Raw genomic sequence first — 60,948 nt, forward strand, 5'->3', positions numbered from 1 at the left:
AGTTTGATTGATCAGCAGAGAGGTTGTTGATGATGGAAGTCATAACCTGAACACTGTCTGTGCTGACGGCAGAGGGATGAGGAGTCAGCATTATGCTTGAGGAAACAGCATGGGCAGTGTTTGGTTCAACCTGACTTGTAGAAGTGGTTGAAGTGTTATGCTCGGCATGTTCCTGTTGAGAAGAAATAGAGGCTTGTTTTTCCAACGGCGTTGTAGTAGAGGAAGTTGAGGGCCGTTTGAAAAATTTTAATTGGACGGTAGAAGGATCCTTTGTTGTCTTGGAGAGGACAAGTTCAGGAATGGATGGTGGTTGCACAGGAGGGTCACTGACTATTACCTCACTGGCCTTAACCAGTTTTCGCCTTCTACGTGGTGGAGTGGTATGATGAGCAGGTTCTTTTGAGTGAGTAGGAGAAGGTTCCTGTTGCTCAGTCTGAATCTGGTCAGCTTGCTCTTCAACTTATTCAACTCCCGCAGCCAACTCAGTGTCAATCTTCACAGCTCCACCTGCTAACCCAGGGTCAGCGTCCTCAGCTTCAATTTCGCTGGCATATTCTTCAGACTCCTCAGTGTCATTCTGACCGCTGATTTCATCATCTTCTTCTTCTTCCTCAGTATTATCTCCATCAAGTTCTTCCTCAACTTGGGAGATGAAGTGGTCATCTAACTGGACCTCAGTTCCCTCAGCATCAGTACCTTGGCATTGAGTGAAGTGAGAATCACCCGGTACAATAAAATCCATCGGCATGACGTCGAGAGGGGCCAGTGTTGAAGACTTCTGCTTCTTCCGAGGGAGCTCAGCAGCTTCCTCAGTGTTAGGCTCATTTTGCCTGCTTCTCTTCTCAGCTGACTTTTCAGCTGACCTCTGCCTCTTTGCTGGAGACACAACATTAGGTGTCTCAGCAGATTTTCTCTTGCGAGAAGCTGGGGCCTTAGTTCTTCGCCCTTTCTTAGGCTCAGCTATAGTCTCCTCAGTCTGATCAGCTTGGCCAGCAGCAGCAGCAGCTTTTCCTTTCTTCAAAGGCTGCCCATATTTCAGTGCCCTCAGCGAGGCAGCTGTGATTTCGGTTCCTCTGAAAGATTCCTCACCTTCGAGGTCAATCTTGTGGTCGATGAGGATCCTGGTAATGATTGATCCCAACCTCATTGTACCCGTGCTGCGTAGGAACCCAGCAACTAGGAAGACCGGCATGTTGATGGGGGTGTACGTCAGCATGTGCCATATGAAGCACTGTTCAAAGTTCGTTGCTGAGGTCATGCAGTTTATCTTAGGGTAAATGAAGTAGCTCAGCAGGTAGTGAGCCATCTTTTGGTGCTGTCCCATTGAAGATGCTGAGATCTCGCCTGAGTGACCCTCAGGTTTGCAGAAAGTATGGACGTAGTCGGTCTTGTCCTGATCTCCAGACTTCCTCAGCCTTACTCCCTCAGTTTTAAGTTGGAGGAGATTTCCTATGTACAGAGGGTTGATGAAGATCGTCTCTCCTCTTACTTTAGTGCTTAGATAGTCAGGGGAGTCACTGGCAACCATGAGATTATGGTAAAACTCCCTTACCAGGTCAGGATACGTCTCATCTCTGACAGAGAACAACCCAGTCCATTCGTTCTTTGCAATCCATTCGGCAAACGGTTGTTCATGTTGGACGAAGTGCTCAGAAACCCATCTGGAGGGCTCAACTTTCCATTCGAGGACACTTTCGAAGACTTTGGAGTAGGTCCGTATCTTCACAGCTTTCTCTTTTCCAGAGTTTTGATCAGTTTTACCCTTGCTAGAGGTGGAAGGGTTTCGTGAAGGTTCATCGGAGCTGGACTTATTTTGGCCGGCACCGGAGACGTTGAAGGATAGCTTAGTCAATCTTCTAAGATGGAGAGAATAGAGGTATTTGAGAGAGAGAAATTTTGGGTGATTTCGTAGCCTTAAGAATTTGTTAAGCGTAAGGAGTAAAAGATGGGGAAATGCCCATAATTTATAGACGAGTTGAACGGTGTGGATCTTAACCAAATCCATGTGTCAGTTTTGCCTTGGGATCATGTACCGACAAGGATCCTGGCATTTATGACACATTACGGCGAATACGTCATCCTAGGTTATACGCGTGCTTGGAATTTATGCTAACGGATTAATCACTCAGTATTTAGAATGTCAAGCGTTTGATATTCTGAGTGGTCAGTGCATTATTTAAGGATGATTTTAAGTTCAAGTTCTAAACTAATTTACTCAGTGTGCAAGTTTACTCAGTATTGTATATTCAGTCAGTTTCAATAAGATACTCAGCAAACAATAAATCATTCAGCATGTAATTCACTCAGCATTCAATATTCATTTAGCACAGGAATTTACTGAAGAGGATTAAACATACCAATTGCTTCTCTCAGTATGCTGAACTTCTCACGAGCTAGTGGCTTCGTGAAGATATCCGCCAGCTGTTCGTCCATTGGGACAAAGGTCAGCTTGATCTCATCTTTGAGTACATGGTCTCTAATGAAGTGATGTCTGATGCTGACATGCTTCATTCGGCTGTGTTGAATTGGGTTCTTGGAAAGATCAATTGCACTTTTGTTGTCACATTTGACTTCAATTGTCTTCGTTTGAACACCATAATCTTCAAGTTGTTGCTTGATCCATAGGACTTGAGCAACACAGTGACCAGCAGCAATGTACTCAGCTTCAGTGGTAGACAATGCTACTGACGCCTGCTTTTTGCTGAACCAGGATACAAGGCAGCTTCCTAAGAAGTGGCATCCTCCAGAGGTGCTTTTACGTTCCAGCTTATCTCGTCCATAGTCAGCGTCAGTGTATCCGATGAGTGTAAAATCATGAGTATTTGGATACCACAAACCTGCGTTCACTGAGCTTTGCAAATATCTAAGGATTCTTTTTACAGCAATGTAATGAGATTCCTTAGGGTTAGATTGATATCTAGCACAGTAGCATACTGAAAACTGAATGTCCGGTCTACTGGCTGTTAAGTAAAGTAGAGAGCCTATCATACCTCGATATAAGTTACTGTCTACTGACTTACCATTCTCATCAGCGTAGAGGACAGTGTCAGTGCCCATAGGAGTGGATATTGGCTTGCAATTTTCCAAGTCATATTTCTTTAAGATCTCATTGGCATATTTGGCTTGACTGATGAAGATGCCATTCTTTCCTTGTTTGATTTGAAGACCGAGGAAGAAGTTGAGTTCTCCCATCATAGACATTTCAAATTCAGTCTGCATTTGTTTGCTAAACTCCTTGCACATTGATTCGTTAGTTGCACCAAATATTATATCATCAACATAAATTTGGGCCAGCAGGGTATCTTTACCCTTTTTCTTAATGAATAAGGTTGTATCAGCTTTACCCCTGACATAATTTCTAGTCAGTAGGAAACTGGTCAGCCTCTCATACCAAGCACGTGGTGCTTGCTTGAGGCCGTACAGAGCCTTTTTGAGTTTGTAAACATGGTTTGGGAACTTAGGGTCCTCAAAACCTGGAGGTTGATTTACATAAACCTCCTCGTTTATAACTCCATTAAGAAAAGCACTTTTGACATCCATTTGGAATAATTTAAAGTTCATGTAAGATGCATATGCACACAGTATTCTAATTGCCTCTAGCCTTGCCACTGGGGCAAAGGTCTCACCGTTGTCTATACCTTCTTGCTGACTGTAGCCCTGAGCTACAAGCCTTGCTTTGTTCCTGACTACGTTTCCTTGTTTGTCCATCTTGTTCCTGAAGACCCATCTTGTTCCGATGGTCTTTTGACTCTTTGGATGAGGCACTAACTCCCATACATCATTTCTTCGAAATTGATCGAGCTCCTCTTGCATTGCGTTCATCCAGAATTCATCGTACTCAGCTTCAGCGAAATTCTTCGGTTCTTGTACTGAGACGAAAGCAACATTGCTGAGGTACTTCCTGAGTTGATTCCTCGTCATCAGGGTATTCCCAGCAGAATCAAGGATTGCACTTTCGGAGTGCCCTCTTGGAATCCTTATTTCTTTGGGTAGATTTATGTCTTGTGCTGTTCCTGTTTCAACAATCTCTGCAGAAGTAGATGGGTCAGTAAAAGTAATCTTAGGTTCACTCTTACTCTTGGTCAGCCTTTTCGTGAATGACTGAGTAGCTGGTTCTGGGTCAGCGATGGTTACTGAGTTTGGATCATCTTGGGTCAGCGGCTGGTATCTACCTGCAGGGTCAGTTTCATCGAACTCTACATGTATTGACTCTTCTAAAACTTGAGTTCGCTTATTAAAAACTCTGTATGCTTTGCTGTTTGTTGAGTAGCCTAAAAAGATAGCCTCATCAGCTTTTGAATCAAACTTTGCTAAGCTATCTTTGGTATTTAAAATAAAACATCTACAGCCAAAGGCACGAAAGTATCCAATATTGGGCTTTCGTCCTTTCCAAAGTTCATAGGGGGTTTTCTTGAGTATAGGTCTAACTAGAGCCCTATTAAGAATGTAGCATGCTGTGTTAACAGCCTCTCCCCAAAAATACTTTGGAAGCCTATGCTCATCCAGCATTGTCCTTGCTATTTCAACAAGAGTTCTGTTCTTCCTTTCAACAACCCCATTTTGCTGAGGCGTTCTAGGAGCAGAGAAATTGTGGTCAATGCCGCTGGCTTCACAGAATTCAACAAACTTTTGGTTTTTGAATTCTCCACCGTTATCACTACGGATATGAGCTAATTTTAGGTCTTTCTCATTTTCAATTTTTTTAACCAAGTTTGAAAATGTCTCAAAGGTCTCATCCTTACTGGTCAGCAGGATAACTCATGTGTACCGAGAGAAATCATCTACAATAACCAAGGAAAACCTTCTTCCACCCAGACTCAGCGGCTGGACTGGACCAAAGAGATCCAAGTGTAGCATTTCTAACGGACGCTTAGTTGAGACAATGTTTTTACTGTGAAAAGATTGCTTGGTTTGTTTTCCAGCTTGGCAAGCGTGGTATAGTTGATCTTTTTGGAATTTAAGTTCAGGCAGTCCCTCAACCAATTGCTTTCTTGCTAATTTGGCCAGGAGGTCCATGCTTACATGACCAAGTCTCCTGTGCCATAGCCAGGAATTTTCTTCCTTTGTTACTAAGCACACAGTTTTTGAAAACTTTTTCTCTAAGTCTAGCATAAAGACATTATCTATCCGAGGGGCAGTTAAAATTAACTCATTAGTTTTACCCTCGTATATTTTACATCCAGTAGCATCAAATATAACTTTTCTCCCATTGTCACATAGCTGAGCTACGCTGAGTAAGTTATATTTGAGTCCGCTGACTAGGGAGACAGATTCAATATAGGGTTACCTCCGATGGTTCCTGAGCCTACTATCTTACCCTTCTTGTTGTCTCCAAAACTTACACTCCCTCCTCGTTTACGTTCAAACGTGATGAACTGAGTTTCATCACCCGTCATATGCCTTGAGCATGCGCTGTCAATATACCACATCTTTGACTTCTCGGCACATCTCAGGCTTACCTGCATTGTAACTAGTTACTTTTAGGTACCCAATTCTTTTTGGGTCCTGACTTGTTAGGTGCAACAGGTATAACATCATATTTTATTTTATGGCGGCATACATGGACAGTATGGCCATTCTTTCCATAGAAGTCACAACTGAACTTCTGTTTAGGATTTTTTACTGACTTGTCAGCACCCCAGTGCTGAGCGTGCCAGCACACTTTAGTAGTGTGTCCTAACTTCCCACAAAAGTCACATTGGACTTTTCGCTGGGGATTTCGTCTCTGCTGAGTACCTTGGTACTGTGTACCTTGATACTGAGTTCTCAGCGAAAAATTGTTTTTGTTTGGAACCTTTAATTGGTTCTGAATGGTTGTGACATCCTTCCTTAGTTTCTTTGAAACTGACTGGACTTCAGAGACAGACTCATGAGTGATTTTCATATTTTCATGCAAAACTGAGTTGTCTTGAAGAAGGTATCTGAGGTCACTCAGTTTGACCTCTTCTACTTCATCACAGCGCCGGCTGAGTGTTTTAATCTTCCTGTTACACTTTTTAACAAGTGTATAGAGATCACTCAGGGCGTTACCCATTTCATTTCTGAGTTGAGAGAGTGAGATTACCTCATTAGATTGCTCTTCATTATCTGACTCATCAGATTGGTCAGCATGCTTAGAAATGCATGGCTCAGCAAGTTCGTCAGCCATAAAGCATATCTTCGCTGACTCGGTGGCCTCAGTTTCTGTTGATGAAGATTCATCACTGTCACTCCAAGTAGCCACCATTGCCTTCTTCCCACTTTTCTTGTCTTTCCTCAGCGTGGGGCAGTTTGACTTAATATGGCCATCTTGGTGGCACTCAAAGTATGTAATGGGCTTTGAGCTGTCCTTTCTGTATTTGCTGTCGCTTGAGTCAGCCTTATACTTATCAAACTTTTTGTAAGGCTTTTTAGAATATTTGTCGTTCTTCCTGAACAGCCTCTTCATCTTTCTTGTGAACATAGCCATCTCCTCATCATCAGTTGAACTCCCGTCAGTGGAGTCAGCCTTCATGACAAGTGACTTCTGCTTCTTATCATCAGATTTTTCCTTCACCTCAAAGTTTTTCATGGATATCTCATGGGTCAGCAATGAACCGATGAGTTCGTCATATTTGTAGGTGGTTAAATCCTGAGCTTCCTCAACTGCTGTCTTCTTTGCTTGCCAGTCTTTTAGAAGACTCCTGAGTATCTTTTTGACTTGTTCTTCCTCAGTGAAGATTTTCCCAAGTCTCTTGAGCTCATTAATGATGTTGGTGAACCTTGCGTTCATGTCTGAAATGCCCTCATCATTGTTCATCTCGAACAGCTCGTACAGTCTCATCTGCTGATTCACCTTGGATTCTTTTACTTTGTTTGTTCCCTCGTAGGTGACTTCCAGCTTTTTCCAGATCTCTTGTGCCGACTCAAAACCTGAGATTTTGTTATATTCTGCAGCATCGAGCGCACAGTGAAGCATATTGATAGCCGAAGCATGGTTTTGAAGCTTCTTAAGATCATCCTCTGTCCATTCAACCTCAGCTTTAACAACTGACTGGCCAGCAACAACTTTCACAGGTACAAACGGGCCTTGGACTATAGATAGCCAGGTACTCATGTTTGTAGCTTGAATGAAGTTTTTCATCCTATTCTTCCAAAAGGTATAGTTTGACCCGAAGAATAGGGGAGGCCTGGTAATGGACAGCCCCTCAGGTAATATCTGAGTTGTCTGGTTTCCAGGGAGAAACCGAGTGCTGTTTTCGCCCATGGTATGGATCAACTCAAGGTTGTTAGACCTTTAGTAATGAGCTTTTAGGCTCTGATACCACTTGTTGGTCCCTTGTAAGGTTGCAAATATAGTTCTAAGGGGGGGTTAGGAACTATTTTACCCGTTTCAGAAGATTAGGGCAGATTTCTTTTTCTTAAGAAAAGATTATATGACAGCGGCGCTGATCAATCGACAATACTCTGGCTTAGTCAACTAGTGACTAGGTCAGTTTCGTTGCTTAGGTCAGGAAATAGCACTTAGAGTCTATTCCTGAACTAATTCGTTGGCAGCGGACAACTCAGCTTGACCACTTTTACTTGATCAGTTTTAGTTTGTTTTAAGCAAGCAATATAAATAAGGAGTTAAGGTTTAGAAATACTTCACTCAGCAGATTTATCCATGTTCGGCTTCTTCTAAGCCTACGTCCTGTCCCCGGAACACTTCCGAGATTTCAAATCCTCTACTCAGCTCTTTAAAGGTAGAGCCTCAAACCTTTTACAATATCAGCAATTGAGTATGACAAGAGTACCTTCCTCTATACTTCTACTCAATCCTAATCTCTCCGCTGAGTACTTAAAACCGAGTACTCAGCCTCTCCTTTCTATCTCTAGAAATTATAAGTGTTTTTGTCCTAATACAAAGATGTGCTAAGACACTTTAGATGATTTACAATCACTCTAGACTTTTACACAAATATGAAAATGTAGTGTAAGAATTTTGCTTTGCTTCTTGCTTGCAGAACTTGTAGAGATTTGGACAGCGTAATAGCTTGATCAAATTCTATGTTTTGTGAAGCTTGTGATGGCACTATTTATAGAGACGTCTGGTCATTCGGTCATTTCGAATTTCGAAATAACCGTTGGAGGGAAACGGCTATGTGTCGTTGTCATCCTGACTTGCACAGAGCTCTCGGCCAATCACAATCGTGTATCTTCTGTCCTCGGTCAGCACAGCAGATGGTCTCTCCTTTTATGGTAAAGTCAAATGGACAGCATACTGTGTCGTCTGAACTTTGCCAAAAGAGGAAACACTTTGTCTGGAAGTTTTCCTTTGCCAGTCTACTGTCTTGTACGATTTGTCGAGACTACTCAGCAGCTTCATTGTGAAGTTGTTCCCGAAGGTCTTCTAGATCCTTCCATTTGCTGAGTTGCGTTTTTGTCCAAAACGACAACGTCTTGACATACGCGGGCCGAGTGTACTGAGTTGTTTGACTTGGGCCTTGGCTTCCGTATTGGGTTTGGGCCTTCCAATCCTTATGACTTATAACATTTATACTCAACATTGAACAAACACATTAGTAGAATAAATCAAAGCATTTAAACTTAGTGTGTTTAGAATATGTATTCTAATTTATACTTAAACAATTTTGTCAAATCAAAATTATGTGAAAAGGTGTTTCAACATTAACTACCTTGAGCTGATCCCCACTATGGCTGAAAACAGCACTCGGTTCCTCCCAGGAAATCAGACAACTCAGATTTTACCTGAGGGGCTGTCCATTACTCGGCCTCCTCTATTCTTCGGGTCTAACTATACCTTTTGGAAGAATAGAATGAAAAATTTCATTCAGGCAACAAATATGAGTGCATGGCTATCTATAGTCCAAGGCCCATTTGTTCCTATTGAAACTATTGACGACCAAACGGTTGTTAAAGCTGAGACTAGATGGATAGAAGATTATCTCAAGAAGCTACAAAATCATGCTTCGGCTATAAACATGCTTCACTGTGGTTAGATGCTACAGAGTACAACAAAATTTCAGGTTGTGAGTCAGCGCAGGAGATTTGGAAGAAGCTGGAGGTTACCTATGAAGGAACCAACAAGGTGAAGGAATCCAAGGTCAACCAGCACATGAGGTTGTACGAGCTGTTTGAAATGAATGATGATGAAGGAATCTTTGACATGAACGCAAGGTTCACAAACATAATCAACGAGCTCAAGAGACTTGGAAAGATCTTCATTGAGGAAGAGCAAGTCAAGAAGATTCTTAGGAGTCTTCCTAAAAGCTGGCAAGCAAAGAAAACTGTTGTTGAGGAAGCTCAAGACTTAAGCACCTATAAGTATGATGAACTCATTGGCTCGCTGCTGACCCACGAGATATCAATGAAGAACTTCGAGGTGAAGGAAAAGTCTGAAGACAAGAAGCAAAAGTCTCTTGTTATGAAAGCTGACTCCACTGATGGGAGCTCAACAGACGATGAAGAAATGGCTATGTTCACTAGAAAGATGAAAAGGCTGTTCAGAAAGAATGACAAATATTCTAAGAAGCCTTACAAGAAGTTTGATAAGTACAAAGCTGAGTCCAGCGACAGCAAGTACAAGAAGGACAGCTCAAAGCCCATTACATGATTTGAATGTCATCAAACTGGCCATATCAAGTCAAGTTGTCCCACGCTGAGGAAAGAAAGAAAGAACAGCAAGCAGGCAATGGTGGCAACTTGGAGCGACAATGATGAGTCTTCATCATCTGAAGCTGATGCCACTGAGTCAGCAAAGATTTGTTTCATGGCTGACGAACTTGCTGAGCCATGTGTTTCTGAGCATGCTGACCCCTCCATCGCATCTGACGATGAGATCCACTCAACTGAGGTAATATCACTACCCTTGCTCAGAAATGAAATGGTAAATGCCCTGAGTGACCTCTACACACTCATCAAAAAGTGTAACAAGAAGGTTAGAGCACTCAACAGGCGATGTGACGAGATTGAGGAGGTCAAACTGAGTGACCTTCGATATCTTCTCCAGGACAACTCAACTTTGCATAGTAATGTAGAAATTATGCAAAAGTTTGTCACTGAGGTCCAATCAGATTCTAAGAAACTGAAAAAGGATGTCACATCTATTCAGAACCAACTTAAGGTTCCGAATAAAAGAAATATCCCTCTGAACACTCAGTACCGAAGTACTAGTTAGTAGAGATGGAATGCTCAGTGGAATGTCCAGTGTGACTTCTGTGGGAAGAAAGGACACACCACTAAGGTGTGCTGGCACGCTCAGCACTGGGGTGCTGACCAGTCAGTGAGACATCCTAAACGGAAGGTCAGCTACGACTTCTGTGGAAAGAATGGACACACTGTCCAGGTATGTCGTCATAAAATGAAATATGATGCTTTACTTGTTGAACCTAACAAGCAAGGACCCAAAAAGAATTGGGCACCTAAAAGCAACTAGCTATATTGCAGGTAAGCCTGAGGTGTGCTGAGAAGTCAAAGATGTGGTACATTGACAACGCATACTCGAGGCATATGACTGGTGATGAAACTCAATTCATCACATTTGTGCGTAAACGAGGAGGAAGTTTAAGTTTTGGAGACAACAAAAAGGGTAAGATAGTAGGGTCAGGAACCATTGGTGGTAATCCTACTATTGAGTCAGTCTCCCTAGTCAGCGGACTCAAATATAACTTACTCAGCGTAGCTCAGCTATGTGACAATGGGAGAAAAGTTATATTTGATGACACTGGATGTAAAATATTCGAGGGTAAAACAAATGAGTTAATTTTAACTGCCCCTCGTATTGATAATGTCTTTATGCTGAACTTAGAAAAAAAGTTTTCAAAAACTGTATGCACTAACAAAGGAAGAAAATTTCTGGCTATGGCACAGGAGACTTGGTCATGTAATCATGGACCTCCTGGCCAAATTAGCAAGAAAGCAATTGGTTGAGGGACTGCCAGAACTTAAGTTTGAAAAAGATCAATTATGCCACGCTTGTCAAGCTGGAAAACAGACCAAACAATCTTTTCATAGTAAAAACATTGTCTCAACTAAGCGTCCATTAGAGTTGCTACATTTGGATCTCTTCGGTCCAGTCCAGCCGCTGAGCTTGGGTGGAAGAAGATTTTCCTTGGTCATTGTAGATGACTTTTCTCGGTACACCTGGATCATCTTGCTGAGTAGCAAGGATGAAACCTTTGAGACGTTTTCAAATTTAGTAAGAAAAATTGAAAATGATAAAGACCTTAATTTAGCTCACATCCGAAGTGATAATGGTGGAGAATTCAAGAACCAACAGTTTGTTGAATTCTGTGAAGCCAACGACATTGATCATAATTTTTCTGCTCCTAGAACGCCTCAACAAAATGGGGTTGTTGAAAGGAAAAACAGAACCTTGGTTGAAATAGCCAGGACAATGCTGAGTGAGCTTAGGCTTCCAAAGTACTTTTGGGGAGAAGCTGTTAACACAGCGTGCTACATTCTTAATAGGGCTCTAGTTAGACTTATATTAAAGAAGACCCCCTATGAACTTTGGAAAGGAAGAAAGCCCAACATTGGATACTTTCGTGCCTTTGGTTGTAAATGTTTTATCTTAAATACCAAAGACAACCTAGCTAAGTTTGACTCAAAAGCTGATGAAGCTATCTTTTTAGGCTACTCCACAAACAGCAAAGCATATAGAGTTTTCAATAAACGAACTCAGGTCTTAGAAGAGTCAGTACACGTTGAGTTCGATGAAACTAACCCTGTAGGAAGAGACATACAGCTGACTGAGGATGATCCACACTCAGCTCCCGCTGACCAAGAAACAGCCGCTGAGTCACTGCCTCAAGGGCTGACCAAAGGTAAAAGTGAAACTCAAATTATTTTCACTGACCAATCTACACCTGCAGAGATTGTTGAAACACAACTAGCACAAGACATTAATCTACCAAAAAAGATCAGAATACTAAGAGGACACTCAGAGAGTGCCATTCTTGATGCCGCTGAGAACACCCTGATGACAAGGAATAAACTCAGGAGATACCTCAGCAACGTAGCATTCGTCTCAATCCAGGAACCAAAGAATTTTGCTGAAGCTGAGTATGATGAATTCTGGATGAATGCAATGCAAGAAGAACTTGATCAGTTCAGAAGAAATGAAGTATGGGACTTAGTGCCAAAACCAAGAAGCCAGAAGACTATAGGAATAAGATGGGTCTTCCGCAACAAGCTGGATGAACAAGGGAACGTGGTCAGAAACAAAGCAAGACTTGTAGCTCAGGGCTACAGTCAGCAAGAAGGTATTGACTACGGTGAGACCTTTGCCCCAGTGGCAAGCCTAGAGGCTATTAGAATTTTATGTGCATATGCAAGCTATATGAACTTTAAATTGTTTCAAATGGATGTTAAGAGTGCATTCCTTAATGGAGTTATAAACGAGGAAGTTTATGTTAATCAGCCTCCAGGGTTTGAGGATCCTAAATTCCCAAACCACGTTTATAAGCTCAAAAAGGCTCTGTATGGTCTCAAGCAAGCACCACGTGCTTGGTATGAGAGGCTGACCAGTTTCCTGCTGACTAGAAATTATGTCAGAGGTAAAGCCGATACAACCTTATTCATTAAGAGGAAGGGTAAAGATACCCTGCTGGCTCAAATATATGTTGATGACATTATTTTTGGTGCCACTAACGAGTCAATGTGCAAGGAATTTAGCAAGCAGATGCAGACTGCTTTTGAAATGTCAATGATGGGAGAACTCAATTTCTTCCTTGGACTTCAAATCAAACAAGGGAAAAATGGCATCTTCATCAGTCAAACTAAGTATGCTAAGGAGATATTGAAGAAGTATGAACTTGAGAATTGTAAGTCAATATCTACCCCAATGGGCACTGACACTGTCCTCTGCACTGACGAAAGTGGTAAGTCAGTAGATAGCAGATTGTACCGAGGTATGATTGGTTCTCTACTTTACTTAACTGCTAGTAGGCCGGACATTCAGTTCTCGGTATGTTATTGTGCTAGATATCAATCTAACCCTAAGGAATCTCATTACATAGCTGTAAAAAGAATCCTTAGATATTTGCAAGGCTCAGTGAATGCAGGTTTGTGGTATCCCAATACTCATGATTTCACACTCATTGGATACACTAACGCTGACTATGGACGAGACAAGCTTGAACGAAAAAGCACCTCAGGAGGATGCCACTTCCTTGGGAGCTGTCTTGTGTCCTGGTTCAGCAAGAAGCAGGCGTCAGTAGCCCTGTCAACCACTGAAGCTGAGTACGTTGCTGCTGGAAGCGGTGTTGCTCAAGTCCTATGGATTAAGCAACAGCTTGAAGATTATGGCGTTCAGACTAAAACAATTGAAGTCAAATGTGACAACAAGAGTGCCATTGACTTATCAAAGAACCCAATCCAGCACAGCAGGATGAAGCATGTCAGCATAAGACATCATTTCATTAGAGATCATGTACTCAAGGGAGAGATCAAGCTGACCTATGTCCCAACGGATGAGCATCATATTGATATCTTCACAAAGCCACTGGCTCGTGAGCAATTTAACATACTTAGAGAAGCCATTGGTATGTTTAATACTCTTCAATAAATTCTAAGTATAGAATGTATGCATGCTGAGTGAATTACCATGCTGAATGATTTATGCTGAGTAAATTTACATGCTGAGTGTTTATCTTAAGCTGAGCAACTATGCATAAGAATTACTCCTTTGTGTAACAATTGACTACTCAGAATTTCAAACGTTTGAAATCCTTAACACTGAGTAAAGATCCGTTGCAAAACTTAATGCAAAACACGTGAATTGAATAGCCACCTAGGATGACGTAAGTGCAATAATTAGAAAACCCATGCGCCGAATGTGTCATAAATGCCAGAATATTTGTCGATTGAGTATCTCGAGGTCAAACGGCCACCTCAACGCTTAGGATCAATTCGACACCTCTATAAATAGTGGATGATTTCCCACTTTTATCTCTTTACGCTTAGAAATTTCTGGTATTCTCATATTCTCTCTAAAATCTCCCAAACTTCTCAAACTTCTCTAAGAATCATGACGAAAGATTCTCAGAATGTCTCCGGTGCCGTTAATCGCTCTGATGAAGATCCTTCATCTACTGCCCAGCGTGATCACTGTAAGGTCACCACGCCGAGCAAGCAAACCAAAGCTGACCAAGCTGGCTCCTCAAAAGGAAACAGCAAAAGGATAAGGCTAAGAAGCTTGTGGAACGCACCTACACTCAAGTCTACGAGAGTGTGAGGGGGTATAAGGTTGACCACTCTCGATGGTTTTCAAGGGGTTTTATGGACGCTGAGCAACCCTTTTGTGAGTGGATCAAAAAGAACGGCTGGACCGAGCTGTTCTCAGTACGCGAGCCTACTTATCCCGAGCTAGTTAAAGAATTTTACGCTAACCTAAAAGCCGCAGATGATAATCGGGACTATATGGTCATTAAGGTTTCTGGGAAGGATATCTTCATCAACCCCGCCTACCTTGCCTCACTACTCAAACTGAAAAACGAAGGAGCCATACTTCATAAATCCGGTGACCAAGATAAGACCAACTACAAAGCTGAATTTTGTAAACCTCCTGGTCATGTAGGAGAAATCTCAAGTACCTCCATGGGTCGTAATCAGAAGATTGCCCACTACATACTGACCAATTTCCTTTTCCCCAAAATCAACTGCACCAACTCAGTGACAAACTTTGAGCAGTGTTTCATATGGCATATGCTGACCTACACACCGATCAACATGCCCGTCTTCATAATCGGTGGATTTCAAAGAAGTACCGAAACCCTTAGGCTGGGCTCCATCATCACCAAAATCCTCAAAGATCAAGGGATGAGCCTGGTTGAGGAAATCCACACTCGGGGAACCGAGATTACGGCTGCTGCCCTGTTCGGCCTGGCATATGACCAACCAATTGTGCCCAAGAAAGGGAAAGGGGCCGCTGACCAAGAAGCTGAGGGGATGGTGACTCGAAAGGGAAGGACACAAAGAAAGAGGAAAGCTGTGCAAAGCACCTCTAAAGAAGCTGTCCCTGCACCTAAGAAGTTTAAATTTGTATCCAGAGGAACTAAGCCTCAACCTCAACAAGGTCAGGATGGACCTAGGTCAGCTGAGAAAAGACCAAGGCAAGCTGAGCCTAAGGTAGAAGAAAGAGAGGATGTTGATAAGCAACCTCTAAGGAAGAAAAAGAAACTCTCTTTTGAGTTAAGACCCATCGATCCCTTCCAACTGATGTAGTTCTTCCTCCTAACTCACATTATGTACAGAGTCAAGACATTGACATTGAACAACAGTCCGAAGAAGAGGAAGAACAAGACCAATTGGGTGGTCAGTTTGAAGAAGAGGAAGAACAAGACCAACTGGGTGGTCAGTTTGAAGAAGAAGAAGAACTGGGTGGTCAGTTCAATGATGAGGAAATAGTGGAGGATGAGGATGATGAGCCATCAGACATTGACCAACATGGCACAATCTACACTGAGGAGATTGAAGAAGATGACGCTGAGCAAACGGCAAATCATCCCGCTGTTCAAAAGGAAGCTTCACCCACTGACTCCATTGAGTCCATTCCTGCTGACCCTACTCCTCCAAAGCTAAAGAGACTGAGAAAGAAGAAGGCACATAGAGCTCCAGTCATTGACCTCATGGGTGACCCACCATTGAGGGATGAGATCACTGACTTAATAGAAGTACACCTTAAGTTCTTCTCCAATCCTCCTGAAGCTCAACCAGAGCAACAAGAAAATCAAGCCTCTATTTCTCAGCCGAAGGAACATGCCGACTTAACTGCTTCCCCCAGCCAAAATGATGTCGAGCAAGTGCTCGAAGATTCCGCTCCTCAACACGTTGAGCAAGCTAAGGAATTACCTGCTCAGGTGAACACTGAACTTCCTCAACTTCCAACACCTAGTCAGCTTCAGCCTGACCCTGAGCAAGTAACACATTCTGCCGATCCTCCTCTTCCATAACTCCAAGTGCAGAATCCAATCCAGTCAGTTTCTACTGGAAATCCTAATTCAAGACCAACCGCTGATCATGCTGGCACTTCTAATGTTGAGCAGAACCAAACACCGCCTCTATTCGGTTCTACTCCTCCTCCGGCATCTGGGCTAACAAATGATGGATCCTTTAGCTATCTAAATGCCTCTGAGTCTGGTCGAAGAATTGTTGACTCAGCTCAAGCTCTTATCCAGGACCTTCATCAAACAAGTACCAATGCCGCTGGGTCTACTAATGTTGAGCCTACTCAGCTTTCGTCTGTCACTCAGCTTCTTACTGAGATCAAAGGTCTGAAGGATCTTCTGAGTGTCATGACTTCATTACAATCTCAACAGCCCAGGCAGGACTCTATAACGAAGCTGGTCGAACTCCAGCTGACCATGGTAAACCACATAAACTCTCTACAGGGTGAAATTCATCAATTGTCAGCTGCGAACTCAATGTATGCAACTTCTGCCGAAGTTCATCATCTATTCAACCAGCTTCATACTGAGCAAGAGAAAACCAATCACCAACTCTCTTCCTCCTCCGAATGCTCCATTGAGCAAATTAGCGAGGCTATGCGTCTGCTAAACTTAAGCAGGGAAGAGATGGAAACTGCCCAGCTCAAAACAAACGAAATCCTGAAGTACTCTCGAGTAACTTTCAACCACGTGCATCACACCAATGCTCAACGTCAATATTTTGATTCATCCTTGCTGAAGATGTTTCATCAAGCTTTTCCAATGCTCACGGACAGCATACACTGGGTTGGAAAGGCTCAAGCATATGTTCTAAGTATGCTGAGTGCTGCTGATGTCAGGATTCCACGAGCTATTTTGGATGATGGTGTTCCCATCTTTGATGGCATAAATACAAGCACACGCAAGCTGAAGGCATTCTCTAAACACCTAACTAAAGCTGCCATTTAAGACACTTTCATTCCTCCTCCTGCTGATGGTGGCAAAACGGGGGAGAAAGTTCAAGCTCAAAGAACCCAACATTCTGAAGAAGCTTCAGGTAGTCAGCAAAGCCAAAAGAAAAAGGGTAAAGCTAAAGATCATGAAGCCCAACTCAACTACAAGAAGAAATAGCCTTAGCCTGACTAGGATTGACTAGATTTCATTATCTTAAAACTTGTAGTCTTTCCCTTGTGTACTTTTGTTGTGCTGACCCTGAATACAAAACTTTGATGCATCTATCCTTTTAAATTAACCAATCTTATGTGATGCTTAATTATGTTTTGTATTGAATAGTTAAACGCATCTTCACTAAATCAACTGTGTTAATTGTCTACATTGCTTTATGAATGTATGCTGTGTTGATCAATATGTTGACCGCTTTTACATGTCTTCTTAAACACATTGAACAAAGAAATACTCAGCGCTCTCTGATATCTAAACCTTCCGCATAAACTGAGTTAAAAAGAATATGACTTATAAGCCGACCTAATTCTGAAAACTGACCTTAGACTTACTTGATTAAACCTTGAAATGTTTAAAGTAAAACTAATTCAGTGGCTCAACCCTGACGGGGGAGCATACTGAGTAATACCAGGTCAACTATCATGGGGGAGCTCAACACAGAGTTCTTCAACTGAATATTTTTGCCAACATCAAAATGGGGGAGTTTGTTGAAACACCTTTCCACATGATTTTGATTTGACAAAATTATTTAAGTAAATTGATAGAAAATATTCTGACACATTAAATTTAAATGCTTTGATGTATTTATACTAATGTGTTTGTTCAATGTTGAGTTTATTTATCTATAAGACATTAAGATTTAAAGTCTAAAAGCCCATGAGTGGAATTCAAGCCCAAGTCAACATAATCAAAACCTCACGGCCCAAGAAGATGAAGCGAAGTCGTTTCAAGCAAAACGACGACTCAGCATGAAGAAGGATCGAGAAGCCTTCTAGCAAAAGCTTCAAGAGGAAGCTGCTGAGTCAAGCGACAAGCAGTCAGGACAGCGGCATACAAGAATCAACTTCTAGACAAAGTATTTCTACTTTGGGTAAAGTTCAGAAGGCGCAGGAAGCTGTCTGGAAGACTTTGCCAAAAATGTCGAAACATTCTGTTTGCCAGACGTAAAGCTGCCGAGCACTGCCGCGGACAGAAGATGCAAGAATTCCATTGGCCAACGACACTGTGCACTTACTGAGTGACAACGACAGGAAGCCGTTTCCCTCCAACGGTTATTTCAAAATTCGAAATGACTGGTGCCTCAAGTGTCACTATAAATAGGCCTCTCATTTGCTTCATTCGATGCAGATCTTCAATTAGCCGAAACGCTGTCCAAATTCATACTTGAAGTTCTGTGAGAAAAGCAAAGCAAATTCCTTACACCAATTTCCATATTATTGTGTAAAAGTCTAGAGTGATTTTCAATCATCTAAATTGTCTTAGCAATTGTTGTTTAGGACAAACACTTTATCATTTCTAGAAGAGTAGAAAGGAGAGGCTGAGTACTCGGTTATAGTACTCAGCGGTAGATATAGGAGTGAGTAGAGGTATAGAGGAATGTACTCTTGTATACTCAGCTTCTATTGTAAAAGGTTTCGTGCTCTATCTTTAAAGAGCTCAGTAGAGAATTCGAAAAGCTCAGAACGAGTTCCGGGGACCGGACGTAGGCGGAGAGGCCGAACCAGGATAAGTCTGCTGAGTAATATCTTTCTAACCCTTAAACTCCTTTACATATTGCTTGCTATAAAACTGACTAAGTAACGAGCTCACGCTGAGTTAAGTATACTAAGAAGCTGAGTTCAGGAATAGACTCTAAGTGTTATCTCCTGACTCAAGGAAAGAAACAGACTTAGTCACAAGTTGACTAAGCTTGTGTCTTCAAACTGTTTAGTCACGCTGTGTAAACCTTTCTCACAAGAAAAGAAGTCAGTCTTAACGGACAAAAATTTTAAATAGTTCCTATCCCCCCCTTGGAACTAACTTGTCACGTTATGAGGGACCAACAATTGTGTGAGCCCACTTTCAGTATTGGGTCACCTTGCTTATTGTGATGCCCTTATTATCGAGTGTAGACCTGGCAATTTCCGTGTTCGTATCGTGTTCGTGTCGTGTCAGGTTTCGGGTTCGTGTCAAAACCTGTAACACGAACACGACATGAAAATTTTTTGTGTCACAAAATCAGAACATGAACACGACCTGCTCTTGACACGGTAAACACGACACGACACGAATTTTTTAGACAACCAATTAAATTGACATGACCTGACCTGCAAACACGACCTGAATTGCTTTTTTTTATACTCTTTATATTTATACTCTAATAAATAAGAAAAGTCATGTCTATTTTTAACCTAGTTTATTATAATTTTTAATTTTTTTAATTTCTTTAATTAAATTTCGGGTCAGTTTCGTGTTTTCGGATTGACACGAAAATTAACGTGTCATTTCGTATCGTGTCAACTTTCATGTCGTGTCATAAAACCCTAAACACTAACACTAAAAAAACATGTCGTGTTCGTGTCGTGTCATTGGGTCGTGTGTCGCTTTGCCGGGTCTAATCGAGTGTAATACACCCGACCAATCAAAATACGGATGAACACCAATTCATGCGAGATGATTGGTATTAAAAAATAAACATATACATGTGACATTATTTGATTGAACCAATGTATTCCACGAGAAATACAATAGAATTTCTTTTTACTTCTTTTTAATCTTTTATTGTTAAGTATTTCGTTAACTATGAAAAAAATTTAAAGTTAATTTTACTTGCAATATTAATTTGATACTTCAATATTGTAACTTTTTTTTTGTATAAATTAATTTGAACTAATGTATGATTCGGTTCTCTGCTTTCGTTGAGTTTGCTTTCTGATGCTAACCTATTTAGACGAGCGACCGACTCGTTTTAGCTCTATAATAAATTTTCATTCAAAAAAACCATATGAAAACATAAAATTATTAACTAGTATTGAGATAATTAAAGAATTGCATCGTGATGCACCTTAGTGTTTGATGCAAAAAGGGGTTGAGAGAAAGAAATTGGTGAAGGTTTTGACCTTTAACTGATAAAGAGTATTTTTAAACTAAACTCGATGAAGTTCAAAAAAACCCCCAAATTGATAAACTGGATGAACTCTAACTCTCTCAATGAGCCATTTTTAGAATTTGATTAATAATAATAAAGTTGTGTTACAAAATCATAAAGAGTTTAAATGCACACATAAACCTTAAGAATAAAAGTTACATAAAAGATCTAACATTTAACTAGAAAATGACATAATTGTAAATATGATGTAACGGAATATTTGTAATATTTTAGAAAGTAAACTAAGGTGAGACTGGATATGCAGATAATGAATTTAAAAGGGGAAGCCGACTATAGTTGGGCACAAAAACGCCCAGCTTTGGTTGGGGTCACCAACCTTGATTGTCCATTTAAGCACTTTCCTCATGTTAATAAACTTGTTATGATCTTCGATGCTCCCCCATTTCCACGATTCAAACCTGTTTGAATAGAATTATCCTAATTGCTTATTTTAACATTTTTTTTATCAACTTGATTCCCTCACCATACACTCTCTCTTAAAAAGAACTCAACCCTAAGTTGTATGTTGAATGCGGAAAAAGCCCATCGGTCTTGAACAGGCTCAAACCTTTCATATAGCGAAGTGTTGTTGTTGTTGTTGTTGTTGTTGTTGTTGTTGTTATTGAGTATACAAGAACTTTATCCCCAATCTCAAATGGTAACTTTCCCTAGTTTTCATCCTCTTTGGTATTTTTCTCGACTTTCTTCTTCCACTTTTCCCCAACATCAAATGGAATATCTCGATGACACTTCTCAACCCACTTCGTAGCAATCCTATGGACACTCTCTGAAGCTCGTACATTGCTTTGAGTTGACCATCCCCAGACTTATCTATCCTTCTTTTCACTAACCTCGAATAATATTTTGCAACTCTTGAATTAGTCGCATCTTCTCTTTATCCATCCAGATACTATTTCCACTCACCATATGCCACAAGAACATCTAACTCCTCACCATAAGGTTACATTTCATAGCATCTGTATAGAGTTGATGCTCTCTCAATAAATCAAACATAGTTTCCAAAAATTTCAACAAAGTACACAATAATAAGTTCAGATTTTACCGAGTGGGAGACTTGATTCATGTGCTTTATGATTGTGTTAGGAGTTTTTGGTATTTTAAGACGCATCATAAGACATTCTTCATTCTTCTATTTAGAGTTCAATCTATCATGAGAAAGACTATGTTAACGATCTCTGAGATACAAGTCAATGTGATAATATCTTCCCCAAAGGTGGTAGCTCTTCAAAGGAAATATGCTTTCCATGTTCAAGCATTAGCTCTACCTACAATGAGCTAGTTGCCCCATCATCATAAGATTTTGTTGATTCCCCATGCACCCATTCAAAATCAATTTTCAAGTTGGACAAGCAATCAAAATGGCCTTCTTTTTCATGGTGGAGGAACTCATCACGAGTGTAAGAATATATTTAATGCCACATTTAAATATTGTGTAGGTGTTTCTTCTTCTCGCATGTAAGGCATCACAATCAAATTTCTATAGACTTCCTAGGAGCAAGTGGCAAGCATCCATTTTTACTACATTGCAGTAGTTTAATTACCTTCTTATCTCACATTCGCTTCCATTTTATAATTTTTAGGGTTAATTTCAAATAGATGTCATGTGGTTGCACAAATTTACAGATGGATACCCCTGGTATTTTTTTTTATTACAAACACAACACTGTGGTTTGCGCCGTTACTAAAATCAAGGCAAATAGATGGAATCTATTAAATGGGTGATGTGGCAGAGGGGTATTTCGAGGAAAAAATGAATTTTTAGACTTTTTTCTCCCTCCCCCCTTCTTATTCTTCTCTTCCTATCCCTCTCCCCTTCTTCTTCTTCTTCTTCTTCTTCTTCTTCTTCTTCTTCTTCTTCCTCTTCTTATTTTTTTCATTTTGGAATTCCAGATGTTCTGTAGAATGTCTGGAATTCCAAATGTTGAACGTCTGGATTCTAGGGCAGTTGCCTTAATTTTCGTAATGGTACAAACTAGGGGTGCACATGGTCGGTTAACCAGTCCATTAACAAAAACCATTAACCAGTCCATTTAATTCGGTTAACCATATTTCGATTAATATAAACTTCGGTCGGTTAACCTATATTTCGGTCGGTTAACCATTAGTGACTTTTCGTAGCAAATATCACTCTACATCTATAATTATTCACTTTAAGATAAATATATAATTATTTAAATATTAAATAAAAATATGTAACTTCAAATTTAATTAACAAAATTGCCAAAACAAATAAGTTTTAAGTTATTATGCTATTTTTAACTTAAAAATTAAATACAAATATGTATATTTATAGATTGATAATTAAATTTCTATATATATTTATACTAGTTTTATGCGTATTAATACATAATCGGTTTATTTTTCAGTTTCGGTTAACCATCGGTTTTTAAAATAAAAACCGTAAACTAGTCCATCGGTTACGGTTAACCTATTTTTCGGTCTGGTTTCGGTTTCGGAAATCGGTTTTTCGGTTTTCCGGTTAGTTTTGTGCAGCCCTAGTACAAACCAAAGGGTTGTGTTTGTAATAAAAAAATACTGCAGATACCTATCTGCAAATCCTTGAAACCACATGACATCTATTTGAAATTAACCCTATTACTATAATATACTAGTCGAAAACCCATGCGATGCACGGGGTATAAAACTTTTATATAATTTAGATAAATAAATAAATTGACATATTTACTTTTAAATAATTTTATATCATGCTATGAAAAAAATTTATATTATGTATATTTGAAATTAATATATATTTTTTTTCTACCAAAAAAAATTAATATATATTTTTTAATGATAATTCAAATTAAATTAATTTTAAAAATAATTGACTACTTTTTTTTAATAGAATTTTAACTAAAGATAAATGATTTTTTTTTATTTTTACAAAATTCAATGATTTGTACTTTTTAGGAATTTTAATACATTTTCATATTCCAAATATTCTGTGAAACAATAATAATAAAATAGCAGATTAATTAAGAAATACATTAGAATATAATAAAAAACCAAAAATTGAATTAAACTATAATTAAAATTAAATATTATATTTACGATACAAAAGAATTACAATATAGGTTAAACAAAAATTGAATTAAACTACAATTAAAATTAAATATTATATCTACGATACAAAAGAATTACAATCTATATTAAAATGGAAGCAACATCAATATATTATTCTATAAACTATTACAATCAATACTTTTCTAATGTTGTATATGAAGAAACTTTATCAATTCAATATGTTACATATAAAAAAATGGAATCTGGATAACGACAGAAATGGAATTTCATCTCTGAAAGATGAAACTATAACAACAATTGTTTAATAAAAATAAAAGAACAGCACAATTTGAGAAAGCCAAAAATTAGGGTTAAAAGCATCGTTGGTCACTGAACTTACATGGTTGTCTCAAAATGGTTACTCAACTTCAATTTGTCTCAATAAAATCACTTAACTTTGAGTTTTGTCTCAATTAAGTCACTCCGGTGATTTTAATGGTTAAAATGCATCAAAATGATATCATGCCTGAAACATGAGCATGAGTCAACTCAGATGTCGAACTGAAACGACATATGACATCTATTTATGCGGCACATGTCGGTTAATTTTATGAAAAAAAACAAAATTTAATTTTTTTCATAAAAATAACCGACATGTGGCTATCACGTGTCGTTTCGGTTAGACATCTAAGTTAACTCACGCTCACGTGTCAGCCATGACATCATTTCGATGCATTTTAACCATTAAAATTGCCGGAGTGACTTAATTGAGATAAAACTCAAAGTTGAGTGATTTTATTGAGACAAATTGAAGTTGAGTGACCATTTTGAGACAACCATATAAGTTCAGTGACCAACGGCGCATTTAACTCCAAAAATTGAGTTCATATAAAGATGAAAATCTAAATTTTAGTTAAGAGTTAGCAATCAAAACGATAACACCTAGCAACATATACTAAAAAAGAATACAAATTTACAAAATCTTTATTTTAGTCATTTTAAAAAAAAGATAAATAAAAAAGAAAACATGGATAAGGTAGCGAGAGGTATGAAACCTGGGTAACGACAGAAATGGAATTTCATCTCTGAAAAATGAAACTATAACAACTATTGTTTAATAAAAAGAAAACAACAACACAATTAACAACAAAAATAACTACAACATATGAAAAAAATCGAATAATTACCTTGAGAAACATAAGAATTTCTTGTAATTTTTGACACTTTTGTGTTTTTCGGTTTTAGTTGTTCATGCATCTTCTATTTCTGTCGGATTTCTTCAATTAAAGCTATCAGTTTGGAAAAAAAAGATAAATAAAAAAGAAAACATGGATAAGATCGCGAGAGGTATAGAACCTGGGTAACAACAGAAATGAATCTGAAAGATGAAACTATAACAACTATTGTTTAATAAAAATAAAACAACAACATAATTGAGAACAAAATAACTACAACATATGAAAAAAATCGAATATTTACCTTCAGAAATATAATACTATCTATCGTGACCAATGAATATAATGTTGGAATACTATGTATCATGCTTTATATAGAAGTTTATTTGTGACTTTTGGATTTCCTTTGCTTTGTGTTTTTTCATCTTCCCGTAACTCTTGCTTTCTTTTATTATTAATTAATAGACTAATAATTATTTAGTATATTATAAATATAAATTTGTTATTTTTAATTAATTAAATATTTTTAATCTGATTTTTTACTACGTTGACAACTCATCAAAAAGACCTCTAAAACACTTCTTCTTATTTGTCTCTACTTCCGTAATTATATATAGTATAGATTAGCAAACTTCTCAAGAAAAATGAGCAATACTCGGAACTCAAATCTTTCTCTATTACTATAATATATTACAAGTAATTAAAAGATTAATGTACATATATAAACATCTTTATTAAGCAAAACCTATTTTGATTGATTCAAGTTTCATCAAAATATTATATTTTTTTTTGTAAATTTCTGGATATTTAAAAACAAAACTGGAATTTTTAAATAATTTTAGGATATTAATGAAAAACCAAATAAAATGTTATGTTTAACAGAAAAAAATTAAATAGAAATTACTTGAAAATCAGAAAAATCGTAATAGCATGAACTGTCAAAATCTGGTAGAAAAATTACGCCAAAAAGGACACACAAGTGTCAGCAACTTGTGCAGTGTGTGCATCTCACAAGCGCCACGAGCTGCACACTGGTTAGGAAGGGAATTGATGCGTCACACATTGGACCAATCGATGCGCGAGACATGGCGTGGACGAGTCAGATTTCTATCTGACACGTGGTGTACGTTGTTGGTGTGTGTAGACCACACAGTCCCTTTCCTTGCTCCATTGGTCCTAGAAATTTTTTAATTTTGGGTTTTTGGGGTCTCTTATAATATTGATGAAGTCTGTTTATCCACGTATCAAGTAGAAGTTAGAGTTCGTGTTACACAATACTCTCTTGAGACTAAAACTCGTTCTAACTTCGGAATAGGAAATCTGTAATCACAAAAACTTCTATTTCAATGATTTGAGACGCGTTGTCACAAAAAAAATTAGTCCCATAATGCATTTTCTTTCCAATAAAATATAAATTCAATCCTCTGATTAATTATTAGCATGAAAATACATATTATTTTTAATTAGTGGATTATAACAATAGAACACAAAATTTGTAACTCTCATATCAATATTAGATTCATATGCATATATATATCAACACAAATAAATGAGTAATCATATTACTTCTTGTAGTGATACACATTTATGTGACGGAACAAATTAAACTATATTTTATATTATCGGTCATACAACTCTATACACTAAGGGCTCGTTTGGTTCGCGGAATAGAAGGGGAATAGAATAGCCTATTCCTAAAGAATAACTATTCCCATCTTTGGTTGATTTTTTTTATGGAATAGCTATTCCATGGAATCCCTATTCCTTGATTTCATGGAATAGCTATTCTTCAATTTAGGTTAGGAATAGCCTATTCCTAATATTATATTTTTGTAATTTACAAAATTATCCTCCATTAAATCCTCAATCTTCTCTCTAATCACTTTCCCAAATCTTATAAATTTTGGTCAATCCATAATTTATATCATATAAAACGTGAAAAATGGAAAAATGACGAAAACGTTAAAAAATGTAAAAATACGAAAAATATGAAACACGAAAAATGTGAAAATGTTACAAACACGAGAATATGCAAAAAATAAAAAACGCGAAAAACATGAAAACGTGAACAAATGCGAAAAACACGAAGACGCAAAAAAAAAGCAAACACACGAAAGCACAAAATAGGAATAGCGCGAAAAAGTGACAAAACACGAAATATTAAAAAACATGAAAAATAAAAACACGAAAATGCGAAAAAATACGAAAAATGCTAAAACACAAAAACGTGACAATATGTGAAAAACATGAAAATGCAAAAAACGCAAACAAAACACGAAAACGTTAAAAACACAAAAATATGAAAAAATACGAAAAACATGGGAAAACGTGAATAACATGAAAAGGTAACAAAATACGAAAAATACAAAAACGCGAAAAAAAAACAAAAAGGAGAAAACCCGAAAAACTAAAACGTGAAAAATCGAAAAAATGCAAAATAAAACACAATAACATGACAAAACGTGAAAAATACGAAAACGTGAACAAACGGAAAAAACAAGAAAACTTGGGAAACACGAAAAAACATAAAAAAAACGTTATAAACGCATTTTTCGTGTTTTTAACACTTTTTCATGTTTTCGTGTTTTTCGATTTTTTTACGTTTTTTATTTTTTTTTCACATTTTCGTGTTTTCCACTTTTTTTCATGTTTTTATGTTTTTTACGGTTTGCACATTTTTTGTGTTTTTTCATATTTTGCGTGTGTGTTTTTTTTTGTGTTAACACGTTTATATATTCTATTCTATTCTATCTTATTCCACCAACCAAACATAGAAATAGTAATTCCTAAGAATTTCTATTCCATTCTTTGCTATTCTATTCCTTTGGAATAACCATTCTATTCCATTCCATTCTATTCCGCGAACCAAACGGCACCTAAATGCTTTAAGTTATCTCATATATTTTGTATTCTAAAAATTATTAAAATATGAACTTTTTATAATATTAGCCCATGCACTTCCATCAGAATATATGGGACTTTCAGAAGCAGTTCGTATGAGTTTAAAATATCCCAAATCAAATGTCTGATCACTATAGCAGAAATAATAATGATAATAATAATAAATAAAATAATAATAATAATAAATAAAATAAATGGCAGAAATAGTAATGATAATAATAAAGAGCATGGTTTTAAAAACCGGTCCGGACATCAAACCGGTGAGACAAAGGGTTCAGGGGTCAATGGGTTCAACCGGTTAACTCAGATTGGTTGAACCGGATGATAATATAAATAAAAATATATATATACATATTAATAAATAATATAATAAAAAAAATCTTCAATTAAAATAAACATATAACCAAAAATTGAATAATCTGCCAAGATTTGGAAGAGGCAAATTTTATAATCAGATCATTAAAATAAAAATTATTATAAGTTCCATAAGAAATTATAAGTTAAAAATTAAAATAAATAGTTTATAAATGTGAAATAAAAGTTTTTTGTAGGCCTATTTATATTTTACCTTCTCATTTCACATCCTTCATTGTTTCAATGTGGGACAAGATATGAGCTTATGGGATATAATATAATTATCAAGTTTTTTATTTATTTTATATCATTAAGCACCACAAAAAAAGAAAAAAAAAGCACAGCATGCATGAACAAGTTAATCCTAACACTGGAATGATCCAAATCTCCAACTAACAGGTGCTTCAATATTCCCACATAAATCAAACTCCAACTACAGATGTGCTTTGGCCGGTTAACTTGTTCCCAAAAACAATAAAAGAATTTGTCCCACATCGGATGTTGACGGGTGAAGTAGTGAGTGGGTGGGTTATAAATAGATTAGTGGCAAATTAAAAAGAGCAATAGAGGCAATTTGATAAAAGTATAAAACTTTTGTACCAAATAGCCTCTTTACATGGTAAAGAGTAAATTTTTTAAATGAAAACTGGAGTGAAACCGGTTCATCGGGTTGATCTCGGTTTGTCGGTTCTCTCCGGGTCACATGGGGTCATTAGAATTGACCCCGTAACAGTATAATCGGACCGGATGTCTGGTCGGTTTGCGGTTGAACCGGTTCGGTCTGGTTTTTAAAACCATGAAGAGGTTAAAAAAAATAATAGTAATAATAATAAATTGCTGGACGTCAAGATTTAAACTCAATTTTATAATTAAAAAAATTGGTGGACCATTTTTCCAATGTCCAGCGCTGGTCACGGGTCCCATATTCGACCTTCCACTTTGATATTTTGTCAATTTCTGCATTTTAAAGAGGTTCTATTTTAGAGCATATTTTAGAGCAAATTATTAAAAGCATCCGTTTTTTATATCAAATAAAAAATTTTCCATATATATTTTGAATAATGTAGATGCATAATTATTATAAGATGTTCTATTATTTTAATTATTATATGAGATTATTATGCACGTATCCAAATGTGAATTGGAGATCCTCCGAATGACATGGAAAATCGGGTGCTTAATATAAGAACTTCTATTTTAGTCGGGTTAATTTCAAAATAAATATTTTATGGTTTCACGATTTTATGTTTTTTCTTTTACAAACTGAATCTTATGGTTTGTAAAAAATTTAATTTTTATTGATTTTCTCAAAATTTATCGTCAATGACCTAAAAATTCAGGAATTAAAGTTGTTTAGTATCATACTTACTATGAACCCACTTTTTTAATTTTCCAAAACGTGAAACCACATAATATTTATTTGAAATTAACTCTTAATGTTAATACAAATGAAAGAATTATAATTAGATAATTATTATAATTACATATTATAATTTTAGTTTTAAGATAATTATTTGTATGATAATTTAAATTAGAAAACTTATGTGGATCTAGTTTGTATATTGTCGGTGAGCATATATATTAATGTAAGAAGCTGGCATATGAATATTTTTATTGTTGGATATGAAATTTAATTTTGATCCAATGAACCTATATCTGTTTTTGTACTTGTAATTGTGCCTAAGTGTATTGCACGTACTAAGCAAAATTCAAATCTTAATTGTGGTTAGGGTTTAGATTTTATTCAATTGGTATCCTGCTAGGAAACTAGATGAAAACTATTATCAAATCATCTTATTTTTAACAATAATCTACTTAGCTACTTTTGAGAATAAGAATCTATTGCATTGTGTAATTGAGACCGAATCGTTATAAAGGGAATCAAGTAACCAAATATGAATAGAAATAGATGAGAAAACACTAGTATTGGAACGGGTATGTCGTGCAACGACATGTGCAGTCCCGTTCACTAAGTGAGGAGAAAAGGAGACATGATAATCACGTCTGTTAAAAGCAGTTTACTTCATTCGCATCGCACTCGAAGATTACGTTAGTGCAGTTCAGAGACAGCGCCCACTCAATCGCATCACGTAGCGTAACTGCTTCAATAACATGAGCTTTGGCGATAAACTGGTACAACGCACTATGCCACGAATGATCCGTCAGAGCTACGTAATACAACCCACAACCCACACTGCAATTTCTGCTGAAAAACAGCCTCGTCCACATTACATTTAACCCATCCTCGAGCTGGATGAACCCATGGTATCAGAACAGAACTGCTATTTCGTCGGACGACCACCGAACTCGACCCGTACTGATGCTGATGTCGCCAATCCGCGATGAAACGAGACGTCGAATGCACCGTAGGCCCCGGCTGCTGGATGTTGGAGTTCCAGGTCAGGGAGTTCCGTTGTGACCAAATGGTCCATATAGTGACAACAACAGACGTGCAAGACTCGATAGACGCAATTACAAAATACTGCAACAAGGACTCGCTAAAATATGTAAACATGTGGAGCAATAAGGAGCCTTAAGCAAAAAACATAACCGTCAGGATACGTGTCTCAATCAAGTGGAAAGAAAAACAGAACCACTTGATATGATACATAGTGATATTTGTAACTTAAAGTTTATTCAAACTAGAAAAGGTAATAAATACTTTATTACTTTCATTAATGACAATATCAAATATTGTTATGTATATTTGCTTAAAATCAAAGACGATGCTATAAAGAAATTTATTCGCTATAAACAAGAGGTGGAAAACTAACTTAATAAATAGATAAAGTGGATAGAAGTGATTATGGTGGTGAATATGTTGAATCATTTGGCGAGTTTTGTTTCCAACATGGAATTATTCACGAGGTAACACCATTGTAATCGTACCTTAAAGGAAATGATGAATTCAATGTTAAACAGTTTTGGGTTACCACAGAACATGTGGAGGGAATCACCTTTTAAATAAAGTTCCTTGCAAGAAATTAGACAAGAGAGACACCCCATGAATTATGGACATGAAGGAAACCATCATGTAATTACTTAAAAGTGTGGGGTGTCTTGTTAAAGTAATGGCTCCATTGCCAAAAATAAAGAAAATAGGTCGAAATAGAGTGATTGTATTCTCATCCTTTGCAAAATTGTCTTCGTATCACGAAATCTCAACCTGGTGATCAGTTCGAACTCCAAATCCCCAAATTTGAGTTCAACTCGTTCGATACACATCTCTCTATGTTTTGGGTTTGGGCGAGTAATCTCTATAGTTATTACACCATTACACATGGAAGTAGATAATATTCACATTCTATATCCACCAAATGCCCGAAGCAAGCGATCTTAAACAAATCCATTCGAATTTGCTCTTTACTTTCTTTATTATCTCAATGTCAGCTCTCACCGTGATTGATGCCTTCATATTCAAACTGGAGGGATACTTGAATTTGATGTCTTTAAGACTATCATTAAGAGAATACTCATATCTTTATCTTATTTGAATCGTTAGAAACATCAACCTTCAAAAAAATGGAACTAAGTGTAAGGGAAACAAGAAAACAATACTTTACAGTTCATGAAACTACTTCGCACTGCGAAACAAAAGTAGTTAAATTATACTCTACAGTTGAAGCAACTGTGAAATAGATGAGAGATTGCGACTCCATAGTTTATACAATCCCTTCATGGTTTGTGAAATTGCAAAGGCACTCATGTACTTAGGCCATGTTCTTTATCACTTAATTTCAGTAACAATCAGTTCAGTTCAGTTCAATTCAGTTCAGTTCAGTTCAGTTCAACATTCAGTTTCAGTATTCAGTAATTTATCATTATTTATTATTATTATTATATTATTATTATTTATACTTTATCATTATCTATAAATTAGATAAAAGTCAAAAAATGATAGTTTATTAAAGTATATATCATTTAATAAAAAAAATTAAAACTAAAGTATGCATCCATATTTAAAAATTAGGAATTGCATCCATATTATGAATTGTTTCTAAAATTTACCGAATTTATCAATGTTAGGGATAAAATTGCACCATTTTAGACGTTAAGGGTAAAATTACTTCTGATCCAAAACGTTATTTTTGCACTTTAACCCTTAATTAGAATAAAAAGTTAAGAGTTTATATTCATATGAAAATTTGTATTTAATTTCATAGGATTTAAATTATATGTAAATTTTTGTTTATATGTAATTTGTATTTTTAATTTAAATTAGACTCATTTTTATTTAATTTCATAGGCTTTTATCGAGTCAAGATTTTATCAATCCGAGCTTTTATTTGATATTCAATTTAGTTTTATCTTTAATAATATATTTATTTATTATTGATATTATTAAATTTATTAGAACCATTATTATTATTATAAGTTTATTAATATCCAATATTATCATTAAAATTATTTTAAAGTCTAATATCATCATTATTGTTAAGTTCGGTTAAGTTCAGTTAAGTTCAGTAGCATTCATTTAAATTCAGTTCAGTTCAGTTAAGTATTCAGTAGCATTCAGTTCAGTTCAGTTCAATTCAATTCAGTTCAGTCCAGTTCAGTTCAGTTCAGTTTTTTTCAGCGATAAAGAACAGAGCCTTAAAGTTTTTTCATGACTGCTAAGTTAAATTCCTACTAAGATTTATAACATTCAATCACGCAAAAACATCATAAATAACACTCAATCACGCAAAAAAAAAAAAAAAAAAAAAAACACAAATAACTACTAAACTATAAACCTGAAACCCAATGAATCTTAAATCGCAACAAAACCATCAACCAGTAAAATCTCAACAGAACCTTAAACTAAACCATAAAAATGCAATGGAATTATCACTTGTTTTCTTTCCAACCTTTACCATTGAATTGCAACAAGAAATGACACCAAAATAGCAGCAAAAATCACATGAAATCGCAAAAGAAACGCATTAGAATTCGCTCCGCATAAAAAATGGTTAAGTTATAATATATGTACTAAGGGCATTTGGAAAGCTCACTTTGAATTTATTGTAATTTAAGGTTGGGAATGTATTTTACCCCGAAAATGCTAGTAGTAATCATAATTGAATTGGAACCAAGTCATTTACATTTTTGTCCTCTGCACCCTTAGTAAAACGACATCGTCTTCTTCTTACAGTCCACTCCGTCCTTTCCTTCATCTTTTCCTTTATTCAGTGTTCATTTGCTTCATCATAGCAGGATTCAATTCGTGTTTCGTTCTCCCTTAGATCTTTTCGATCGGACTGTTAAACTTGGTTCTGCAATTCTAATCACTTGTGATTAAGTTCGAATTGACAGGCGACAGCCATGGATGATGACGTTTCGAGCCCGTTTCGGCGAATGTCGAGTCGTACTCGCAAAGTTGCTCCGAAAATGGTAGCAGCCCTTGCAAGCAACGATAATCGAACTCAGGTACTTAGTTACATTTCATTCTCTATTTCTGGAGAAAAAAGGAATTCAATTTTTTTTGTTAATTTCAGGCAGCTCGTGCGCGACTTGAAGCATTGGAAAACGATTATACGGGAATAGAAACCGTGGAAATTAATGACGATGATGAGGCTTCCCTTGATGACGACGACGAAGGTATCTTACATAATGTTCTTTCAATATATATTTTCTTTCATTTCTCATTTCTCATTCTATTCTTCTTCATAGATTTTGCTGTATCCTTTTGCTTATGACTTGCCTCTCAGCTCTGAATCGTGAAATAGTTCACTTCGATTGTTTGTTTCTATTATTGCTTTTCATAATGTTAAGCCTTAAAATTCCACTGAAGAGCTACTTGAAGTTGGTAACAGAGTCAATTATCTGTGATTTTGTTAATCGTTTCTATTATTGCTTTTCATAATGTTAAGCCTTAAAATTCCATTGAAGAGCTACTTGAAGTTGGTAATAGAGTCAACTATCTGTGATTTTCTTCCCAAAGAAATTGCCTCTTCTACCATTCCTATTGTAGGACATTGTTTTGTTATTTTCGCCCTCTGCAACTATTAATATCCGTTTTTCTTACAATAATTTAGTATGTTAGTTTATTGAGAATTTTAACCTATGCCTGGATGGTCTCTGAAGGATGATGTTTGATTCTAAAAATTGGCAGAATGATATCTTTCTGTGTCTCTTAAAGAATTTGTTTTACTGTGTAAGCATTAATCAAGGTAATTCAATGGCTAACTTGTAGAAATCAACGTTGATCATATTGTTTATGTCTGTCCCCTATATATATCTTTAAACCATTCTCTGATATTCCGTTGCAGGGTATCTGCAAAAGAAGCATTCTAAAAGCACAAAACGCAAAACTCGGCAAGCAAAAGCACTTGAGAATGCTAGGAGAGCTCCAAGAAATTTTCTTGAGCTCTTACATGAGGTTAGCTTTAAAATGGTTATTTTTTTTTAATTCTGTTTGAAATTTCTATTTTGGTGTTCTAAAATATTCATCCGCTAAAATCAGGCAAATTTGGAATCTTTGCCTCCTCATGTTCCATCATATTTGAGGGCAGCAGTAGGTCTTCCAAGCTCTACTTGCCGCCGACATTTCTGCACTGTTTGCGGATATGCTTCCAACTATACATGTGTTAGGTGTGGAATGCGTTTTTGTTCACCCCGTTGCCAGCATATACATGATGATACTCGTTGTCAAAAATTTGTTGCTTGATTGGTGTGAGTTTAGCCAGTAGAATTTTTATAGATAAGGTTTGGCCGAAGGATAGAGTCACTGCAGTAGGCTGTAATGTTCAACAAAAACTATCATTGGAAATCAATACATGAACTGAACATACATGGAGCTAAGATCTTAGATGTTGTTTGTCTGTATATTCATCTTAGTGCAGATCCTAAAATATATGCAGTTAGCTTTTAGTTGAATTGTTCTTCATCAAAAAATTTACACATCCCTTTGTGTCACCAAAATAACTGATATTTCTTCCAGTTGTGCACATTTTAAATCATCAGCTTGCTGCATTTTTACTTGAACGGATTTATGAATTTCATATATTTTCTTGTACTTCGCTTTTACATTAAACTAGGGGTGATTAATCAAATAGATCTTTGTGCTCTAGTTTTTTCCAGTTTTGATTGTTTCAAAACACACAATTAGAACAGATGCACCCATGCTTAAGTCCCCAATGATTTTTCTGCATGACCTTTGGCATTTCCAGTATCAAATCACTAGTAGCAGAACATAATTGGAGTGGAGATTTGTACTTGTTACAAATAGGGAAGTGTTTTCTCATTCTGAATTGATTCAGTTACAAACAATCAAAGGGTTTTATACACAAGTTCTAATGCAATCAAATTGAAGTTGTACCATCTTAGACGTAGAAGACTGTAAAAGAAATGCTTGTCTAAGAAATGAATCAGGAACAGGAAATGATAAATTCATAAAAACCATTGTCTAGATGAATCAATTGTATGCCATCACTTATTGGGCATACTAACACTGAGGCAGATCTAGAGGTGGAGGCTGTACAGACTGCAACTTTCCAGCTCCATTTTCAACTAAGAAACACATAGCCAAACCCCAATTAAGATGGTCATCGAGATGACAGTGCAGCAACCAGATTCCTGTTTTGTACAAGATGAGTCAATAGCAGGTAAGATGTTAGTTAATTTGTTTTAAACGAGATTTTTAGTGCATTACCTGGATTATCTGCAACGAATCGAATGGCTACCCAACCTCCAGGAGGGGTTCCTATTGTGTTCCGAATTGGTGGGTCAATGAGATTGAACTTGGCTGGATCTGTTGCTGGGTTGAAGTTTCCAAAACCCATGCCAATTACAGCAAAATTATAACCGTGAAGATGCATTGGATGGTCCTCAGTTGTTACAATGCTGGTATCCTGGAATACAACCTGTACTCTGGAGCCATACTTGAGCTTGTAAAGCTTAGTTGATTTAACAGGTTGCCATAGACCCCTTGGCACTTTGCCTGAGTAATTAAATGGCTGAGGGGGAACTGGTGGGAAATCTGTGGTGAAGACGCCAGGTTGACCTTGATAGTAAGCTTGCATCAAGGAGTTCCTTGTTGGAAGTACAAAAGATGCATTGTTGATACTGGCAGCGAATCGAGTTCCATTTGGACCCTGACAACGCGGACTGTTGGGATTTGTACAGTTGATGAGTCCCAATCCAACAGCGAAAAACAGGTTCTCATCAATCTGAGTGGGGACGTTCACCCTATGAGGACTCCTAAGCTGAGCAGTGAATGCAGTTGATGTGCTCGTATCGTTGTAGGCTGGTAACTGGGGAAAAACGGGTGCTGTAGTCATCTTCCCTTTCTTTGCATTACAAGGAGCAGATTTGTAGTGCAGGATTGCTGTTGTGGTGGTATTATCAAATGCTGCATTCTGTGCAGTGGCATATGCTCGTGCTGCCATATAGTATCGGCCTGGAGGTTGATCAGCGGTCAGGAGAACATTGGTTGTTTGCCCAGGAGCTATCATGATCACTGACGTCGTAAAAGGCTTGGTATAAGCAGCATCAACAGCTACAACAGTTAGCTGGTGATTTGCTACCGTAAAGAAGAGTTCTTGATTCAATGCAGAGTTGATTACTCTTAAGAGAATCGTCTCCCCCGATGCCACAGGGAATATCACAGTTTCTATATAGTCAAAACAATAGTACACTCAACTCAATACTCTGTAAGACAACTTCATTGAACTCTGAAGAAAAGCAAGAAGAATCAGCAAACCTTTGCTGGAACATCTGTAGAGATCTCCTGGTTGTCCATTGATCGTGTATGCATCGGAAACATTTGGCGCTGCTCCGGTGAAAGTTGCCAACTTTAGGACATCCATCGGATTTCTGTCCCACCATTCCCCTATCAATCAATAGTCACAATTACCGGTCAGTTTCCTTTATGGTTTTTCTTTCGGATGTGATCCTAGATTAATTTGGCCCTTCAACTTGGCTCGTTTCGGTAAATTTGTTGCAAATTAAAGTTTGAGCCAAGTTAAAAGTCCAAATTAACTTTATTTGTTGAAATCCTACATAATATCTATTAATAGATTACCAAGAAGAATTGGAATCTCTTTCTTTGGCATGGGAAATGGATATGGAGAACCCAATTTGGGATAAATTATGAGAGCTCCATATACAGTAGCTCTAAGCCATTTACTGTGAGCATGCCACCATAAAGTCCCTTCTTGGTTTTGAATAGTGAACCTATAGGTGTAACTCCTTCCCGGTACAATCGGACACTGAGTAACCATGTCTGGACCATCTGCCCACGGATTCCGAAGTTGTCGTATTCCGTGCCTGCAAAAAATTTGCGGCAACATTGGAGATCATCTCAATATATGGATGCATAATTTTTTGATGCTGATTGTTGCATATGAGCATAATATAGTAATTACCAGTGGAGAGTGATATTATATCGAGCATTGTTTATAGCTTTGATGACAAGAGTATCACCATCTCTCACTTCTAATGTTGGTCCCGGAAATTGCCCATTTACTGTGATTGTGCTATGAGTTCTGCACAGCCTCTTCACTGGTTTGGCTTCAATCTGTTTCAGTTTAAACAAGAATTAGAGCAGAATTATATTAATTTAACTATATATGGACTAATTTGATCATTCAACTTAGTTTGCAGGACCAATTTGTCTCAAAAAAATGAAATATTTGTGTATTTTAAACCAGTTCAAAATGGCATGAAGAACAAATGAAGAGCATCCTTGCTGCATGAAGCTCGAGCAATGGCGGAGCCAGAACCATATACTTAAGGTATCAATGAGCGAAATATATCAAAATTACAGATTTTTTTAGGATTAAGCATCAGCACCGGAAATTTCTGTTTCCGATCAGTGATGTAAAATCCCTCAAATTCTGAATGTAATGAAACTACTGACAGTTTTTATGTCTAGATACATAAATTTCTGTCGGCAATTATAATTTTTTGGGATAACTTACAAATTTAACCCCTATAGTTATTAAGGGATAGCATATTTAACCTTCATTGTAGAAAACAGTTCAATCTTAAGTCTAGCATTTACTAGTTGCTATTTCAAGCCTAATTGACGAAAAATGATTTTTTTTCATCAACGGAAGTTGTACATTATTGGGTGGCCGGAATGTTGGAAATTGAAGAGTAGTCAGAACATAAAATTACACATGAAAAAAATTCATTTTTCGTCTAGACTTGAAATTGTATTAATTGGTAAACTTTAAGATTGCACCGTTTTCTACATGAAGATCAAATATGTGCTCCCTCAATAACCATAGGAGTAAATTTGTACATTATTCCTAATGTTTCCTTTTTATATTCTCCCTGGAGTTGAGGGTGGAAGGACCCTCCGTGACTCCCTATCCCCCGTCCTTGGACTTGTGACTCCCTATCCATCCGTCCCTAGACTCTTTTTATATTCTCCCTGGAGTCGAGGGTTGACCCTCGGTGACTCCCTATCCCTCCATCCTTGGACTTGTGACTCCCTATCCCTCCGTCCCTGGACTCTTTTTATATTCTCCCTGGAGTCGAGGGTCGAAGGACCCTCTGTGACTCCCTATCCCTCCGTCCTTGGACTTGTGACTCCCTATCCATCCATCCCTAGACTCTTTTTATATTCTCCCTGGAGTCGAGGGTCGAAGGACCCTCTGTGACTCCCTATCCCTCCATCCTTGGACTTGTGACTCCTATCCCTCCGTCCCTGGACTCTCGTGTTATTGATTCATGAAAATGAAGCTAGGAAATAAGAGAAAAAAATGATGTACATACCACAAATTCATGATAGTGAGTTTCAGCTTGACAAGTTGCTAATAAGAAACCCAAAATCAAAAGAATTCCAAGAATCAAGAACCTTGAGTTTTGAGACTCCATTGCTCTCATATGTATATAGTTTGACATGTTACATTGAAGAAGATTGAATCTATATATATGGAGCAAAGCGGGAAAAGATGGTATTTTTAAAGAATTATTATGTTTTGCTTTATATTAGCTTTTAAGTCAACAATTACATTCACAATTTAGTGCTAATTAATTAAGTCTAACCATAAAGCGGACTTGGTATAACCACTTGCCCTAACCATTTTACATATTCTATATAGCATATTTGGAAAGCCACATCATTCATGGGTAGTTGAAAACCTTTTAAGGTTGTTATTATTTGAAGAAATTAAGGCTGAGTTCAATTTAGAGTTAGTTCTAAATGACCAATCAATATTTAAAATGTTTGGGGGGTAAATTACACCCATGGCCACTGAATTTTGCCCATTTTCACATTATGGCCACTGAACTTCATTTCTTCCCGGTATGGCCACTGAACTTTACACTTTTTTAACACCGGTGGCCACTCAATTTTAACTAACTTCTCAAAATGATCGTTAGCGACCTCAAAATGAAAATATTCAAGAATTAAAGTTGTTCAGAACGACATTTACCATGAAACCACATTTTTTATTTTCGAAAATCACATCTTTTGGAGCTTTCTCTCTGTAAAAAATCATTTTCTCTCTCCTAACCAAACAACACCTAAATGACCTAAAAATGAAAATTTTCAAGAATTAAAGTTCCTTAGAATATCATTAGCGCTTTGGATTTTTTAGCCGTCAATGGTCGTTTTGAGGCGTTAAGTGGCCACCAGTGTTAAAAAGTGTAAAGTTTAGTGGCCATACCGGGAAGAAATGAAGTTCAGTGGCCATAATGTGAAAATGGGTAAAGTTTAGTGGCCATGGATGTAATTTACCCAATGTTTGGGTTTGGTCTATGTAGCATTGATAGGGGGATAAATTACACCAATAACCATATAGGGTAAATTACACCCATGGCCACTTAACTTTACCCATTTTCACATTATGGTCACTGAACTTCATTTCTTCCCAATATGGCCATTGAACTTTATACTTTTTAACACTGGTTGCCACTCAATTTTAACTAACTTCTCAAAATGACCGTTAACAACCTCAAAATGAAAATATTCAAGAATTAAAGTTGTTCAGAACGACATTTACCATGAACGGACATTTTTTATTTTCGAAAACCATATTTTTTGGAGCTTTCTCTCTCTAAAAAATTCACTTTCTCTCTCATAACTAAACAACACCTAAATGACCTCAAAATAAAAAATTTCAAGAATTAAAGTTCCTTAGAATATTGTTAACGCTTTGGATTTTTTATTTTTAGCCGTCAACCGTCGTTTTGAGGTGTTGAGTGGCACCAGTGTTAAAAAGTGTAAAGTTCAGTGGTCATACCGGGGAGAAATGAAGTTCAATGGCCGTAATATGAAAATGAGTAAAGTTCAGTGGCCATGGATGTAATTTACCCTTTTAATATAATTTAATGGTATAGCTACTGAATTTTATACTTTTTAACACCGTTGACGACTCAATTTTAACTAACTCTTAAAAATGACCGCTAACGATCTCAAAATGAATATTTAAAGAATTAAAGTTGTTTAGAATGATATTTACCATGCAACCACATTTTTTATTTTCCAAAATTATCTTTTTTGGACCTTTCTCTCTCTAAAAATCAACTCTCTCTTTCCTAACTAAACAACACTTAAATGACCTCAAAACGAATTTTTTTACGAATTAAAGTTCCTTAGAATATCATTAACTCTTCAAATTTTTTATTTTGAGACCCTCAACGGTCGTGTTAATGCGTTGAGTGGTCACCGATGATTAAAAGTGTACAGTGGTCATATAATTAAGAATTGAAGTTCAATGGCCATAATATCAAAATGAGTAAAGTTCAGTCGCCGTGGGCGTAATTTATCCCAATATCTTTTGATTAATTTAATCAATTTTTATTACCTTTGAAGTCAGATGTCTTGTTTTTTTTAATATATAGTGTATTGTAATTTTATGTTTTTCTATTAGCTTTCTTTACTTTAAATTGTGTCTATCTATTATTTTGAGTTTTAATTTTTTTTTTTTTAAGAAATTGAGTTTTTTTATAAAAGAAATTTTGAGTTTTAATTAAATAGAGTTTAGGTAATTAATTTAATTATTAATTAGATAAAATTTTAATTAGTTCTATTTTATTGTTTAGATTAAATAATTTAATCTAAACAATAAAATAGAACTAATTAAATTTTTTATCTAAGTTTTATTTCATTGTTTAGATTAGGTTTTATTTGAATTAATTTTATGGTTTTTAATTTATTAGGATTGCATTTAGTTTTACATTTCAACCTTTTTTAATCTTTTTAAATTCAATTATCATTATGTTAGTGATTTAAATGCTTATTAATTAAATTTGAATTTGTAGGTTAAAGATTGTATGTTACGAAGCAACCAATCTCTCATCTTTTAACTCGTGAACAATCAATAATGTAATTTTAGAAGTATTTGGTGCCAATAAAAGTTTGGAAATTACAAATGAGTGGTTATATGTAATAAAGTAAATATGAGTTAATCTTGTTAACCAATCAATAGCTTTCTCCTTCGAATTAGAAAGAGAGCTTAGTTAGATTATATTTTTACTTGTACTTTTATTTTCAAGAGTTTAGTTAGATTTAATTTACATGCACTTTTATTGCGAAGTACTTTATAGTTTTTAAGTTATTTCAATTCAAGTCTTCTTTTATTCAATTAAAAGCTTTCTCTTGTTTCTCGTTTTCGAATAATGCCAAGCGATTTCAATTTACAATTTAAGTTTTTAATTTCAATCATCAAATCAAATATTCATCCGCTTAAACAATAAGAAATTTGATTAAGAGTTAGTACTAACATTCTAGTTTTTGTGGGATTGATCGGTTCTTCCGAATCGTATTACAAGATGCGATAGAGTGTGTTTTTCCGAGCATCACATGATATTAGCGGATTTTTTGATGGTTAGTGTTAACAGACTAATCTTAAAATGACAAAGTCTTTAAAAATAGTATCATATCTTCTTATATTTTTAAAAGTTATCATTAATATATATATATATATATATAACAAAATTACATGTAACCCGAAAACACAACATGAAATCAACATCAACCCGAATAGGTTAATGCGATTGTGATACAAAAGTTTTTGGATTGAGTTTGAATTTACACTTTTTAACACGAACTCGAAAATAACACGACACAAACATGAAATTGTTAGGTCTACTTAGTGGTTCAAAACCAATTTTTACGTATCATCGTTAAACTTTTCAAAATTAAGCTAGATTTGGACTACAAAAGTAAAATTGAGTCGTTTTGAACAAACTTAGAGAAATTTATCGTCTATTATCATATATTAATGAAGATGGAATTTAAAATTAAACACAAACTCAATGAGTTAATTAACCATCTCAGACCTTAATTTTTTTAAAACAGAAAACCGAAACCATCTATAGTAGGGATAGTTCCAACGCCCAGAAGGACCGAAACCATTAATGGTAGGGTGGTTTCGGCAGCTGGGGGGCCTGGGCTCTTCAAGGCCCCCTCTGTCTCCGTCTTTGGTTCTAAATGACCAATCAATGTTTTAAAATGTTTGGGTTTGATTGAGTTGGATTGAGTTGGTTAACATACAGTGGTGTGCAAGAGGAGGAGTTTGCATGTAGGCAAACTTAGCTCCACCATAGGGCTAACTTTGAGAAGACTTTAGCAAGAAGTGATAAATGGAATATATCAATGGCCGTTAGCGAAGGACCCTAAGTTGGTATAAGGACTGTTAGGAATGGATCTCTGCCACCCCATGAGTCAGTTGTTCGTACTAGTTCGAGTTGATCCATCCTCGTCCATTAAAGATTAGGAGGCGCACATAGGAAAGGGAGACGAATGTCTCCATTCTGAAGGACTTTTAAGAACATTATGACTATCGGATCTCATAGTGCGCTCTCTTGTGAGGGTTGAAGTTTGATACATATGAGAACTTTACAGGACAGAATATCTAAGTAGTTTACGTGTATTCACTTATGTTCGACCATACTCTCAGAAGCAAGAATTCACAGGATGCACACAAGGGTGAAATCCCCTCAGTATGGTTGGCTAGCTAAGGGTTTATGAAAGTCTAATCATCGGATATCTTAGGCCGACAGTCCAGACTAATCCAGATTAGAGCCGGGTAGGTCCTTCTTAAGAGGTAAATCTCTTCCAACAAGTATTTTAATCACAATTGCATTCTCATTTTCAGATTCGATCTCTGATTGAATAGTTAAACTAATCCAGTGCCTTAACCCGCAATCCAAAAAGTAGAGATACAAAATCTATTTAAGAACAAATTGTAGTACAAAAACTTAAAAAAATTTACATAGCAAAATATAATTGAGGATAATAATAATAATTATTCTCTCTCATATACTCACACTAGTCTAGTCACTCTTTTACAGTACAAATTGACTTGATAACATACTCAAGAAGTCAGAAATGTATTCAGTTATTTGATTTTATATTAAATAAATTAACTATAAGGTTATGTATATTATATAGTTTTGTTAATTGTTAGCTCAACCATATAGGTGCCTGGAAGCCACATATATGGAACAATCAATTAATAATTACTATATTTTTCTGTTTAAGAGAATACATCATGACATCAAAGTGTTCAAAATTTCAAAATTCAACACCCAGATTTCATATCATATGATCTAAGAAGACATTGAAATTGAGTGAGCTGTAATTTTGGTTTAGGTTTGGTAAGTGCATTGAAAAAGTGGCAATTTATTAATTAGCATACATGTTAATAGCTTAATATTTAAATTAATGTCAAACACTATTGTTGGTCCCGTGAAACGTGATAGTATTAGTTCCAATGGGGGTTAGGAACTATTATAACTTTTTAAACGATAATGCTGACTTATTTTGATGTTTACGGTTTTTTAACTTAGTTTTTAGGTCAGCACCGCTGAGTAGAATTGAGACAGCTTTAGTCAGCTGCTGACTAGAGTTGTTTCTATCGTGAGTTGGGAAGTAACACTTAAGTCAGTTTCCAACTCAACACTCAGATTACACAGCACATCATTCAGATTTACTCAATACAACATATACAGATTATTGTTTTGTTGAGTAATATTAAGCAAGCAGTAAATATATATATATATATATATATATATATATATATATATATATATATATATATCAAAAGATAGAGGGTTAGAGGTTACTCAGCAGACTTATCTTGGTTCGGCCTCTCCGTCTACGTCCAGTCCTCAGAAATCCTTCCGAGCTTTTTGAATCCTCTACTGAGCTCTTTAAAGGTAGAGCACAAACCGTTTACAATAGCAACTGAGTATGCAAGAGTACTGTTCTCTATTCGTCTACTCAATCCTATCTTTATCACTGAGTACTATAACCGAGTACTCAACCTTTCTCTACCACTGAGTACTATAACCGAGTACTCAACCTCTCTTTTCTAACCTTTTACAAATGATAAGAAATTGTTCTTGATACAATAAAGAACACTTTAGATGAATAAATCTCTCTAGACTTTTACACAAAAATAGGAGTTCGGTGTAAGAGCTTGCTTTTTCTTTTCAGACAGCTTCTATTTTGGATTTTCCAAATTAATTGACTTGATGAAGATTTTTGCTTGTCTGTCTTGTATTATGATTCAAGTGTGAAGTGGCATTTTTATAGTGATGTTTGAGGCGTCAATTATTTCCATCCCGACATAGCCGTTGTGGGGAAACGTTCTTCTTTCATCATCACTTGGTCAGCACTTAGTGCCGCAGGCCAATCATGTCTTCTATCTTCGTCAGACGCCAGGTTTGTCATCTTGTAGATGTCAGATGGTCCATGCTCCTTTTCGAAAAGTCTTCCAGACAGATTTCTGTGGCTTCTGAATATTTCAGGAAATGGACAGACTTTGTCTTGCAAGTTGACCGATCATTGATGCTAACCTGACGACCACTCAGCTTGATACAGCGGCTTCGCCTTCAAGCTTTTCTGAAGAAGACATTTTCTTTCTCAAAGCTGAGTTGTATTTATACTCAGCTTTGGCTGTATGACTTGCTCCAGTTGACTTTGGCTTTCTCTTAAGATATTTAATTCCTGTTCTTATTAATCAACTTACTCAACATTGAACAAACTCATTAGCACAATTAAATGAAAGCAATTAAACTTAATTGTGTTGGAATATTTTTATCATGGAGATTTACTTAAATAATTTTGTCAAATCAAAATAATGTGGAAAGGTGTTTCAACAACTATAATATTCGTAATGGGCTTGACTATAATTAAGGGTGCAAACGAGTTTGTCTAGTTTACAAACTGTTCGAGTTCGATTCGGTCAAAGCTCGGATCGATTGGGTTCGGCTCGAGTTCGAGATCGGCTCAAGTATTAATGAGTTCGAGTTTGAGCTTCCTTGCGTTCGACTCGACAACGCGTGACATATATATGTATATATATAGACTCAATACATCAGTTGCCCTCTGAACTTGTCCAAAAAACTTGATTGACCTCTTGAACTTACATACTGTCTTATTAGCCTCCCAAACTTGATTAAAGTGTCGTGTATAAAAATACCATAAAGATGTAAAAAAAATAGATATTTTGTTTTACTTTAAAGACTTAGAATCACGAATTATAATAGACTTTTAAGTTTTTGAGTTTTTTTGATAGATTTAGACAAATTGCAATATATATCACTCTAAGCAAGTACATGAGGCAAATGGATCACTGTAAGCAAATTCGGGAGCCAATATATCATTTTAAACAAATTTAGGTGTCCAATAGGTTATTTTAAGCAAGTTGAGGGGGCTAACAAGACATCATGTAAGTTCAGATGACCAATCAATATTTTTGGACAAGTTCACGGGACTTTTGATGTATTAAGCCTATATATATTATTTATTTTTATTTTTTAATTTAAATGTATTTTTATTTTTTAATTTTTTATTAGATTTTTTTTTTGAAAAAAGAATACTTTATTAACGAATCAACGAATTATCCTTACTTAACTCAAGTTCGAGCCAAGGGGGAATAACAGAAGAACTAAACGGACTAGCATTGGAAATAGCTTGCCTAGCAATGGCATGAGCAACTATATTCGCTAATCTAGGAACAAAAGAGACAGTAAAATCTGGTCTAGAATCAACAAGTTCTCTGATATTAAGAACTATTGAACCAAACTCCGACAAGTTGTCTTGAAAAGAGTTTACACTATCCACCACAAACTTCGCATCCGTTTCGAACCCCACGTTTTGGATACCCAGAGACTTCACCCAAAGAATGCTATAATAAAGAGCAAAAGCTTCTGTCAGCTTAGGTTCAAGCGTCCCCTCCCAGCACCTACTGTACCACCAAAGACACCGACCAGAAGAATCACGCACCGCTGCACCAGCTCCGCACCTCCTTTCTCTTATGAACAATGACGCATCCACGTTACACTTAAAATTTGACGGATCCGGCACAGTCCATCTCGGAATCAGATTGTTCCTAACGGACTGTTGCTGCTGCTGCGGCTCATTCCTAACGGACAAATGTTGCTGTTGCAAAATTACAGCATTCGATTTAGCTGTTTTCGCCATCTTCCATTCTGAAAAAACCACAGCCCTCTAGAAACAGCATCACTCGATGGTAAATGCTTACCTTCCCAAAGCATTTGATTTTTCTGTCCCCAAATGATCCAAAGAACCAATACAATCTTTTCAATCGCCTCCCCCGAGTTGTTCACGCAAATATCTTCAAGGAGCCATTGATCCACTCTTTCCCAATTACCTGTAGGAACAGATAAGCCCGCCGCTCTCCAACATTCAGTTGCAAAAGGGCATTCAATGAACAGATGCCAACCATGCTCAACTTCGTGATCACGCATTAGACAATTTAGCGGAACATCAACGTGCCGGTCCAATAACCTATAGTGAGTAGGGAGACAATTATTTCCCAATTCCCACAAAAAAGTTTTCAGTTTTGGGGGAACTGATAGCTCCCAAACTTTCATCCAACCCGGACTCTGATGATGCACAAGATCATCTTGAACATGATAACCCGACTTTGAAGAATACTGGCCATCTTTAGTAAAGTGCCAAACAAGACGATCATCACACAACTGTAATGGAATTACCATATTACAGATCAGAATTGCTTCCTCTCTATTGAATATATTATAAATTCTTCCCCTATCCCATATCCTTCTACCCTGAATCATCAAGTCCGCCACCTTCAACTCTTCCAAACCCGTAGGACATACCGAATTCGTCTCAAATATCGCATCTCTAACCAGCCAAGGATCAAACCAAACCTTTATCATCTCTCCGGATCCAATTTTCCATCTCAAGCCTTTTTTTCAGCATATCAATAGAGCCCCAGATGCTCCTCCACACATAACTCGGGTTTGAACCCAATTTGGATGTTAGAAACGTATCCCTAGGTAAGTATTTCGCTTTGAAAATCCGACTGACAAGCGCCTGAGGATTATTTATAAACTTCCAACCTTGTTTGCCTAATAAAGAAATATTGAAAATTTGAAGATCTTTAAATCCCAAACCCCCATTATGCTTCTTACTACACAAACGTTTCCAGCTGAACCAATGAATATTTTTAGCTCCATTTTCCTTCGTACCCCACCAAAACGAGTTCATCATTTTTTGAAGGTCATTAGTAACCGAGCGAGGTAAGAGAAATACACTCATGCAAAAGGTTGGTAGAGCTTGTGCAACAGATCTAAGAAGAGTTTCCTTCCCTGCATTTGATAAAAACCTTACAGTCCAGCTACTGAATCTTTGCCTTAAACGCAATTTTAAGAACTCAAAAATTTCACATTTGGATTTTCCAACCAAAGAAGGTAAACCCAAATATTTACCCGTATCCAGAGCCTTATCAACATTAAGAAGGTTACAAATTACAACCCGAGCATCAGATTTGACGTTTGAGCTAAAAAAAATACATGATTTGTTAAGGTTAATAACCTGACCAGATACCTGAGCATACTCCTATAGAATATTTCCCATCACATGGAACTCCTCAACAGTTGCATCAAAAAATAAAAAGCTATCATCAGCAAAAAGAAGATGAGTAACGCTAGGCGCTCCTCTGCATATTCTGCAGCCTGTGATTTTACCCTCAACTTCCGCTTTCTGAATCAACTGTGAAAGGACCTCAACACAGAGAATAAAAAGGTAAGGAGAAAGAGGATCCCCTTGTCTCAGACCCCTACCAGGTTGAAACGGGCCCACAAGCGAGCCATTCACATCAACAGAGTAAGAAACGGTAGAAATGCAGAGCACAATCCAATCAATCCAACAATCACTAAAACCCATTCTACCCATCATAGCCTTAAGGAAACCCCAGTCAACCCTGCCATATGCTTTACTAATATCAATCTTTAAGGCGACATGACCCTTCTGGCCCCTATTTTTCCTTTTCATATAATGCAATGATTCGAAAGCAATAAGCACATTATCAATCAAAGATCTACCAGGCACAAATTCAGATTGACTATCAGAAATCAAATTTGGGAGACAGACCTTTAATCGATTGGCTAAGACCTTTGCAATAATTTTTTATAGAACATTACACAGGGCAATAGGTCGAAACTCAGACATATGGATAGGGTTCTCACATTTTGGAATAAGAACAATGATTGTATCATTCAAATTTGCCGGAAATTCCTTTTTGGTTAACCAACCAACACACGCCTCAAACACCTCCTCTCCAATATAACGCCAAAAATGTTGAAAAAATCCCGGGTTTAGGCCATCAGTGTTGAAACACCTTTCCACAAGATTTTGATTTGACAAAATCATCCATGATTAAGAGGCAATTAAATTTAGATGCTTTGATTTAATTGTACTAATATGTTTGTTAAATCTTGAGTGCAAAAATACATAAAGTAAAAGACAGGACAAAAGTCAGTACAAACGAAGCTGAGTAGAAAGGAACTCAGCATGACAAAATAGAAGCTGAGTGGAGTTAAAATTCAGAAACAACACGAAGCTGACTAAAGCTGAAGACTTCTTCAGGAGCGGTTAAACAAAACGGAGCTGACCTTGAAGGAACTCAGCATGAACCGTGAAACATTCGAAAAGAACAAACAAAGGACAGCATGAAGGACTCGTTCACAAAAAGACAAAGTCTGCAAATCTTCTGCACCAATAATTGGAACCTCGAAGACACCTAAAAGACTAATTCCGAGAGTCATGGGACGTTGGATTATTGAAAACAGATAACTGGCACAAACAAACAAACCAGACGCTAGAAAACAAATCTGACGCCTGAAGAAAACAGAAATTGGGAATGGAGGTACAGACTGAAGCTTTCCAGAAATTGTTCCCCAAAAGAGCCGTTTTGATGTTAACGGTTAGGACAATTCAAAACGATCAAATCTACAGATTTCCTTCTATAAAAGGACAATCGAAAAACATGGATAAACATTGAAGTATAAAAAAGAAAAATACAAGAGAGAAAGTTTCAAAAAAAAAGCACTCAAATACAAAAAGAATCTTACACCGACGTTTCTATTCTATGTGTAAATGCTAGATTGAGTTGTAATCATCTAAAGTGTTCTTTAGTTGAAAAAGGGAACAAGTCTGTGATCAATAGAAATATTGAGAGTGTAAAGCTGAGTGCTTGGTTGTAAGCATTTCAGTAGTAGAGAAATCTAGGTGCTGGGTTGTAGCACTTAGTAGGAGTTGAGTAGAAGAATAGAGGAAGGTACTCTTGCATATTCAACTGCCTTGTAATTGGTTTGTGCTCTACCTTTAAAAGAGCTCAGTATTGGATTCAAAAAGCCCGGAGGACTCTGGGGACTGGACGTAGGCAGAGAGGCCGAACCAGGATAAGTGATACTGAGTAATCTCTGAACTCTCCTTTATATTGTATGTGTTGTTTGCTATTTACTCAGCATATAAATTGCATAAGCTGACCTTGAGTAAATAAGTGATGCTGAGTTAAGAAGCTGACCTCCAAGAGTGTCAATTCTCAACTCATAAGAAAACAACTTTAGTTAACATCTGACTAAAGCTGTCTTCAAACATATCTCACCAAGCTGACTAAAAAGCTAAGTTAATAAACTCTCAAAATAACTTCTGGTCAGATTAATTAAAAACGGGAAAAAGTTATATTAGTTCCTAACCACCCCCCCCTTGGAACTAATTACCAGGGACCAACAAGTGGTATCAGAGCTAAATCTCACTACTCAAAGATTTAACAATCTTGAGCTGATCCCTAAAAATGGGTGAGAATAGCACTCGCTTCCTTCCTGGAAACCAAACAACACAGATACTCCCTGAGGGATTATCAATCACTAGACCACCCCTATTCTTTGGATCAAATTATACATTCTGGAAGAATAGGATGAAGAACTTTATTCAAGCCACAAACATGAGTGCATGGCTTGCAATTGTTCAAGGTCCACATGTGCCATACAAAACTATTAACAATGAGAAAATTGTTAAAAGTGAGGCTAAGTGGACAGAGGATGACCTCAGAAAACTACAAAATAATGCTTCGGCTATAAACATGCTTCACTGTGCATTAGATGCTGCAGAATACAATAAGATTTCAGGTTGCGAGTCAGCACAGGAGATTTGGAAGAACCTTGAAGTAACCTATGAAGGCACAAGCAAAGTTAAGGAGTCTAAAGTCAATCAACATATGAGACTCTACGAGCTGTTTGAGATGAAGGAGAATGAAGACATCTCAGAAATGAACGCAAGGTTCACAAACATTATAAATGAGCTAAAAAGGCTTGGAAAGAACTTCACTGAAGAAGAACAAGTAAAGAAAATTCTGAGAAGTCTGCCCAAGAGCTGGCAAGCAAAGAAAACAGCCGTAGAAAAAGCCCAAGACTTGACTACCTACAAATATGATGAGCTGATCGGATCCTTGCTGACCCATGAAATCTCTATGAAAAACTTTTAAGCCAAAGAGAAAGAAAAATCAGAAGATAAGAAACAAAAATCCCTTGTCATGAAAGCTGACTCAACTGAAGCGGAGTCAACTGATGATGAAGAATTGGCCATGTTCACCAGAAAGATGAAAAAGCTGTACAGGAGAAATGATAGAAATGGCAAAAGATCATTTAGAAGAAATGATAAGTACAAAGCTGAGTCAAGTGACAAGTACAAGAAGGACAGCTCGAAATCTGTCACTTGTTTTGAGTGTCATCAAACCGGGCACATCAAGTCAAGCTGTCCCAACCTCAAGAAAGAGAAGAAGGGAAGCAAAAAGGCTATGGTAGCCACATGGAGTGACAGTGATGAGTCAACATCATCTGAGGCTGAGCAAAATGAAACAGCCAACATATGTTTTATGGCAGATGATGGAGCTGACCAATCCAAATCTGAGCATGCTGACCTTTCTGATGAAACTGACCAAGAGAATCACAACAATGAGGTAACATCTTTACTTTTGCTTAGAAATGAAATGGTAAATGCCCTGAGTGACTTATATACACTAACCAAGAAGTGTAACAAAAAGATTAAGGCACTCAGCAGGCGCTGTGATGAGATTGAAGAGGTCAAGCTGAGTGACCTCCGATATCTTCTCCAGGCCAACTCTGACTTGCATACCAATATGCAAATCTTACATAAGTTTGTCACGGAGGTTCAATCTGAGTCAAAGAAACTTAGAAAGGATATCACAACATTACAAAGTCAAGGGAATGGCTCAAACAGAAATAAAGCCCATGCTGAGTACGCAAATAATAGTCAGCATAAGCAAGTCACTCAATGTGAATGTTGTGGAAAAAGGGGACACACAAAGGATGTGTGTTGGCACAACAGGCGGACTGTCCAATGTGACTTCTGCGGAAGAAAAGGGCATACTACAAAAGTATGTTGGCATGCCCAACACAATAATGCTGACCATACTCAGTTCAACCCATAAAGGGTACCCTTTTGTGACTTCTGTGGTAAACCAGGCCACACCATAAAAGTATCCCGTCACAAGTTAAAATATGACTTTGCACCTGTCTATACTAACAAGAAAGGACCCAAAAGGAATTGGGTACCTAAAAATGAATAGTTTGAACTGCAGGTCAGCTTGACATGAGTGGAAAAGTCAAAACTATGGTATATAGACAGCGCATGCTCAAGGCATATGACAGGTGATGAAACTCAGTTCATCACACTAGAGCTTAAACGAGGTGGAAGTGTAAGCTTTGGAGACAACAAGAAGGGTAAGATAGTCGGCTCAGGTACGATCGGAAGTAACCCAACCATTGAGTCTGTCTCCTTAGTCAAAGGTCTCAAATACAATCTGCTGAGTGTAGTTCAGCTTTGCAAGAGCGGAAGAAGGGTTGTATTTGATGATACTAAGTGTCAAATACTCGAGGGAAATACAAATGAATTAATTCTAACTGCCCCTCGTGTAGAAAATGTATATATGTTAAACTTGGAAAAACAGTTTTCTAAAAATATATGCTTAGTGTCTAAAGAGGACAACTCCTGGCTATGACATAGAAGACTTGGGCATGTCAGCATGGACCTTCTTGCCAAATTAGCTAGAAAGCAATTAGTTGAGGGATTACCCAAATTAAAGTTTGAAAAAGATCAACTATGTAAAGCCTGTCAGCAGGGCAAACAAACTAAAAAGTCATTTCATAGCAAAAATATCATCTCAACCAAAAGGCCGTTGGAATTACTACACCTGGATCTTTTCGGACCTATCCAGCCACTCAGCTTGGGAGGTAAGAAATTTTCTTTGGTTATTGTAGATGATTTCTCTCGGTACACTTGGATCATCTTGCTGAGCAGCAAGGATGAAACCTTTGAGATGTTCATCACATTGATCAAAAAGCTTGAAAATGACAAAGACCTAAAAGTAGCTCACATTAGAAGTGACAATGGTGGAGAATTCAAAAACCAACAGTTTGATGAATTCTGTGAAACCTGTGGTATTGACCACAACTTCTCTGCTCCTAGAACACCTCAACAAAATGGGGTTGTTGAAAGGAAAAATAGAACTATTGTCGAAATAGCTAGGACAATGCTGAGTGAAAATAGGCTTCCAAAGTACTTCTGGGGTGAAGCTGTTCACACGGCATGTTATATACTGAATAGGGCTCTAGTCAGACCTATACTCAAGAAAACCCCATATGAACTTTGGAAAGGTCGAAAGCCCAACATTGGATACTTTCGTGCCTTTGGGTGTAAATGTTTTATACTCAATACAAAAGACAATCTTACTAAATTTGATGCTAAAGCTGATGAGGCGATCTTTTTAGGGTACTCAACAAACAGTAAAGCATATAGAGTATTTAATAAAAGAACCAGGATTGTAGAAGAGTCTGTACATGTTGAGTTCGATGAAACTAACCCTACAGGTAAGTCAGCTCAGCCTGAAGAAGATGAACCAGGCTCAGCTTCCGCTGATCAACCAGAAGCCACAGTGTCAGACATACAGGAGCTGACCCAAGGTAAGCTAGAAATTGAAATATCATTTGCTGACCAATCTATTCCTGTAGAGATTGTAGAAACACCTCTTCCAAACAACTCAACATTGCCAAAGGAAATAAAGATCCCAAGAGGTCATACAGAACAAGCCATTCTTGATGCCGCCAACAACAAAGTAATGACCAGAGATCAACTTAGAAAATACCTCAGCAATGTTGCATTCGTATCAATACATGAGCCAAAGAATTTTGCTGATGCTGAGCAAGATGAGTATTGGATCAATGCTATGCAAGAAGAGCTTGACCAATTCACCAGAAATAAGGTATAGGATTTAGTACCTAAACCTAGGAATCAAAAGCCCATAGGAACTAAGTGGGTCTTTAGAAATAAGCTAGATGAACATGGAAATGTGATTAGAAACAAGGCCCGACTTGTAGCCCAAGGCTATAATCAGCAAAGGGGTATAGACTATGGAGAAACATTTGCTCCTGTTGCTAGATTAGAAGCTATACGTATATTGTGTGCCTATGCAAGTTACATGAATTTTAAACTATACCAAATGGATGTAAAAAGTGCGTTTCTTAATGGCTTTATAAACGAAGAGGTATACGTTAATCAACCTCCTGGATTTGAAGATTCAAAATTTCCAAATCACGTTTATAAACTCAAAAAGGCCCTGTACGGCCTAAAGCAAGCTCCAAGAGCTTGGTATGAGAGGTTGACCAACTTCTTGCTGACCAGGAACTATGTCAGGGGAAAAGCTGACACAACCTTGTTTATTAAGAAAAAGGGTAAACATACCCTACTTGCACAGATATATGTTGATGATATAATCTTTGGTGCTACTGACGAATCTTTGTGCAAAGAATTTAGCCAACAGATGCAAACTGAGTTCGAAATGTCCATGATGGGTGAACTCAACTTCTTCCTTAGACTTCAAATCAAGCAAGGTAAGAATGGCATATTTATAAGTCAGTCTAAGTACACCAAGGAAATGTTAAAGAAATTCAGCATGGAAGATTGCAAACCAATATCAACCCCCATGGGTACCGATACTGTCCTATGCAAGGATGAGAAAAGTAAGTCAGTTGATAGTAAACTCTATCGAGGTATGATAGGTTCTTTACTCTATCTCACTGCTAGTAGACCGGACATTCAATACTCAGTATGCTATTGTGCTAGATATCAAGCTGACCCCAGGGAATCTCATCTAACTGCTGTAAAAAGAATTTTTAGATACTTGCAAAGCTCAGTTGATGCAGGTCTATGGTATCCAACCTCAAATGACTTCACACTCATTGGATATACTGATGCTGACTACGGACGAGATAAGCTAGAACGAAAAAGTACTTCGGGAGGATGTCATTTCCTCGGAAGCTGTCTAGTATCTTGGTTTAGCAAGAAGCAATCATCTGTTGCTCTGTTTACAACTGAAGCTGAGTACGTGGCTGCTGGAAGTTGTGTTGCACAAGTCCTATGGATAAAGCAACAGCTTGAGGATTATGGTGTCAAAACAAAGACAATAGAGATCAAATGCGACAACAAAAGTGCCATTGATCTATCAAAAAACCCAGTCCAACACAGCAGGATGAAGCATGTTAGCATAAGACATCACTTCATCAGAGATCATGTACTAAAGGATGAGATCAAGCTGACCTATGTACCAACAAATGATCAGCTTGCGGATATCTTCACAAAGCCCTTGGCACGAGAACAATTCAATACACTAAGGGAAGCCATTGGTATGTCAAATCCACTCTAACTAAATCTGCATAAATTGAATATTTTGCCATGTTGAGTAAAAATTTGATTGAATGTAAAAATGCCATGTAAATGTTCTGTGCTGAGTAAAAAAACATAACAAGAAATCATGCTATGCTGAGTAAATGTACATGCTGAGTAATTAGCTTATGATGAGTCACTAAGAGACAGAAAATTTGTCTGGATCAAACTAAATACTCACGGTTCACCTTCTAGGAAAACCGTACCAAAAGCCCACTTGAAACCATAAATGCCAACACGTGTAATAAAATGAACCTAGGAAAGGCAAATAATTATGGAATAACCCATGCACCGAAAAGTGTCATAAATGGCAGAATCTGTGTCCATTGACTTCCCCAAGATAAAATCGGATAGTTCAAACGACGATCTAGGTCTCAATAAGTAGAGAAAAAAATCCCCCTTTACCTTCACTTCACACAAAAATCCTTGACATTAAAAATCTTTTTGAGTCCAAAACTTTCAAAGTCACCTAAAAACTCTGAGAATGTCTGAACCCCAGAGCATCTCCGGTGGTAACCTCGACGAACAACCCATCGATGAAAACCCTAAATCTCTCAGCCCAACTACTAGAAAACGCCCTCAGGATACGCCAGCAAGCTCCTCGAAACCAAAGAAAACCAAGGTTAGATCCATGGTGAAGGTTTACTCCAAAGTAGATAAACTTGAAGTCCTCAAGTGCCGTTGGTTCTCATCCGGTTTTATTACTACCGAGAGGCCATTTTGCGAATGGATTGAGAAAAACGAATGGACAGGTCTCTTCTCTCTACCTGGAACTTCCTATCCACATCTTGTTAAGGAATTCTACTCTGGTCTCAAGGTTGATAAAGATGATGTCGACTATTTGGAAACACATGTTAAAGGTCGCAAGATCATAATCACTCCGTCGTATCTAGCTACCTTACTGAACTTGCCTAACAAAGGAACAGAGTTCAGAACAACGAAAGAAAAGCTCGACCACGTTAAGGAGTTTTGCAAACCTGCAAACTACAAAGGAGAAGTGCCCAGTACTTGCTTAGGACAACACCAGAAAATGGCGCATTTTATCCTCACTAACTTCATTTTCCCTAAACTCAACGCAGCCTCATCTGCATCCAACTTTGAGCAGTGCTTTATTTGGCACATGCTAACCTACAATCCACTCAACTTACCTGTGTTTCTGGTCAGTGCTTTTCAACACGGAGGAAAGAAACTCAGGTTAGGCTCTCTAATCACGAAAATTCTTGCAGACCACAACATAGAAACGATCAGTGAGGTTAAGAGCTTAGGATCTGAGATTACTGCTGCACTATTGTTTGGGCTAGTACACAACCAACCATTAAAAGGACTTGAAGTTGAGGAGGATGAGGAAGGAATCAATGCTGAGCAAGAAGAAATTGAGGAGGATGAGCCAGCAGAAGTTAATGTTGTACCAGAGGTTGAATCAGAGGATGTCGCTACCGATCCTTCAAAAGAGAAAAGGAAAAGGAAGACACTTGCCACCTGTGCCAAGGACATTGACACTGTGCCCAGAAAAAGGAGGGCTATGACCAGAGGAAAGCATACTGATGCAAACCTGTCTCAGGCTACACCTGAATTAGCAGAATCAAGGAAAGGGCAAACTATACCCGAGGAAGAAAGTAAAGAGTCTCCAGAACAGCCTTTGATAAGGAAAAAGAGGTGCTCCGCTTTAAAAACTGTTGAACCTGATCATGTTGAGCTGGACGTTATTGCGCCGGTACATAATGCTGAACCTGAGAATGAGGATATAAATGTTCAAACTGATATATCACCGCACAAAACCAAGTCCCAAAGAAGAGTTAAGAAGAAGGCCAACAAACCTTTCCTTATCGATCTCTTGGCAGATTCTCCCTCTGAGCCAACTACAGATCCCTCCTCTATCCAATTTGAGTATTTTTCTCATCACAATGAGTCTCCTTCCACTAATATGAATGAAAATCAAGCCACTGTTACTCAGATTGAGGAACATGCCAAGACTCCACCCAATCCAAACTCTGCAGAGCAAGATCTCGCAGAACTAGTGACTCAACATAAGAAAGCTGCTATGGAACCACCTGTTAACACCCCACATTCTCATCAAGACCAAACTCTACCACCATCCAGCTCCACCCCCATTCCTGTGTCCGAACCAGTTTCAGATAAGCACCAAGCCCATTTCACAGCAACTCAGGCTGGACGTCGCCTCATGGAAACGGCCCAATCTCTTCTGCAAGAGCTCAGCACTTCTGCTACTGTTAAAACTGCCAATGCTGAGTCCACTCCTACCACCTCCATTGCTCAGCTTCTCACGGAACTTAAGGGACTCAAAGATCTTATCAACATTATGACGACTGTCCAATCCCAACAACCTACTCAAGAGCACATTACCAAGCTGACTGAGATTTTCTTACTAATGATCAATCATATCAACTCCATTGAAGACAAAATCAACAACATCTCTGTCCCTACTCCTGGCTATGCCACTTCGGCCGAATTGAATCAACAATTTGCCAATCTCCAAGAAAATCTGCCCAACTTTGGGGCCCCGGCAAATCCTGCATATGCCACATCTACTGAGTTGAAGGAATGCTTTGACAAGCTGACTGCTGATCTCCTCTGTACTCGAGAGCTTATTTCCTCCACCTCTCAATGTCAAATTGACCAACTCAGTGAAGCTGTGAGTCTTCTGAGTGTCCACAAAGCCCAGATGGAGATTGACCCAGTTAGTGACCACTCTTCACCAAGCACTCGCAAGGCTGTTAGTTATGACCTTGGTCAATGCATCTTCTATGATTCTGCTCTCTTGAAGATGTTTCATCAATCTTTTGCCCAAATAACCAGCTCCCTCACGTGGCTCAGCAAGTCTCATGAATGTATAATAAACCTGATTACTGGCTCTATCCCTGTGCCTCGAACTGTTCGTGATGATTGCACCCCTGTCATAGATGGCTTGAGTGAGAGCACGAAGCACCTACAGCGTTATTCCGGTGTTCTATCCTCAGCTGCACGCAATAACACCTTCGTCTATAAGGGTGATGCCGGCAAAACGGGGGAGAGACCTCAAGATGGAACTCCAAAAGAGACAGGTGCATCTGGAAGCAGGGTGAAAGGGAAAGGTAAGGCTACACAGTGAAGACAAGAAGAAGAAGTTAAAGCTAGGGGAACTAGCACAATTTACACCTCCTGTTGTTTTTTTTTGAAGGAAAAGGTTAAGACTAGTGTTTTTGTCTAGAAATTCTTTTTGGTAGGCACTGATACGTTAAGTTGTATGCTGTATTTTGTATGCCTCAATGAACTGGTTTTCCTTTCGAATGTCTCACCTCTCAAAATTGAACAAACTGATACTTAGCATTTGATGAATGAACCAAACTAAGTATTCAAACATTTCTGACTAAAACTCAAGACACACTTGAACTAAATCTAGTTAGCCACACACCCTGAGTCTATTTCAAAATTAAAACATGGAAAGTTCAGAAACAGATGCAACCCTTACGGGGGAGTAGTTTCCATATAATTCAATCATGGGGTAACTTATAACTGAGTTCCATAATTATGTATTTTGCCAACATCAAAATGGGGGAGTTTGTTGAAACACCTTTCCACAAGATTTTGATTTGACAAAATCATCCATGATTAAGAGGCAATTAAATTTAGATGCTTTGATTTAATTGTACTAATATGTTTGTTAAATCTTGAGTGCAAAAATACATAAAGTAAAAGACAGGACAAAAGTCAGTAGAAACGAAGCTGAGTAGAAAGGAACTCAGCATGACAGAATAGAAGCTGAGTGGAGTTAAAATTCAGAAACAACACGAAGCTGACTAAAGCTGAAGACTTCTTCAGGAGCGGTTAAACAAAACGGAGCTGACCTTAAAGGAACTCAGCATGAACCGTGAAACATTCGAAAAGAACAAACAAAGGACAGCATGAAGGACTCGTTCACAAAAAGACAAAGTCTGCAAATCTTCTGCACCAATAATTGGAACCTCGAAGACACCTAAAAGACTAATTCCGAGAGTCATGGGACGTTGGATTATTGAAAACAGACAACTGGCACAAACAAACAAACCAGACGCTAGAAAACAAATCTGACGCCTGAAGAAAACAGAAATTGGGAATGGAGGTACAGACTGAAGCTTTCCAGAAATTGTTCCCCAAAAGAGCCGTTTTGATGTTAACGGTTAGGACAATTCAAAACGATCAAATCTACAGATTTCCTTCTATAAAAGGACAATCGAAAAACATGGATAAACATTGAAGTATAAAAAAGAAAAATACAAGAGAGAAAGTTTTAAAAAAAAAGCACTCAAATACAAAAAGAATCTTACACCGATGTTTCTATTCTATGTGTAAATGCTAGATTGAGTTGTAATCATCTAAAGTGTTCTTTAGTTCAAAAAGGGAACAAGTCTGTGATCAATAGAAATATTGAGAGTGTAAAGCTGAGTGCTTGGTTGTAAGCATTTCAGTAGTAGAGAAATCTAGGTGCTGGGTTGTAGCACTTAGTAGGAGTTGAGTAGAAGAATAGAGGAAGGTACTCTTGCATATTCAACTGCCTTGTAATTGGTTTGTGCTCTACCTTTAAAAGAGCTCAGTATTGGATTCAAAAAGCCCGGAGGACTCTGGGGACTGGACGTAGGCAGAGAGGCTGAACCAGGATAAGTGATACTGAGTAATCTCTGAACTCTCCTTTATATTGTATGTGTTGTTTGCTATTTACTCAGCATATAAATTGCATAAGCTGACCTTGAGTAAATAAGTGATGCTGAGTTAAGAAGCTGACCTCCAAGAGTGTCAATTCTCAACTCATAAGAAAACAACTTTAGTTAACATCTGACTAAAGCAGTCTTCAAACATATCTCACCAAGCTGACCAAAAAGCTAAGTTAATAAACTCTCAAAATAACTTCTGGTCAGATTAATTAAAACGGGAAAAAGTTATATTAGTTCCTAACCCCCCCCCCTTGGAACTAATTACCAGGGACCAACAATCAGGACCCGGAGATTTATTAGGATGCATCTGGAAAATAGCAGATCTGAATTCTTCAAGCGAAAACGGAGCAAGCAAATTCACATTCATTTCAGACGAAACCAGATTCGAAACACAGTTAACAAGGTCATAAGAAGATACCTGAGCAGAACTGAAAAGGTCTTCAAAATAGGACTGAACGACCGAGGAAATTCCCTGGGAATCCACCGTTTCTGCATTATTGCTATCAAGGAGTTTCTCAATACGGTTTGCCCTTTTCCTACTAGTAACGCTGGCGTGAAAATATCTCATGTTTCGATCGCCTTCCGAGAGACGGAACTGTTTAGCCCGCTGACGCTAATAAGTATCTTCCACTTTAAGCCAGTAATTCAATTGTTTTCTCGCCGCCTGATAGTGCTTAATTGAAATACTGTCCTCTTTATCCCGTAATTGTACCATTAGAGCCTTGCTTTGTTTTATTTTCCTTGCAAACCGATTTCTGAAATTTCTACCCCATTGTTCCATAGACGCAGAGCAGGCATCCAATTTTGAAACAAGATTCAGATTACTAACTCCCGCCCAACTCTCTTTAACTCTTTCCACAAAATCCGCTTCCTTAAGCCAAGCCATTTCAAACCGAAATCTATAAGCCTTTTGAGAAGAAAAGCGACCTATAGTTTCCAACAAAATCGGATTATGATCCGAGTAACCAGCAATAAGATTCGTAAGCCTGTAATTCTGAAACCAAAGAAACCACTCAGCCGAAGCAAAACAGCGGTCAAGCTTCTCCTGAATCCAAGCAGCGGACCCTCTACTTTTCTCCCAAGTAAAACGGCTTCCTTCAAGTACCAATTCACTAAGACCCGTGGTCAAAAGCACATCAGCAAACCTTTTCATAAGATAAACCGGGTATAAAGCACCACCTCTCTTTTCATTCTGATTAAGGATACAATTAAAATCACCCACCACAACCCAAGGAATGCTAATGTTAGCCGCAATTGCCGCAAGAAGATCCCAGGACTCACCATGAAGGTTTCTATCAGTAAACCCGTAGAAGCCAATTAAGTTCCAATCCCCCAGACTATCATCAGTAATTTTTACTTCAATATGATGACCAGAATAGCCAGAGATGACTACATTTTTGTTATTTTTCCAAAGCATAGCCAGCCCACCACTCCTACCTTGACTATCAACCATAAAACAACCATCAAAGCCAAACTGTCTGCGAATACTATCAATCTTATTTTTATGAACTAACGTTTCAATCAGAAAAACCAAACTGGGATTATGAGCTTTCAATAACTCACCAAGAGACCGAACTGCCCGGGGGTTTCCCAGACCCCGACAGTTCCAACTTAAGCAAATCATTTGGATTGGTGGACCTGTACTTCAGGTCTCGCCAAATCATGAGTAAAAGAGATAGACTGATCCTTGTTTAAACAAGATTCTACCTCTGATGCAGAAAACTGAACTTTAATGTTGCTAGTGTTTGGACCTTCACTAATTGTTGCCCCTTTAGAGATATCTGTATCTTGATTCATTGATCTTCTATGCTTTCTATCATCTTGGAACTCCAGACAGGTATCCTCCGACTCATTAATAGAAGTATCCATATCA

At 37.4% G+C, this 60,948-nt stretch overlaps 2 protein-coding genes across 2 annotated transcripts; one reads left to right on the forward strand and one right to left on the reverse strand.

The window, feature by feature from the left end:
* Positions 1-32,571: 32,571 nt before the first annotated feature.
* On the forward strand, positions 32,572-34,286 carry LOC136200547 (SWR1 complex subunit 6). Its single transcript, XM_065990916.1, has 4 exons — positions 32,572-32,837; positions 32,906-33,008; positions 33,680-33,789; positions 33,874-34,286. Exons 1-4 carry the CDS (start codon positions 32,733-32,735, stop codon positions 34,075-34,077), a joined length of 522 nt encoding a protein of 173 aa, XP_065846988.1. The 5' UTR covers positions 32,572-32,732; the 3' UTR covers positions 34,078-34,286.
* A 568-nt stretch (positions 34,287-34,854) lies between these two features.
* On the reverse strand, positions 34,855-38,518 carry LOC136200548 (laccase-3). The gene is made up of 6 exons (XM_065990918.1): positions 38,133-38,518; positions 36,776-36,927; positions 36,433-36,677; positions 36,112-36,240; positions 35,062-36,021; positions 34,855-34,985 (listed from the first exon to the last, which is right to left on the reverse strand). Exons 1-6 carry the CDS (start codon positions 38,259-38,261, stop codon positions 34,855-34,857), a joined length of 1,746 nt encoding a protein of 581 aa, XP_065846990.1. The 5' UTR covers positions 38,262-38,518.
* Between the last annotated feature and the right edge of the window lie 22,430 nt (positions 38,519-60,948).

Source organism: Euphorbia lathyris, chromosome 7, assembly GCF_963576675.1.
Source record: "Euphorbia lathyris chromosome 7, ddEupLath1.1, whole genome shotgun sequence".
Lineage (NCBI taxonomy): Eukaryota > Viridiplantae > Streptophyta > Magnoliopsida > Malpighiales > Euphorbiaceae > Euphorbia > Euphorbia lathyris.

What these genes read in the sequence shown, in the direction of transcription:
- LOC136200547 (XM_065990916.1), top strand. Translation starts at nt 32,733, where the DNA reads ATGGATGATGACGTTTCGAGCCCGTTTCGGCGAATGTCGAGTCGTACT. An exon ending in GCAACGATAATCGAACTCAG is followed by an intron (nt 32,838 to 32,905) that starts GTACTTAGTTAC and finishes TGTTAATTTCAG; the next exon opens with GCAGCTCGTGCGCGACTTGA. An exon ending in TTCTTGAGCTCTTACATGAG is followed by an intron (nt 33,790 to 33,873) that starts GTTAGCTTTAAA and finishes CGCTAAAATCAG; the next exon opens with GCAAATTTGGAATCTTTGCC.
- LOC136200548 (XM_065990918.1), bottom strand. Translation starts at nt 38,261, where the DNA reads ATGTCAAACTATATACATATGAGAGCAATGGAGTCTCAAAACTCAAGG. An exon ending in CTCACTATCATGAATTTGTG is followed by an intron (nt 36,928 to 38,132) that starts GTATGTACATCA and finishes AAACTGAAACAG; the next exon opens with ATTGAAGCCAAACCAGTGAA. An exon ending in AGAGATTCCAATTCTTCTTG is followed by an intron (nt 36,241 to 36,432) that starts GTAATCTATTAA and finishes ATTGATTGATAG; the next exon opens with GGGAATGGTGGGACAGAAAT.